Genomic DNA, 72,089 nt, shown 5'->3' with positions numbered 1-72,089 from the left:
CGAGCTAGACTGTTACTCTTGGAACGGGGGCCTAGGCCGGCATTTATAAGAAAAAGAGGCGTAGATGTTTGGTAAGGCGCGTCCCGTCAGAGGTGAGAAAGGCAATAAATAAAAGAGGCGCCGCGAAGGACGGTTAAAGCGGTCATTAAATGTTCGTACAAAAATGGCCAGTACTTTTACAGGTTACCCAGAAGAGCATCGATAGCCGCAATCGCTCGGCGCCGGATCTGATCGGCAAAGTCCAGGACCCGTTGGTCATCATCTGCCAATCCGGGGACTTCTGACATATTGCGGTGGAGTTTAAGGGCTTCGTGAGCTAGATGCTGCCTCTCCCGTTTCTGATCGGCGATGACGGAAGGGAGTTCTTGAAGTCTCTTCTCTTCAGCATTTATTGCTTTGGTCACCTGTTCCATCTCCTTGGCAAGCTCTGCCTTTCGGCGTTTGAGGCGATCTATCGTGCCGACGATCCCTGGGCGAGAGTCTTCCAGAAAGTGAATTCGTTGATGCACCTCTTGGGCCTGACACTTGTACGTTCCTTCTTCTTCACGAGTCTTGGCCAATTTGGCGCGATCGGCCATGTGACGCAGGGCCCTGAAAACCGGGATCCTCATTGACTCGATATACGCCGGCGCCAAGGCTTCTTCCGCTTCTTCTGGTACCCGCCCGCTGACGTCACCGAAGAGCTGCCGAATCGGCGAGGCATCTTCTACCAATCGGCCGATGTCTTCTTGAAGAAGGGATCGGATGCTGGTAAGTTTGGCGTGGACGTCATCAGGGATGGAGCTCAAAGTGACTTGGCGAGAGGCGACTTCCTCGTCATCAGAGAGTGCGACCGCAAATGAGAAGAGACTGTTGTCAGGGGTGTCCTGTTCCTGGAAATAATAAGTTAAGAAGAAAAACAAATCAGCCGATGGTGATAGCAAATCGGCTAAGTAAGGGTGAAAAGTCTCTTACCTCCTTGAATCGGATTTCCTCAAACTGCGTTTGGGGAGCCGTCATCCTCAATTCAGGGGCTGGTGCCATTGGTTCATCAGAAGAAGAAGATCCTACGATGATTGGTGCTGTGCTCGGGCCAGCTTCCCGGGAGATGACCATTGGTTGATTAAGAGGGGCGCTTAGCGTACCGGTGACCTGTGTCAAAGGATTGAATGAGAACATCGTTCAAATACTAGGAGAATCGGTTGAAGAGTGTTATACCTCGGCGGATGGAAGCGGGGGCGCGTCGATGACCGATTGGGTTGCTGCCGATTGTTGTGGGTCCATAGAAGTGATCTGTGCAGTCTAAGATAAGAGGAGTTAGTATAGAGACATCAATCGGAAGGATTGGACATAAGTTTACCTGCATGGCCTCCACCAGTAATGATGCAGCGGCTGCCCCAGCTTGCGTGACGACTTGAGTATCTATTTCTCTGGCAGCTTGAGTAGGCAGTGCGGCCGAAGTTTCTGTCGATATGATCGTAGGAGGATCAGCCGATTCTATACGAGCTCGAACTCGGCGACTGGTCTTCTTGGTAACTTTCTTCGGCACCTGCTTCGATCGGCCAGCGATCACATCCACGGAAGGGGCATCGTAGCCGATAAGGGGGAAGATGGTGTATGGATGATGATCTTCTATCGGCCGCCCACTCCGGCTGCGTGTTGGGGGGACACGGTTCTCAGACTGAAGCAATAGCAAGATGTTAGTATACGTATTCAACCGCGTTGATAAAGGAGTGAAAATCGGCTAGGGAAAAATACCTCGGCGTTCGGGTCGATGTTGGTCGGATCCAGGAGATTGCAGTATGTCGACGCGGAGTTGCAGAAAAGGTATTGTTTCCATTCGGCCCACCAAAGCTTGAATGGTTGGACAGTGAAGGGAGCTACTATCCAGTCATTCAGGTCAATGGTGCTGGAGTCTGGGACCCGATCTCGCAGCCGACTATAGTCAAGACCTTTTCTGAGCTCATCTCTAAACTTAGCTCGGCCGGTGAAGTACGCTTGAATCGGCAGCTGACCCATGCCGAATTGACGTGCTGCAGCAGAGGGATTGTAAAACTCATACGTAGGAGCATCTTTCCCTGAGAAGAAGTTGGCCGGTAGGATTCCTGGTTTAATTAACTCATCTGTGAGGTCTTCGTCGAATCGGCCGGTAGTCGAGTCGAAGCAAGAAGGGAGCTCAAAGATTGGGTCATCTCGCCGATAAGGAAACTAGACGGTTGCATCTTCATTAAAACCGTTATAAAAACACCGAAAGTACTCAGCCACTTTGGTAGCAGAGTACGGGCAACCGGGAAAGGCCGATGCCGCTTCGCCGAAAGATGTACATCGGCGTCGGGCAGTGGGATCCTCTGCCGATTCGATGGTGGGGAACGTCATGTGTTCCACCCTTTGCTGAGAAATCTTGCTCATGTACAGGTTCAGCCATAAGTTAATGAACCACCAGGGTCCACCTGGATTTCCAATCGGCTCCCCTTGGGATAGTTTGATGCCAATTTGGTGAAGCATGTGGTATGCTGCTCCTAGTAAGTGCTTTCCAAGAGGAACAGAAGTCCCTATTGATAATGCTTCAGCTAAAGCTTGGGTGTTGGTCGATGGGCCAGCTGCTCTCCCACAGAAGAAGTGCTTCTCCAACCACATCATTAGGAAGGCCGTGTGTTCTCTGTTCTCGACAGATCCGGCCCTTTTGTTGCGTCTAATGAAGCCTTTCCACCCGTCGATGCCCCTTGTGTCCAGTCGATGTGATGTTGCGGTTAACAGGCGGAAAGGGGTGTCCGGGGAGGAAATATCCAGGCCGGTCAGCAAAACCACGTCGATCAGTGTGGGGGTCATGGGTCCGTGTCCAAACAAGAATGCATTAAGAGCATCAAACCAAAAGTAAGAAGCTGCCATCACTAATGGTTCATTCCGCTCCATTTGGGATAGGGATAGATTGATGCATTGGCCGATTTTGAGCTCGTCCCATCGGACCCTCTTGGATGCGGCTATCCGGTGATACCATTCCCTCCAACCGGGAGTTTCATTCGGCCAAGACCTAAAGGTGCCCAACCAGTGATCTAGGTCCATAGTTGATTGTTTGAAGGGGATCCTATGGGTTTCCAAATTGATTAGCTCCGTTGGATCTGGGTTTCCCATGGGTTCAAGGCAAACAAGGTCGGGATTTCCCGTAAGATGAATGGTGATGCGATGCCTAACCGCCTAAAAAAGGAAAAGGGGGTGCGAAAGTAAGAAATAGATCTAAAGTAAATGTATTACCGATAAAGGAAAGATTCGGTGATGACCTCTGGGATGAAGTTCCTTGTAGTCGGCGGGATCGCCGGTGCAGCTGCGGAAGACGAGGCTGCCATTGGGATCTCGGAAGAAGCTTCAGCTTTCGCTAATGGAGTTCCTTCTTCCGACAATGGGGCCACCACTGTCGCTGCTGGAACCTCCGCCGAAGGCACTATTTCTAGAGCTTCGCGTGTGGGTAAGGTGCCTGAAGGTGCCGCCATTGGAGGGATAGGAAGGAAAGTGACAGGAAGATGATGCCGGAAAGCTGGGGAACTAAGGAAAAATGCTGGAGGAAGAAGAAGGCTCGTGCGCTGAGGAAGAAGGACGTGAGCTCGAAAGGGAAGTACGGGATGTGCTGATATTTAAAGGGGGTCTGAGTAGGGGTAAAAATGGAATTTTTACCACGCCGGCGTTTCGAGTTTTTCGGGAGTAGTGGTTGTCGTGGGCGCCCGTTTCGAAAAGATTGCAATCATCAGGTTGAAGACCGCGAAACGGAAGGATATTTTCATTGCGGCTGTTTCGGAGGGGAAGTTGAAAAGAATTTCGAAGTAAAGACTGTGTTTTACTCCGAAACTGGGGGGCATGTGTTGATGCCAGATTTTGACACGAGTAAAATCGGCGTCAGGAGAGGAAGAAATTAGAAGAAATGGCGAGGTACAGGGGCGACAATTGGAAATCGGCCGAATGGTGCTACAGTTAAAGATTGGTTGGTTGGTGCTACAGTCAAGGATCGGCCGATTGATGCTACAGTCGAGGATCGGCCGATTGATCTTTAGAATTCCGCCTCGCTTGACCCCTGGGGTTTGGGATCGGACGCGCCTGGTTCCCGATCGGTTACCCCTTGCCGATGAGGAAATCGGCCGATTAGGAGGTTGGAATAGTTGGGCCGGTATGGGCTTAGAAAGGATTATAAAGATGAAGAGGGAATCAGCCCATAAAGCGCATAATAATCGACCTAGTACGAATCGTACTTGTAAATATTCATTTTCTATTTGAATTAGGGATAGAGTTCTAGTCAGATAAGGAGTCATCTGTACGGGGCTATAAATAGCCACTTTTGTAGATCTGTAATCATCAACAACTAGATACAACAAACTACTATTTCCTCGTACTTACTTTCAAGCAGGCGACTTCGCCAAATACTTTTCTTCTTTTTCACGAGTTCGTACGGGTTGGCGGGGCTGCATCAACTTGACCTCCGGCCGATCTTGTAAGTTCCGTTTACCGAGTAAATTCTAAGCTTTAACTTCGGGCGCATCGCTATTGTTTCGTTTAGATTTATTCACTAGTTATCGATATTTACTAGAATTCTAGGTTTTACCTGTTGTTCTAGTTTTATCACCAGTTATCCAGCTAGGAATCGGCAATCTCGGCTTTTTCGTATTTCATCATTTAATTTACTTATTTTACGCATAGCCGACTAGATCTGTTCCTAGTGTTACTACTGTAGCGTTGTATTGATTGCTCCAGCAGTTTTCATTCACGCTGCCCGGTAATCGGCTGCTTCATAGCCGATTTCTTTATTACGGCAAATCGGCCGATTCGCTAATAAGCTTCCTCGAGATCGGAAACTTAGCCGATCGCAACCTCTAGGATCTGACACGTCTTTTTCCTTGCCAATCAACAGGTCAGATTGGCTGGCACGCCGCGCGAACCGCACCAGGGCGATCACCCGAACAGGAGTTAAGCAGATTCTCCCGGGTCGTGTGTCAGACGCTGGGGATTCGGTCAGCCGATTTCTAGCGCCAACAGACTCATACCATGTAATCCTACTAGGACTCTTTCTTATAACAAACTAGTTATCCCGCCCTCTGGAGTATATAAAGGAGGGTAGGTGTATCTAGATCGTCAGAGCTCAGACCAACAGAGGCCAAGACCTCATAGAACCATCATCAATAGCCAACAATTAGGCTACGCAACACCCAAGCGCAGAGCGCAATATGCAACATCCCAAACAGGATGTAGGGTATTACGCTACTCTGGTGGCCCGAACTTGTATAAATCCGTGTCTTGTGTCCTCGCTTCTACCTTCGAGTTCCAAATCCGATGATCCCCCACCAACCAATCTACTACCTCGGGATACAACTCGGCAGGTTGCCAGGTATAAAACACCAACACCACCGCCTTGCTGTTTGTGTGATATTTATCTCTTTCTTCTTGAGTCAAGCGAGTGGTAGGAATCACATAAGTATCATCCTGAGTGATTTCCCAAACCCCTGCTCCTCTACTATTGAGATGGGCTCTCATGTGTTTTTCAATATCGATAATCAGACCCATCAAAGTAGGGAGGTGCAGTCGAGGAAGAACGCTCAGAGGTCACCGTTTGGGATCTCGAAACAGATTAGAGTATGCAGAAACTTTAACCGACTCTGATACCAATTAAGGGACCGGAACGGGCGACCAGAGGAAGGGTGAATGAGAGTCTTTGAAATTCTCTCCGAGAACAAGTCATATATCACCGTTGCCACCCCAAAATACATCTCGTGTCACATCTCCAAGATGACACTAATCATCTTGTGAAAAGTTGTAACGCCCGTAAAAATTACCAATTTAATTCACTCATTAAAAATGCATTCCAAATTTTTTCCGATCGTTGAGCTCCCAACAAATCCTTTCCTTCCCGTCGGACCCGCTGTTTCAGCCCCCGACGTCGTCAACCCTCTTTTTCCGTTCCCCATATTTTTCACCACGTGCCCGTCAAATCCATCACGCATGCCGGTCAAATCCCGCAACTTTCGCCGTTTCCCCTTTTCCTTCTCTCTTTCCTTTCCTTTTTCCCTTTTCTGTGTTTTCCTCTCTTCCTTTCTCTTTCTTCTTTCTTCCTTCTTCCTTCTTCCTCCATTTCCTTCTTTTTCCCCTGGCGCTCTGCCTCTGGTAACTCCCTCATGGGCGCTTACCGTAGGACGCACGCACGCGCGCCGGGCCGTGCGCCTGGCCGCGCGTTGCGCGCCCACACGCCTGGCCTGGCCGCGTTGTGCCGGCCCTGCTCGCGCCGCGCCACGCCACCTGCCACCCGCGCGCGCACCTGCCTGCCCCACGCGCGCCGCGCCGCCTCCTGCCGCGCTGGCCCCACGCCGTGCGCGCCTGCCCGCCCCATGCGCTCGCCCGCACGCTCGAGCCCGTACTCGATCAACCGCGCCACGCCGCGCCGCTCGCTCCACACCAAGCCGCCATCGCGTCGCCGCCCTGTGCGCCAGCCCGCCCGCCGGCCACCGCACGCCGCCCCTCCCGGCGCGCCTCCCCAAGCGGTCGTCGCCCTTGCGCCCCCTTGTCGACCGAGCCCACACCATCCATGAGCTTCGCTACTCCGGCATGCTACCGGCCAAAAGTCCGGCTGCCATCATCACCTCCGCCCTCCGCCCACCTCCTCCCGCCGGCTATAAAAGCCGCCCGAGGCCGTCCTCCTCCTCCCACACCTCGAGCTCGGCCGACCATCCACCTCTCGCCTCCCTGCGCCGCCGCCTCACACGCCGCCGCCGAGCCGCTGCCGCCTCCAGAATCACCACAGATGCCCCCCTTTCCCATCACTAGCTAGCTAAGGTGAGGACCAAAATGGGTCCCCCACACTCTCCTCCCCCTCCCCCGCCGCTCGAACTCTCCACAGGCAAGCTAGGTCTGCCGGTCCGCCGCCGGCCGTGCCCTCCCCCACCTCTGTTCCAAGCCAAAGAAAGAAGAAGGGATAAATTCCCCCCTCTCGATCTCACCCTCTAGTTTCCTATATTCACAAATGAGACCTTCCACCATTTCAGAAATAATTGCAAATAGGTCCCTGGTTTCTCGCAGTTTAGTCCTAAACTCTCTTTTAAGCCCCCTAACACAACTTTAACTCATCATTTCATGCGCCAAACATCCTCCAATCGATCCCAAATTCGACCACGGCCTCCTCTCATATAATCCCCCCGAGGCATATCCAAATTTCATGAAAATACCCTTCCTACCTATTTTCCGTTCGCATTTCTGTTCAGAGCTCAGCGGGTGAAATCTTATTTCCTTTTTATTTATTGTGTGCTCGTTTGTGTGTGCCGTAGATCGCGGAGTACCCGAGGAGGAGCACGAGGAGGAGTTCAACCGCGAGCCTGAGCCCGAGGACCAGTACCGCGAGTAGGATCTCCCGGAGGGCTTTGAGAACGGCAAGTCCAATCTCACCCTTTGATGCATATTTAATACCTAGTTTTTTTCAAACACCACCTATTGGCCTGTTTTATAAAATGCATATTGTTTTATCACAAGACATGGTTGGATAGCCACCCCTTGATTGTTATGATTATTCCTTGTTGTCCCATATTTGTCTCTAAATATGAGTTGCTCTGTTTAGATGATAAATACTACTAGAATGCTTAGGAACTCGTTACTCAATTTCAATCATGACTACACTTGTTTATTCAAAAAATAAATGTGTGAGTGTGTTCAACTGAGAAAATAGGTTCTCGGGTGTAAAGAGACAGGATGCATAGATGAGATGGATGGGTGTTTCTTGTGTGAAATGCCAAAATGTTGGGCTCGTACCTTAGTGGTTGAGCAAGGTTGGGAGATATCCATCTTGTCATGTTTAAGGACCGAGTTGATGTATCATATTGCCTAATTCAACCATCATGCAACCACTCGACCGTTGTATGGGCAACGGCTTAGCATAAATCCCACTAGCTAAACTGCTAGGCTTCAGGTCTGCTGGTGAGCAACGGGAGCCCATGGAAAAGGAGTAAGCTCTTGGTGACTTAGGTCCCGGTTCTGGCCTCGTGGATAGGTCGTTAACCCCTTGGGTGCGTCCGTGATGACTAGTCAGTTTTGGCTAAGGTGGGTAATGGCTTTGCTAGGATCCGCACCATCACTAAGGTGATCGTGCTGCGGTACCCGACTTGTGGGAAAAGTATACAACCTCTGCAGAGTTAAAACCTATCCGGGTAGCCGTGTCCACGGCATTGGACGAGTTACGGCTTGGTCACATAACTAGCTTTTGGAGATGGTTGGTTTTTATGGCGTGTGTTGGATTTTGGAAGTGTCCGGCAGTTGTGCCGTGCACTACGGCGGACGGGGAGTCCGATAGCGATAAAACTTGGATCCTTTGTGTAGGATCAACCCCACTCAATGTTTCAATTACTAAATAAAATACTTTGCGAAAACTCTTTGAAAATGAAGCCATGCATGAGTTAAAAATCTAGCTTTATTGCAAATGAACCTTAACCTCATCCTTGTTATATCCTATGCATATTCTTGCTGTATCCCCCTCCATGGATGGGGTTGGACTTGTTGAGTATCTTTGTACTCACCCCTATTTTGTTGCTTCAAAGGAGGATCCGGACTACGTCGCCGAGGATCTCGAGTAGGAGGTTGCGTCTGCACCCAACGCTGCCTACGGTGTTGGCCCTTTTGCAGGATGCTTCCACTGACGCATAGTTCCGATTGCAGCCCGGAGTTCGACTGGACTGCAACTTGGATTTGTATTGTTATCGCTTTAGTTTCACTTTGGGTGTGGCTTGCCCGCCCGCTCCTTCAGGAGTTGTACGGTTTCTGAACTATCTGTTGAATGAATGTGTTATCAGCCTCCTGGGACTGATAATTGGATCACATTTAGTCTCTACTTATGTGGGGACGCTTCAGGTGGTATCAGAGCCATTGTTGGCCGTATGACGTAACCATTAGGACCGGAAAAGCCTTTTTGACCAAAATAAATAATTTACAAAATTTTCTGCTTCCTCTGCTCAATTGCAAAACTGATTTACACCCCGATTCTTTCCAGATGGCCGAAGAAGGTTGGGTCAACAGCCATTGCCTGGAGGAGCCCGGTTTTCCCAGGTTGCTGTTCGCCTGCATGGACCGCCTTGAGATTTATGAGCACCCGGAGCACACTAGCCGGGAGTATGAAGACCGTGGAACTCTCCGGTATGAGATGACCATCTACGTTGGTAGGAGCAGTCACTTCCCTGACATTCAGCCTTGGAACGTGTCTGCCACTGGTTTCCGGCGGAAAGACACTTATGAGGTGGCAACTCGGAAAACCCTGCGCTACCTATGCCAGATTTATGAGAGGCACATCGGCCGCACACCGATGAGGTTTTACCCGCCTGTCAAGAAGAACCGCCCGGTTTGGCTGGCCCGGGTGAGGACTTTGGAAGGACGTGGACAACGCGAGGATGACCCCACCGTGCTCCACATGGCTGCCTACCTCCTCACTTTGGATAAGCTCTACGATGAGCAGACAGCCCATCTGAAGCAGCAGATCCATAGAGCCAAGGACGCGGAGGTTATGGTGAGGAGACTCCAGGTAAGGTTGGCAGCAGCTGAGGCACGAGCCGCGGCCACCCAGAGCAATGAGGCCATCGCCATTGAGGCCCTCAAGGAGGCCAAAGATCGGCACGCTTGGGCATTGAAGGAGGTCCACCACTCGAACCGCGCGAGAAGGAAGATGCAGGTCGTGGAGGACAACGAGGCCCCAGTCTTGGATGGAGTCCCTGTTGCCCAGGGGTCCGAAAACGGAAGAGCCCTGATGCCCCACCAGCACCACCACCTTCGGAAAGGGACTCTGAGGTGACCAACGGAGAAGCCTCGGAACCTCCTCCTGCAGGTGGGACCTTAAAAGACGAGGTGCTAGCCCTCCTTGTTCCGCCAGAAGACCACTCCGTGCAGGGTGAAGATTCATCCCGCGAGTAGAGTGCCTCACCTAGAGTTGTACCCCAGAAGCTGTCTTGAGTCTAGACTTGTACCCCAGTTGTGTTGTTGTACCAGCCGTGTAGTGCATGTTTTAGCCTCACCCCAAGTGTTGTAACAACCCCGGCAAAATAATAAAATTATTTGTGTTTGTTGTTTGTTAGTCTGTGTGCTTGTCGACAGGAGGTGGATTTTGTCTCTTCGAAAATCCAAACTAATTAACTAAACATCACTTTAATATCCAAATCCAAGTCTCATGAAAGTTCACTCAATCCGTAAGATGCCTCCCAAGCGTGCTACCAAGACCTCCCCGAGTCAAGCACGTGCCACCCCTAGTGCAGAAGGACAGCTGGAAAGGCAGGAACCACCACCGGCGGTGCACCATGAGGAGCAAGAAGTGAATCAGCCCGAGGGCAGGGGAGAAAGTCAAGTGGGAGCACAGCAGCCACCGCCCCCACCGGTCATTGATTTGGTACAAGTAATGAACAACCAGACCCTTCTGCTGGAAGCCTTGGCCAATGCCATCACCCGCCAAAGGCCTTGCGGATAAGGCATGAATGAGAAGCTGACAGACTTCCTCCGAACCAAGCCACCCACTTTTGGTGGGTCCATCAACCCTCTGGATGCAGATTACTGGCTGCGGGTCATCCAGAGGAAGTTAGAGCCGTTCGGTTGTGAGAGTAGGGACAAGGTTCTCCTGGCTGCTCATCAACTCACTGGGACTGCTCTAGCTTGGTGGGAGAACTACAGCACTGTCGCGTAGGATGCCTCAACTATCACCTGGGATGAGTTCGTGACTGAATTCTGCCGCTATCACATCCCTGCGGCCACCATGAAGTGCAAGGCGAATGAGTTCTGTGAATTGCACCAAGGTAACAAGTCCATGGAAGAATACACCTATCAGTTCATGGAGTTGGCCCGCTATGCTCCAGAAGAAGTAGACAAGGATGAGAAGAAGCAAGATATGTTCAAGAAGGGTTTGAGCGTAGAGCTGAGGACCCTGCTTACTCCTCAGATCTACCCTGATTTCAACACTCTGATAAACATGGCCATCCTGACTGAGAGGGCCAAAGCAGATGAAAGGAGGGACAACAAGCACCGGTTCCTGGACAGCAAGGCCCACTAGCAGGACAGGTTCAAGAAACCAAGAAGCTTTGGTCACCCCATGCTTAGGTCCCAAGCTCCCATGCAGTACCAAACCCAGTCTCAAGCCTCCGGTTCCCATCAGCCCAATGCCCCATTCAGAAGCCAGAACCCTGCCAAGGCCCCACAGAATAGCGCCAGTCAAGTCACAAACAACAGCAGGGCTTGCTTTAACTGCCGTGAGCCGGGGCATTTCATCGCCAACTGCCCCTACGCCAACAAGCCAGCTACATCAGCCTTCTCCAACGCAGTGACTGGGCTAAGGGCAGCAGTGTCAGGAGCCAACCGTGTCCCCGTCCATAGCAACAATAACCCTGGCAACAACAACAACAGCCAGCAGATGAGGCAGCCTCAGCAATCGTTCGGACGAGCCCGCGTCAACCACATCAGCGCGCAAGAGGCTCAAGAAGCTTAGGGCATGGTACTCGGTGAGTTTCTAGTCAGCTCAGTTTTGGCAACAATACTCTTCGATTCTGGAGCATCACATTCATTTATATCATCAAGCTTTGTGGATAAGCACCACATACCTACAGTACTACTAAAGGTACCCCTAATAACCCGGACACCTGGAGCCGACATCCAGTGTCGACTAGGTTGTTCCTGGGTAAGGATCAATTTAAGTGGGGTAGAATTCCTAGCAGACTTAGTAGTACTTGAATCTAAGGGGATAGATGTGATCCTTGGAATGGATTGGTTAAGCCTACATGATGGTCACATAGGGTGTGCTGATAAGGTAGTGCGCCTGGTTAATCAAGACGATGTACAAGTGACCTGTCACACTCGGGGAAGTGGACCTGACCCAATAGTTTTTAGCATGGGAGCCAAGACCATAGGAGGAGTCCCGGCAGTGAGTGAATACCCTGATGTCTTTCCTGAACAACTACCTGGACTGCCCCCAGACAGGGATATAGAATTTGTAATCGACCTTATCCCTGGAACCTCCCCTATAGCCAAGAGACCCTATAGAATGGCAGCATCTGAGTTGGCAGAGCTGAAGAAATAGTTAGGTGAACTGCAACAGTGTGGCTTTATCAGACCTAGCTCGTCCCCGTGGGGAGCCCCAGTGCTCTTTGTCAAGAAGAAAGACGGAAGCATGAGGATGTGCGTGGATTATCGTGCACTGAATGAAGTAACCATCAAGAATAAATATCCCCTTCCCAGAATAGATGACCTATTTGACCAATTGAAAGGAGCCAAGTATTTCTCCAAAATAGATTTGAGGTCAGGGTAGCATCAGCTCAAGATCAAGGAAAGTGACATCCCGAAGACAGCTTTTGTCACCCGCTATGGCCAGTTTGAATTTACAGTGATGTCCTTTGGACTGACCAATGCCCCTGCTTACTTCATGAATCTTATGAACAAGGTGTTTATGGAGGAGTTAGATAAGTTTGTCGTAGTCTTTATCGACGACATACTTATTTACTCAAAGAGTGTCCAAGAGCATGAACAACATCTACGAGTGGTGTTGGAGAAATTGAGAGCCTACCGACTCTATGCTAAATTCAGCAAATGCGAATTTTGGCTCGAGAAAGTGGCATTTCTTGGTCATATTTTGACCGCAGAAGGAGTAGCAGTTGATCCTGAGAAAGTGGAAGCCATCTCCAACTGGCAGCAACCCACCAATGTTAGTGAAATCAGGAGTTTTCTTGGTCTAGCTGGGTACTATCGGAGGTTTATTGAAGGATTCTCTAAGATAGCCCGGCCCATGACAGAGCTACTTAGGAAAGATAAGAAATTTAATTGGACAGAGTCATGTGAGAGGAGTTTTCAAGAACTGAAGAGAAGATTGACGACCACCCCAGTATTAACCCTACCGGATATCTAGCGGGACTTCGTCATTTATTGTGATGCTTCCCGATAAGGGTTAGGGTGCATCCTGATGTAGGATGGGAAGGTAGTGGCATATGCTTCCTGCCAGCTTAAGCCCCATGAACAAAATTACCCCACTCATGATTTGGAATTTGCAGCAGTAGCGCATGCTCTCAAGATCTGGAGGCACTATCTAATTGGGAACAAGTGTGAGATTTACACAGACCACAAGAGCCTAAAATATATCTTCACTCAACCAGATCTGAATTTAAGACAAAGAAGGTGGTTAGAGTTGGTCAAGGATTATAATCTGGAAATTCACTACCACCCCGGTAAGGCTAACGTGGTACCGGATGCCTTAAGCAAAAAATCCTATGGACAGATCGGACCTAAGGACACCTACTTGCAAGAGGAAATGGCCTGATTAAATGTACACATTATTCCCCAAAATACCAGCCGCAAGCTAAGTGTTTAGCCCACTTTGGAGGATCGAATCCGAAAGGTTCAAGGTTCAGATCAGGACTTGGTAAGGATTCGCAAGCAAACCGGAGAGAATAAAGCCCCAGACTTTAGAGTGGATAACAAAGGGACCTTGTTGTACAAGGATAGGATTTGTGTGCCTAAGGAGGTGATTTCCGGCAAACCATCATGGATGAGGCCCATAACTCAGCATACTCCATCCACCCGGGATCCACCAAGATGTATATGGACCTAAAGCAGAAATACTGGTGGAATGGGATGAAAGTGGACATAGCCCAGTTCGTCGCTCATTGCGATATTTGCCAAAGGGTTAAGGCCGAACATCAGAAGCCAGCCGGCTTACTACAACCACTACCCATCCCAGTTTGGAAATAGGACGAGATTGGCATGGATTTTGTAGTGGGTTTACCCAAAACTCAGAAAGGGAATGACTCCATATGGGTAATAGTAGATCGACTCACTAAAGTTGCCCACTACTTACCTGTACAGACCACCTATGGTGGAGAAAGGCTAGCTCGGCTCTATGTGGACAACATAGTGAAGCTGCACGGTGTGCCTAGCAGAATTGTTTTGGATAGAGAGACCCAATTTACCTCTAAATTCTGGAAAAGTTTGCATAAAGCTATGGGCACCAAATTGGACTTCAGTTCAGCCTATCACCCCCAGACCGATGGCCAAACAGAAAGAGTAAATTAGATTATGGAAGATATGTTGAGGGCATGTGTCCTTACTTATGGCAAGGACTGAGAACAGAGTCTACCCTATGCAGAGTTCTCATACAACAACAGTTACCAAGCTAGCTTAGGCATGTCACCGTTTGAAGCTCTGTACGGAAGGAAGTGCAGGACCCCGTTGATGTGGTCAGAAGTAGGAGAGCGCACTCTATTAGGACCCGCCTTTATCAAAGAAGCAGAAGATCGAGTGGCCGAAATACGAGAGAAGCTAAAGGCAGCACAGTCTAGACAGAAGAGTTACTCAGATAAAAGAAGACGAGAATTGATTTTCAATGAAGGGGACTTCGTCTACCTCAAGGTCTCCCCGATTCGAGGTACCCGAAGGTTCCAAGTGCAAGGAAAATTAGCCCCTCGGTATATTGGACCATACTAGGTGTTAAAAAGTGTTGGAGCTGTAGCATACCGTATTCAGCTGCCCGAAGAAATGTCAGATATACACCCGGTGTTCCATGTGTCCCAGCTAAGAAAATTCCTGAGAGTACCAGAAGAGCAAGTACCGGTGGAAACCATAGATTTGCAAAAGGATCTGCGGTATCAGGAGGTGCCGGTCAAGATTCTGGACATCGTCACCAGGAGGACAAGGAATTCAGTAGTACAGATTTGCAGAGTCCAATGGAGTAGGCATGGTGAAAAAGAAGCTACTTGGGAACGCGAGGATGCGTTAAAGAAGGAGTTTCCCCATCTTTTCAGAATTCAGTCGAATCTCGAGGACGACATTCAAATTAAGTGGGGTAGGTTTGTAACGCCCATAAAAATTACCAATTTAATTCACTCGTTAAAAATGCATTCCAAATTTTTTCCGACCGTTGAGCTCCCGACAAATCCTTTCCTTCCCGTCGGACCCATCGTTTCAGCCCTCGACGTCGTCAACCCTCTTTTTCCGTTCCCCGTATTTTTCGCCGTGTGCCCGTCAAATCCATCACGCGTGCCGGTCCAATCCCGCAACTTTCGCCGTTTCCCCTTTTCCTTCTCCCTTTTCCTTTTCTTTTTCCCTTTTCTTTTTTTTTCCTCTCTTCCTTTCTCTTTCTTCTTTCTTCCTTCTTCCTCTCTTTCCTTCTTTTTCCCCTGGCGCTCTGCCTCTGGCGCCTCCCTCCTGGGCGCCTACCGCTGGACGCACGCACACGCGCCGGGCCGCGCGCCTGGCCGCGCGCTGCGCGCACGCGCGCCTGGCCTGGCGGCACCGCGCTACCCCGCACCGCCTCCTGCCACGCCAGCCCCACGCCGCGCGCGCCTGCCTGCCCCACGCGCTCGCCCGCATGCCCGAGCCCGCACTCGGTCAACCGCACCGCGCCGCTCGCTCCGCACCAAGCCACCGTCGCATCGCCGCCCCGTGTCCCGGCCCGCCCGCTGGCCACCGCACGCCGCCCCTCCCGGCGCGCCTCCCCAAGCGGTCGTCGCCCCTGCGCCCCCTCGTCGACCGAGCCCACGCCATCCATGAGCTTCGCTACTCCGGCATGCTACTGGCCGAAAGTCCGGCTGCCATCATCACCTCTGCCCTCCGCCCGCCTCCTCCCGCCGGCTATAAAAGCCGCCCGAGGCCGGCCTCCACCTCCCACACCTCGAGCTCGCCGGACCATCCACCTCCCGCCTCCCTGCGCCGCCGCCTCACACGCCGCCGCCGAGCCGCCGCCGCCTCCAGAATCACCACCGGCGCCCCCCCTTTCCCATCACTAGCCGGCCAAGGTGAGGACCAAAATGGGTCCACCACACTCTCCTCTCCCTCCCCCACCGCTCGACCTCGCCACCGGCGAGCTAGGCCGGCCGGTCCGCCGCCGGTCGTGCCCTCCCCCACCTCTGTTCCGAGCCAAAGAAACAAGAAGGGATAAATTCCCCCCTCTCAATCTGACCCTCTAGTTTCCTATATTCACAAATAAGCCCTTCCACCATTTCAGAAATAATTGCGAATAGGTCCCTGGTTTCTCGCGGTTTAGTCCTAAACTCTCTTTTAAGCCCCTAACACCACTTTCACTCGTCATTTCATGCGCCAAACTTCCTCCAATCGGTCCCAAATTCGACCATGGCCTCCTCTCAATAATCCCGCCGAGGCATATCCAAATTTCATGAAAATACCCTTCCTACCTATTTTCTGTTCGCATTTTCTGTTCAGAGCTCAACGGGTAAAATCTTATTTCCTTTTTATTTATTGTGTGCTCGTTTGTGTGTGCCGTAGATCGCGGAGTACCCGAGGAGGAGCACGAGGAGGAGTTCGACCGCGAGCCCGAGCCCGAGGACCAGTACCGCGAGTAGGAGCTCCCGGAGGGCTTTGAGAACGGCAAGTCCAATCTCACCCTTTGATGCATATTTAATACCTAGTTTTTTTCAAACACCACCTATTGGCCTGTTTTATAAAATGCATATTGTTTTATCGCAAGACATGGTTGGATAGCCACCCCTTGATTGTTATGATTATTCCTTGTTGTCCCATATTTGTCTCTAAATATGAATTGCTCTGTTTAGATGATAAATACTGCTAGAATGCTTAGGAACTTGTTACTCAATTTCAATCACGACTACACTTGTTTATTCAGAAAATAAATGTGTGAGTGTGTTCAACTGAGAAAATGGGTTCTCGGGTGTAAAGAGACGGGATGTATAGATGAGATGGATGGGTGTTTCTTGTGTGAAATGCCAGAATGTTGGGCTCGTACCTTAGTGGTTGAGCAAGGTTGGGAGATATCCATCTTATCATGTTTAAGGACCGAGTTGATGTGTCATCTTGCCTAATTCAACCATCATGCAACCACTCGACCGTTGTATGGGCAACGGCTTAGCATAAATCCCACTAGCTAAACTGCTAGGCTTCAGGTGTGCTGATGAGCAACGGGAGCCCATGGAAAAGGAGTAAGCTCTTGGTGACTTAGGTCCCGGTTCTGGCCTCGTGGATAGGTCGTTAACCCCTTGGGTGCTTCCGTGATGACTAGTCAGTTTTGGCTAAGGTGGGTAATGGCTTTGCTAGGATCCGCACCGTCACTAAGGTGATCGTGCTGCAGTACCCTACTTGTGGGAAAAGTGTACAACTTCTGCAGAGTTAAAACCTATCCGGGTAGCCGTGTCCACGGCATTGGACGAGTTACGGCTTGGTCACATAACTAGCTTTTGGAGATGGTTGGTTTTTATGGCGTGTGTTTGATTTTGGAAGTGTCCGGCAATTGTGCCGTGCGCTACGGCGGACGGGGAGTCCGGTAGCGATAAAACTTGGATCCTTTGTGTAGGATAAACCCCACTCAATGTTTCAGTTACTAAATAAAATACTTTGCGAAAACTCTTTGAAAATGAACCCATGCATGAGTTAAAAATCTAGCTTTATTGCAAATGAACCTTAACCTCATCCTTGTTATATCCCGTGCATATTCTTGCTGTATCCCCCTCCATGGATGGGGTTGGACTTGTTGAGTTCCTTTGTACTCACCCCTGTTTTGTTGCTTCAAAGGAGGATCCGGACTACGTCGCCGAGGATCTCGAGTAAGAGGTTGCGTCTGCACCCAACGCTGCCTGCGGTGTTGGCCCTTTTGCAGGATGCTTCCACTGACGTATAGTTCCGATTACAGCCCGGAGTCCGACTGGACTGCAACTTGGATTTGTATTGTTATCGCTTTAGTTTTACTTTGGGTGTAGCTTGCCCGCCCGCTCCTTTGGGAGCTGTACGGTTTCTGAACTATCTGTTGAATAAATATGTTATCAGCCTCCTGGAACTGGTAATTGGATCACATTTAGTCTCTACTTATGTGAGGGACGCTTCAAAAGTTCACCCTAAGAACAATTAGACACGTTCACGGAAGCAAAGCACAACGTGACTCGGAAAAGCTTGCGTAACGAAATCAAGGAACCACTACTAACCACTTACTCAACCAAGCATGATAATCAATTAATCAAACACTAGACATGATTAGCAAAAAATATGACTGAGTAAGTAGCTAAAACATGTAACAGTGATTAACTAACTAATTGCATGGATTAAACAACTGAGCAACTGATATAGAAGCAAAACGAACTGTGGCCCTGCAACCCTGCCAGGGGCGAGATGCACCGTGCGTGCTGTGGGCTGTGGCTGCCGGCCTGGGCAAGCTGGGCTGCTTGATGTGCCACGCACTGGGCCGCCTGCTACTGGCTGCTCCGTCCGGGTGGACTGCTCCGCTTGGGCCGGCCTGCGACGCACGCTGGGCCGTGGCCTGCTACACGGGCGGGCAACTGGGCTACCAGCCTGCTGCGCCGGCCTGCAGGGCCTGGCCTGGGCCGCGAGCCTGCGCTGGCCTGCGAGCAACTGCCGCTGCCGCACGCGCTTGCGCGCTGGCGCCTGGTCCTCCAGCAGCTCGCGCTCGCCCCCTGTAGCACGAATAACAGAGTAGGAAACAAGAGCACCAAGAACAAAAGAAACGAAACTTCAACTCTAAAATCCTCCCGCAAAACTCAACGATTCGGACAAAATTTAAGCCATATATGCACAACCCAAGGCCTAATAGATCCATAAAAAAGATCTCGAAAAGCATGAGTATCTATCGCGAATTTTGGAGAACACGAGTATTGGGAAAAACTTCAAATTCAAACCGAATCTGTGGGGATTTGATGAGGGATCATATCGTAGATGCTCACAAGTATCCTAGCAATAAATTCCCCTGCAAACCTCGCGGGATTTGGGTTCAAACTCAAAGTACGAAAATTCCCACAAAAATACCCTAAAAATCCTAAAAAAATGAAAGAAACAACAAGATTTAGTCACGGATTTGAGACACAAATTCGACTAAATCACGAAGACAACATCTTTACAAGATGAGGACTAGCCTCCTCCCTTCCTCCTCCCTCTAAAATGAAGAAATCAAGAGAAAAGAAGCTCTCACCCTCTCATCTCCCTCCTCTCCTCTCACTAAGCACTTGGTTAGCCTCTAAGCAAATCAAATTAGGGTTACAAACACTCCCCAAACCAGCCAACTCTAATATATATAGTCCATGACTGATGACGAAAAAACCCCTACAGCTACAACTAAGATAACTGCCCACGCAAAGGTATTTTGGTCCAAATTTTTTGTATACGCATCGGACGGACACGCCGCCTTCACGACTTTACTTCATCTCGATGCAAGCTTCGTGATGGCACCACGAGCCCTCCTTCTCAAAGCTCCGGCTGCACCGGGCTCGCCCTCGATCCAAACCGGGAAACCTGCCTATACGGTGGTTTTGAGGCCCAAACCACCCAAACCGTGCATCTCCGCTGGGCCGCCACGCAACCTCCTCGATGTCGACGCGTGTCCGGCCTCCACCAAGCCTCTGACGCCCGTCCCGCTTGACTCGACCGATGCCGTCCCCATCCCGTCATGTTCTCATGCTCTTCCGTGCACTATGTGGATCGCCCATGACTCCGCCCGGACTCCTCGGGTCTCTTGGTCCAAGCCTACTCGCGTTTACCCTTCACCGCCCTTGGTCCACCGGTATGAACCTTTCGTTTGATCTTCACCGTACGCCGTCAGCTGCCACGTCGCATCCTACACCTGCACATCTTAAGCCAAGAGCAACATCAATCTAATACAACATTGTCAATCACTTATCATACAAAGGTGACGACCATTGGTCCTCAGTTTTTTACGGACTCAGGCTACCTCATTTCCTACCTCAGTACAAATTTCCAGTCAAGCTATGTTTCGTTAGCACAACTCTACCCACAGTATGCTGCTCCAGGTGTAGCTAAAACCATAAATTCTGTTAGCATGAAGTGATAATTTTAAGAAGTTGTGAAAGTAATTACAAAAAAGTATAGCAGTTTTGCTGCTCCCATGCATTGCAATAACTAGAATTATTGTATATAACATACACGGAAAGAAAATTGGAATGTCAAAAAATATTATGCCAGACACCTCCACTCTCTGTATAAACAGCACAGAGACACCTTAACTCTGTTTTTAGTGGATGCATTCATATATAAGATGTGGGCTTGAGTGACAATAATATCTATACCACTATACCTATACTAATTACAGATTCCCAGGAAAATCCCATCTTAATGGGAGAAAAACTAAAAAATTAACCATTTGATGAAGTATCAATGGTCCTTATTGACTGTAACATTTAGTTAAGACATTGAACGATATTTTGAGATGGAAACTATCCGTCCTACACGAATCTACCTCTCCCATCGTATTTTTGCTGTGCCCAGATGGGTTCTGCTCTGTGCCTTCTAGCTCATAACCTGAATGGCAAGATCGGACCTCAGATTTCTTGTGTTTCATTCATGCTTCTCCGTCTGAGGATTGGGGTGGATTCTTAGAGTCCATTAAACTCAAGGTGAAGAAGATGAACCTATATTTGCCTTCCAGTTATTGATATTTTAATTTTCTGAAAGGAGCTGTTGATTCTAATATGCAGTCATGCTGTTGCTTCTCGCCTGCGGATAGAACTTATTCTTTTCAATTAGTCTTACTTCAATCAGATTGTTTGATGACACCATCAATAGTACTTGAAGACTGAAATCCATGACAGGCATTGAGATATTAGGTGTTGTTCCACGCTTCTGCTCCACATGAAACTAAAGCACGTTTATTTCTATTCTGTAAAGGCATATTAATTCGTTCTTTCATTTTGGGGTTCCTTTGGCAAAGCTTCGACTTCTCCTAAAATGGTCGGCTGATGGAGCAACTTTTTCTAGTGAAGCTGAAGCCATTTTGGGAAACGTTTATCATAATGACTTCATGAGGTGCTTCGATCACGTGTGAATTGAAGAGCTGGTTGGAGCCAGTATTTGGGCCTGGCCTCCTCCTGTGCAGTGGAAGGCGAAAATGGCTTCATAAGGGCTTCACGTGTGAAGCTATTTCTTTTTTTTTTTGCTGTTTGGCTAGCTTCACGTGAAGCCATTCGAGGAGCCATTTTGAGAGTCCTAACCTATGATTTTCTGCATGATTATTTATTTCAAACTTTTAGAGGTGATTATTAATACTCCTTCCATCCTGTATTGTAATACAAGGCATCCAAGCATTCAAAATTTATCCTCAAATATAAGACATTGTAGGCATATTTGGATAATTGCTCATTTACTTCTTTCTATAATTGACAATATAAGGGTGGATGATTGGTGAATTATCATTAAAAATAAATTCCTTATTATCTGCAACTACCATTAACTCAGGGTAGATGCATCTTTTGCTACTCCTGCTAATATGTCATAAAATCTCAAGGATGCCTTATATTTCAAGATGGAGGGAGTATGTATCAATATGAATTTCCCATTTGTGCACATCAACATGCACATCATCAATGTTTTCATATTAAAACTGATGTCAATCTCGCTTGTTCATATGTTCTTGATCAACAATTTTATTTACCTGTTCATATGAATGCCATTCTTTACGGAAACTTTTTGGGAAAAGCATAGTAAATAAAGCATACCAAATACGTGCTGGTTATGAAACATCAACTGTTGGAATCACTTCTGTTGGTGGAAAAAGAAATCCTAAAGCAATATATACATAGAAAGCTGAATGATAAATCGTCCCGTTTTTGCTGAAGCCTTTTAGTTGAGATTGTAAAAACTACAGTACTTCAAAGTACATATAGACAGAAAAAAATAACAATAATCATCAGAAAATATAGCAAAAAAGAATGAAGCCCATTTTCTGCTTACAATAAAAGGGTGAGTTGTTATTAGTTTATTAGAGTTAACATATATGTACGATGCCGTAGCACTCCATAGTGCCCTAGAACACCTGGCTAGCAAGTTGTGAGATTACCTTGAAGCCAATTACCCAAATTTGTTGAATTGCACTGACAGACTGACTGGCCACTGTCTATCCATTGACGCACCTTGTTGATCTCACGGACCTGTGTTGCTCAATGCATTCCAGTTCGAAACAGATGCGTGATCCATACATTAATAGGTGAAGAGCGGACTTTTTATGATTGTGCAATTGAGGTTTTCGAGACCTCCCATTCCATGTGGGCAGCCAAATATGATCATCTAAAGCATAACTAGAGTAGTTCTTCCACATGGTCCTCTCCCTTTCTCCCTACTCCTACAGTTTTGCATATGCTGGTTGTAACAAGAGAGCCTGGCTAAATCAGTAGGCTATTTATGCAGAGCTCTTACACATGCTGCTGTTCCTCTCTCACCTACTCCTACAGTTTCGCACAGAAGAGTATGCTGGTGTGTGCAATAATGCGCCAATCTTGGTAAAATGGAGGCTGAGTAGTAACAAGACAGCCTGGTTAAACCAGTAGGCTATTTATTATCTTGTCCAGTTATGCCCTTGTCCGCCCACTCTCCACGTCATGTACTTCTTTTCCAGCTGTGACACCATGGTCAGCTTGGATATCGTCAAGATGAAGAAACGTTTTCAGTCTCCAAAGACACCGTAGTCAGAATGTATATCTTTATGGACAGTTGATGATGTAGTCGTCGTTGATGCAAACTTCATCGTCAGGGTGCTGCCTTGGTGACTGCTGCTTTTCTACAAAATTGCCTCTGTTATGAAACCCCCAATTAGTTATGATATCTAGTGGAACCAATTTACAGTGCTTTGCTGGACCAACAGTTTGGTGCCTACTTCATTAAGCTTAAAATCACCAATAACAACCCAGCAGCATATAGACCAAAGTTGATAGGAATATAAGTAATTATTGTTGAAAGTAGAATTGTGTGGCTGGGCAAAATAATAGATTAGATGAATTGTCCATACAGGGTACATATATCGGCAAGGATGGGTTTATAGCAATAGAACCAATCAACGGAGATCTTTGCCTAATAGATGACAATCTATTATCTATCCCATGAAGGAGGGTGCACGGACAAGGGCCTGTGCGGCAACCTCCAAGGTCCATAGGGCAGCCGTATAAGCCCCACAAGTATATGTCTAACAATGGTCCTGAACATTGTCTCTGTGTTAGATTTTGCAGAAAGGAAAGCAGCTTCCAGATAAGCAATTTGTTGGTGATAAAAATTAATTATACTAACGAATTCTCATTAACAACCATACAATTTGGCATTTCATTGAAGAATTTTGGGATAGTATACTTGTTCTATTGCATCAAAGCTTGCAAAAAGCTGTCTTTTTCCTTAACTGCAGATTCATTTCATCCATGGAAAAATTAAAGAGACTGTTCTGCCGTGAGAATCTTTGAATTGTCGAGTCATCCATTTTCTCAAAACAGAAAATTTTTCGGTGCTAATGGTAGATATTCGCAAAAGAAGAAAACAATAGATCTTCCAACATCAAAAGAAGAAGAAGAAAAAGCTCACCAAAAAGATGATAAATTGAACGCTTTAGTGTAATTGGCATTCTTTGAATAAGTTAAAAAGTGCGTATTTCCAGAGAGAGGCCCTTGATCACAACAAATAGCAGCGTTCACCTGCAGCAGGACGTTTATCAGATGCCAAAAATCCATTGGTCCTCCATTCAGGTAGCACAAATAGCTTCATATACTCTCCGTGGGTTGTTAACCTCTGAGAGCTCAACATATGCAGGCCACCCGTTCAATATAAAGAAACATGACATCATGAATAGCATGCAACTAAGATTTCAGCACTGCTGGATGATCGACCTCTAGTACCGGTTGGGAATCCCCTTTAGTGCCGGGTGCCCGACCTAGTTCGGTACTAAATGCAATGCATTTTAGTACCAGGTAGTTCAACTGGTACTAAATGCGCCACCCGTTGGTGGCTTTGCATCCAAAAAATAAAGATATTTTTTTAACAGCCGGGAGGCTCCCACACACGTGACCATGCCACAAGTCACAGGTAATATGCACGTGCGTGGTCTGTGTGATTCAAACCCACGACCTCAAACCTCGTGCAAACCTCCTTTACCATCTCACCTACACTGCACATGTGCTGGAGTTAGATATCACCAGTAGAAAACTGGGCTTTAGTCCCGGTTAGAGAGCCGCATAGAGCTCAAAATTCCAACCAAGACTAATAATTTGGGACTAAAAGTCCCGACCTTTAGTCCCGGTTAAAACGGGCTTTAGTTCCGATTAGAGAGCCGCATAGAGCTCGAAGTTCCAACCGAGACTAAAGGATTTTCTGCCAAAAAAATATTAGAAATTCCTGGGAAGCCCCCACACACACGCATGTCACAAGTCACACGATTTTTTCATGCGAAATATGCGTGTGCGCGGTGCATGGGATTTGAACCGACAACCTCTTGCCTCACGATTAGCTTCCTTATCATCTCACCTACACATCACATCTGATTAAGTAGAAGGATGCTATCCTTTTGTAGTTACCCGTGGTGGACCCTTTAGTCCCAGTTTGTACCACCAACCGGGACTACCCGAGAGACTTTAGTCCGGGTTTGTATCACTAACGGGGACTAAAGGGGTCTACACATACTACGAAATTTAGACCTGGGACTCTTTAGTCCCGGGTCCAATTCGTTCCGAGATTTTTATTGAGGATCGAAGGTCATTTCTCTACTAGTGTATACTTTCTTTTTCAAGTAATCCATGGACAGACTTTTAGTACCGGGCAATAACACCACACGGTACTAAGGTACCTTTAGAATAATTACTTAGAGTATTTAAATATTCAACAACCTATAGAACAAGATACATAACATAATCAGTTTACTTTAGACTAATTAGTATAGCTTATTCTTCACATAAGTAAATATGGGGTACATACCTTGGGCACCCCACGAATGACCACACATCTATTGAAAATTTAATGTCATCCAAGACTTTTCCAACAAAATAAATGTCATAGTTGCACTCAACAGTGGGAGAAAAAGGTATTACTACATGTGAGGCACGTACGTGTTAACTACACTAACTGTTTTGTTGGTGGCGAGGGAGAAAAGCCTATCAAGTTGGCGTGCAACAACACCATCTTGACGATAAAAAATAATCATGCCTACTGTAGGAGGACAATACTGTGAACACACCACAAGGGAATCGAATAACTTCCCAGCACAGAACAATGCGAGGTGCTCTGCTCCATCATGGAGATCGGGATGGACTGGACACCCCTCGATGATTTGGTCCTACACCTTGAGAATTCCCATCACCTCTAGCCGCCATCACATCGGACTCTCGGAGCAACCTCAATTACCTTTTATGCGGTGTAGTCATCTATTTTCACTTTTGATTGCTCATCTGAAACTAGAAATATGTTATAGTGTGCCCTTGTTGTTGGTTGGTGTATAACCGGCAGCCTGATGGTACCTTTGTGTTTCAACCCACAAGGGTGTCAGAATCTAATGTCACTACTCGATCGTAGGAATAACTTTGAAAAAAGGAACAATAGAAAAAATGCCACCCGGTGAGAGGATTCGGTGGTCTCACATCAATTATATTGGTCCCGCCGACATTTCCTAGTTCCCAGCGTACTCGTCTGCGCAGCCCGGAACCGCTTGCTGTGGCCTCTAGGCCGCCTACACCTCGCGGTGCCGCTCCGGCACCCCTAGCCCCAATCCATCGCGCGGGAGCTTGCCATGACCCGTCGCCGCTGGCTATATGGTGCCACTCCTGTGGGCATGCACAGAGGTGCTCGGGGTCAAGCTCCACACCGCGCTGGGCTTCTCCGTGCGGAGCTCTGCCAATAATCCTGCACGAAGCAATCTCTAAGAAACAAGTATTGCATGCTAACTGTTGTGCCAGCAGCCGTGGTATGATGGAGGATGCAAGAGTTCTGTCCAGAATGATTGGGCTAAAGCATATGTATAGGTGCCTTTTCAAGTCTGTGGTTAAATTCGAGGGCTAACTCTTGACTTACAGTGGAAACTACCATATGTAGTATGCCAGGCAAAGGAGAATTTTACATATAGCAGTGAAAAGTATTGAGATCCGGAAAAATCACCAATAGCTGACCCGGACAATTGGCCTGATGTTGAATGCTTTGAGCTAAACTGTGGGCGTGGGCCATCGTTGTCTAGTAACATAATTCTTAAGGTAAGGGCAATGTTTATGTTTCAAGTAGCATTAAGGTGGGGTCAGAAAAAGGTAACTTGTATTACTGCCCCACCCACAATGTGACATATCGTCTCATCCTGCTGCTGATCCTCTCTCCCGCTTGTATTGCGCGCCCGCCGCCCCTCTCACTCGCTTCCTCGCCGCATCCATGAAATCCATATCTACCATCCCCAGATCCGCTGGTGTGGCGATCAGATCTTGCAAAATCGATCGTTCCCCTCTTCATCCCTGACTTTGGGAGGTGCTGCTCTTCGTTGAGGTCGGTGAGGATTCCATCGCCTTCCTCGTCTCCCTCCTTGGTCCTTGCCAAGGTCGCCCATTGCTCCACCAAGATCATGGAGTTCTACTCTATTGCTTCATCCTTGGTGGCAACATCAGCTTTTTCCGATGTCCCTGGCTTTGGCCTTGGATTTAGTGAGCAGCATCCAGAGACGACCTCCACGCAGCCAAATCCCAGACAGCAATCAGCGTTAAGACTTCACCAAGCCATGCCACATCTCCATCAACTTCTGAAGTGATTTTTCGGTGAGCTTCCGACGGGGGCGCCAAGACCAACGGCCATGTCTACAGAGGAGTGAAAGGAAAGGAGCAAGAGGGAGAAATTGTTTTTTTATTGCTTATGGTTGCACCGTAAGCTTACGGTGCACCTTAGCGTTTTCTGACTAATGGTGCATGCCCACAATGGTCATTCGGCCTGTTCGCTTCAGATTATTCAGCCGGCTTATCAGCCATCAAACAGTGTTTTTCTCTCACAACAAATCAGCCGCTTCAGCTTTTCAGCCGGCTTATAAGCTGAAGCGAACAGGCCGATTGCCTCTGCATTTATGGCTTAAGGTTACCTTTATGCAACATTGTCGCAGCCCTTAACGGATGAAATTCAATATCCAGAATTTTACACCGGCCCGCACTGTGATAGTTATGGTTATGTGACCTAACAATACCGTAAGTGGTACTCATGCTCTTCAAACTTGTGCTTGGCTTCAGATCGGCAAGTTGAATAGGCGCACACCTACACAATATTGAGGTTATAATAAAGTTGCAGTGGATGTTAGTGAGTACACAATTGAGTAAAGTTACAATGCTGCTAAGTTTATGTCACGTGAATATATTCCGAACCAAAGAGATCGCTATTTTTTGAGACTTGTGATTGAAAATGGACATCAATGAATCGCCTCTCAAAATTCATGTATGTATTGACGTAATGATCATAGAAATTAGTAAAGCTTTCTTTAAGAAAAAACCCAGCACGGATCCTCTAGGGATTATGGGCATTTCATCATATTCGTACTCTATGGTCAACTAGATCCTGCCCATCCTAATTATTTTAAGTCAAATACTGTTTTCATGTGATGCCATACTTAGGAACCACAGACACTACAAGAATTCAAGTGAGGGGACCTGGACATTACAGGCGTGATTGGTTGCAAAGGAGGGGGCCATCCAGGATGGATGGGCTGTACTAGATGGAGGGAGGTTGGATAAAGTGATGCAGGGAGGTTTGTTTGGTTACACTTTGCTGTCGTCCTGAATTATGCGAACTGTTGTTTGGTTGAACTGGATGCATCGTTATCGTGTATGACATTGCGCACCAGATCTTGTTTGGTAGCTTGAATGGGAGGAGATCAGAGGACCCTAGTACCATTTTGGTGAGGTTACCATCAATGTTCATGAACATGAGGATTTGAGGAGCTGTTTTCATGTTACAAAGGTTGATGTTGATGAACTACTTCCAAAGGCAACTAATTAGTACTAGCAATATAGTAATAACAATAAATTGTAGCATAAGTGTGAAATGGAGGCAACTAAGTTCATTTGCCATTTTTTGTGGACCGAAAGAAGCTTCTTTGACAACTTCATCACCAGTGTACTCTAGGAAAGAAGCAGTTGCCTCTTCTTTGGAACTGAATCTCTTGTAGCAACAATTAAGATAACCGGTGACCTGCTGATGGTAGGTCACCTAATTTGCATAGACCCCAGGCTTCCTACCTATATACACAACATACCAAGCCATTGTGCCCTATAAAGCAAATAAAACATGATTCAATTGCAAGTTGTAGAAAGATGATAGGAAATGTGATATAGTAAATGTTGGTCTCAGATTTATATTTTCATCTTCCCTTGACCTTGAGCTTGGAGCATCAGTGACACAAGATCAATAGCAGAACAGAAACAACAACACATTGACAACAGAAACAGTAGCAACAGCACATCGACAACAGAACAGCAACAGGATCAGTGGACAACCAAGAAAGAAGTAACAACCAAGATCAGTGGACAAGAACAACAACAATGTCATAGTCCCTCACAAGCTCAAGGTCATCTGATGTTACCCATCCACATATAATTGGGAAAATATTTCAATCATCATAGGCATAGTTTCTTACCTTGAAAGATGGAATCATCATTGGACAACCAATAAGAAAGATCAAAGAACCAGAACAAAGACAAGATGCATCCATCACAACCACAATTGCAGGTGTTCAAGTTTACACCTAACAAATCCCACCTAGTGACCTCCTATGCTATACAAAAATATATGCAGCCTTAGATAGGCTTCAAATGGTGTCTTTACCCTCACCATTAGTGGTTAGTGCTAACCCAAAATGTCAGATTATAGCATAGGCAAGCAAAATATCTGATGGCAGTCCTTAAGCATCTAGATGAAGTAGGCTTGGCTCAGGTAGATCCTAAGCCAAAGGATCCTATGAGCTTCACTCATCTGAACAAAGCATAGGCCTTCTGCTTTGTTTTTCAGCAGATACACAAGTGCAAACATCAGGGCTTCCTATGAGTACCCAGGGCAGGACATGATACAACCATAAAGATCCTCATGGACCTCATTGTGCTGGGGAGCCTTGAGGGCATCTGCAACAGAGGCAACAACAACACTCATACCATGCATCAACTGGTATTCTTCCTCACACAACTTCCTCCTTTTACCACCTCTTCCTTCCTTACCATCACTACCTTTGAGTTGTCCACCCCATTGGAGGCTTCATTTTGCTTACCAGAATCACCTTCACTCCCACCTAAATCAATTGTCTCTGATCTAACATCTCCCCCCTCAAGGTGGCCAAGGTCAGTTGGTACACCTAAAGGTTCATTGGAACCCATGGCAAACCTACCAGTAGCCTGGCTAGACCCAAAAATGGCCTCCATCTGGACATAGTTCTCAATTAGGGTGTTCAAGAACTTGGCATCAGCAAGATGATCCTAGTTGGGCAAAGAGATGGTGCAATAGTTAGAGAAAAGGGCAATTATTAACCATAACAGTTTGACATATGGTTGTGGTCTAACCTTAGTGTGGCCTATCAGATGCTCCTCCTCAAGAACTATCATGTGATGCTCCTCATTCCAGAGAGCACCACTGAGATCCTTCAGCCTAGCAATCTTAACCCACATTTGGCGCCATTTGCGCAGGTGGTTGTAAATTTGGTTGGTAGTGACATTGACTTCAGCAAAATCAGAAACCATCCTAGCAACTTGCCTAACATGAACTTCCTTGAAGCCTTTGTCAGTTTTGACCCCTTGCCTAACCAGATCATGAAACCTCCTAAGCATGAAGATTGACTGAACACTAGTCAAGGATGGGTTTTGTAAGGATGGAAAGGCTTATTGTCAAGGATTCTAAACCTATTCTTTAGAGCACCAAAGGCCCTCTCTACTGTCACTCTAAGAGAAGAATGCCTTAGGTTAAACAACTCTCTTTGGTTTTGTGGCCTATTAGAACCAAACTCCCTCAAGTGGTACCTTGTACCATAATATGGCAGCAGCAACCCAGACCTGACTGCATATCCAGCATCCATAAGATAGAATTTTCCTAGACAATGTAACAAATTGAGATGATTTATCAGTTTAGTGGGTGCAATTTGTTGGCATATGTATATGTGAGGTATGGTACCTTGTGGGACTGTAAGATCATCAGCCCTTTCAAGAGCATCTGACAAAATTAGAGCATCATGTGCAGATTCCTCCCAACCAACAAGCACATATGTGAACCTGAGATCAAAGTCTACTGCTACCAGAACATTCTGAGTGATGGTGTGCTTCCTGCCTCTAAAGGCAGCTTGCATCTTCAAAGAAACTCTAGCTAAGACATGTGTCCCATCAATTGCTCCTATGCATTCCTAAAACAAATAGCCATATTAACAGGTTACTATGGGTAAGGTCAATTGGTTTACAATTAGGAAAGGGCCACCAAGCTTGAAATATGGGTTCCATCTCCTGCTGCTAAAGATCCTAGGATGGACAATAGTGGGTGGTGGAACAATCAACTCATTTCTCAACTCACCAACTGCATACAAGACTTGATGAAAGAATCTACTGATAGTTTCAGGTGACCTCCTAAATGTCATGTTAGTGATCCTGAACCTCTAGTTGTGCCCAACTACATGCAAGAACATTGCAACTTATTCTTCAACAGTGGCATGTATGCTGTCCGTAACCAACTGTCTTGAATGAAACAAGTCACACAGTTGAAAGAAAGGTGCCCTCATCATCCTTAGCAGGTTAACACAATGGACATCATCAGATTCATAAATGAATCTAAGATTACTATTCCTCTCTTTGTCCCTCTCTACCATGGGTCCATAGGTAATGGCCCGAGCATCCTCAGCTCTCCTCCTAAACCACATGAAAAACCATACCGCAACAGCAGCAACAAGAGCAGCCGCAGCCCGGCGCCTACCTTGCAAATCCATGTTTAAGAATACAATGCAGTGTTCATTAGAGTTCAGTAGAAGAACTTGGGGTCATGTTGTTAAGCAAGCAAACATTCAGAAGTACATGTTATCCTAGACGCGGCTGCCACACCTGAAGGTGCTCCTCCGCGGCAAGGATTCATCATCGACGCACTTTGCTCAGCTCAGTACTACAGGCGTGATTGGTTGCAAAGGAGTAAGCCATGGTTCAAGGACACAAAAAATCAGATCGACAAGTATATATGACAACCATAGATCCGCATCAGAAACAACATAGGGTTCATCAAAACCATAAATGCAGATGCAGAACAACCATAGATCTGTATCAGAAACAACCTAGGGTTCATCGACACTAAGCAAGATGTACCGTCGCAGCACCGGCGGAGGCACAGGGTGCCGCTGGAGGACCTCGACCCACTAGGAGGATGGTACAAGAACAAAAAAAAATCAGATCGACCTCTATATGTGAAAACCATAGATCCGCATCACAAACTACCTAGGGTTCATCACAACCATAAATTCAGATACAGAACAACAAAAGGAGTGCACGGATCTGAGAGAAGAAGAACCCAGGATTCTTCGACACCAAGCAAAATAAGACGAATCAACAGATCAGTGCGGGAGAGGGGACAAAGCAACGTAAGAGGAGGGGGAGATGTACCGTTGCAGCACCAGCGGGGGCATAGGGTGCCGCCGGAGTACCTCGATCCACCAGCGAACTGAGGTCGAACAAGGGGAGTGAGAGGAGAAGGCGCACCAAGGAGGAGGGGAGTGAAGATAGTGGTGGGAGAATGGGAGGTCACCGTAAGCCACCCGCACCTTTAGCCTCGGGACGGTGCCATCTCCCACGCTCCGCTGAAAAATTCCCACCAGCATCGCTCCATCGTAGCTGCGAGCGAAGGAGCCCTTAGGGTGGATGGGCCGATGCGGAATGGAATGGGAGAAAGGAATGGGGGGGGGGGTGTTGCGGCGTTTCGGTTTGGGAAGGCCAACCGAACATGCGAGAGTGCACGGGAAGGTTTGGGACGGTGCAGTGGACAGTGCCCTCTCGGCTACCAATCACGCCCTACAAGGATCAGAGCAGCAGACTTGCAGACATCAATATCTGAGCCCTAGTATGTTTCCTCAGGGTGTGTTTGGTTTGTTGAATTAAACGGTTCATGGATAGAATGATGCAGTTTGGATGGGATGATCTAGCACAGCAGCACAGAATGGTACACCCACTTGTGTTTGGTTGCTTGTATATAAGATGTATAGGTTCATACAGGTTCTTGTTTGGTTGGATGGATGTACAGGTTCATGGTTTGTAATGCAGTTCCAAATAAATCAAGCCAAACACTGTCTATGGTACATAATCCAGAACCAAATTCATGATGCTCACAAAAATTCAAATAATGCATATAATCCAAAAGTTAAGTAATGATATGTCTATAATATACCAAAATCACATATGTTTCAATCACCAAGTCCGTAGACTGAATTGGAAAAAAGTCGATCAAAATACCAAAATTTTTTAGCTGCAAGCACTATGACTACCTTACAGCACAAACAAGAGTCTATGGAATAGATTAGAAAATGACATAATGTCGCGGATTGACCATATAGTTAAAAATAATTTAATCCACTATGTATTTGGTTTTGATTAGCCGCCATCAGCTAAAAACCCGGAATGTAGTCCTTGATATATCAGGCAACTCATACCATTTTGTTTGACAACGACAACCTGTTGAACACCCTTGCTACTGAAGGATGGTCACATAAGTAAGCATAGTAGTGGACCAGATGGGCTTCTTCGAATCCGCGGACAGCCATCAGATTGTCATATAGGTCTTTTGGGAGCTCACTATCTACAGAAGCAGCAGCAGTTTGCACAATAGCATTTCAGAGTTTTTCAAGGCCACTTAGCAACATATATCCCAAATCATCATCACCACCTATCCTGACCCTCCTTGCTGGTGGCTAACTGGTTGAAGATTGTCCACCATCATCAGCACCTATATATCCTAGCCCATACGGTCATTGCTGTACAGAACCAAACAGATAGGGCATACCACCGACTCCCAATACCTTCCATGCCTGATAGCTACCATCTATGCTGTTATTTGAGCGATTTGACATCATCATGTTCTCCCACATAAACTGAAATATCAGCTGTGTGCCGCCATCATTGATTTTATATGCTGCACTCTAGTGCTTTTTATTCATAATTCCAACATAGAAAGGGTAATTTACTTTCTCATAAAACAGTTCACCAACCAGCCAGTGCATTGCTTATAAAAAATGTACCATGAGACGTGGGACGTGGGCCTAGATAGACTCTGTATCTATCTTTTCATTTCAGGGGGAGACCATTTTAATGAAAAATGTATGGAATGCTCAAAATTTGTCTAGCCACTAATACAAGAACAAATATACAAAAGAATAATTAATGGAGTCAAATATGCACATATGTAAATGCCCCTCATCCACTGATTAATGTTGTCGTGCTTCATTATTCTGTACATATTTCCCTAATGAACAACTGTACAATCGTTTTTCTCATCTCCAGAGATGATGGTCCTACAATCGTGTACCAAAATAATGGCACCATAGTTACTAGTTAACTAACCATTTTGGTACGTCTATGGGAATGCTTGTTCTTAACCAAGCCGGAACCAGGCTAGGGCTGCATGTAGAATAAGGATGCAATGCCACAATCTTAACTTGAGCTTCATGTTGATTATCTGTCTGAGGAAAATCATGTTGAGGTAAACCGACCAGCACAAGTTTTCATCTGAGAACAATGTAACATGATATGCATCTCGACTGACTGAAAGCGTAATACTTGGTCGTAAACCATAAGAATTCTGATCGCATCACATTCCTTTTTGCCACCATAATCATAGAAAGATCAACTACTTTCATTGTTGGGCATTGTTGTAGAAAGATGTTATGAGTACTGATCTTCTACAGGAGAAAGTTATGGTGCTGAAGCTGGTTCAAATTAAAGTTCCTTAGCTGTACAAGAGGTGCAGATTTAAATGGCAGCATTGTTGGGTTCTACATATGCAGCTGGAACCTTTTGTTTTTTTAACAAATGTCGTTGTGGCCAATCCTATGTCACTCATGCTTGTGAATCCCTGCTCACAATCCTGAAAAGTAAGACATCAATAAAATAAACTTATTATCTAGAAAAAAGTGGGAAATTTAACTTAATTTGGTGGAGTTAACTTACAGAATTATCATTGAGAATGAATTTGCTGTCCACTTTATTAAGATTGTGATCCCCAACCACCAGGGCCGGTCCTGAACTTTGGGGGCACAGGGAGAGACAAAAACTAGAGGCCCTAGCTACACATTTCTGACAATATTTTTATTTTAATATAAAACAATTTCTTAGCACAAAATTTTAAAACTTGTTTTTAATTCAAATTATCCCTTGTACTGATGAATATATTCTGTGGTATGAACGGATTCTGCTAGAAAAAAAATGCATTCTTTCAATGCAGGTTAAGCATGTACATCAGCAAATAGCAAAGTTTACATGCATTCTTTCAATTATTAGTAATCAGCTATTTAAAAAACTTATGATTCTAAAAAATTAGTGCATGCATCGTAGAATTAAGAAAGGATAGACCTAGCCTCCACTTTTACAGCTAGAGTTTGAAAACCTAGCCACAAGAAACAGGTAAAAGTGTCACATATTTGGTTGATCCATATCCAGCAGCTTATCCCAAACTACAATAGAAAGGTGAACATATGAAAAGTCACTATATTCCAAATAGCAAGGCACTGGGACGTGTAGCAAACCATTGTTTCTTTACACTACGGGTAAGTCATTACCGGAAACAGTTCTTTTGCCGAGTGCCCCAGGCACTCGGCGAAGGCCCCATTACACTCGGCAAATAGACACTCGGCGAAGTCTACTCGGCAAAGTTTTTCTCGGCAAACAGGCTGTTTGCCGAGTGTCGATCGTCGGGCACTCGGCAAACCTTTTGCCGAGTGCCAAAATACACTCGGCAAAATTAAACACTCAGCACAAAGACGTTAACGGTCTGTGACGACGACGGAAGCTTTGCCGAGTGTCTGACGGCCGACACTCGGCGAAGTCTACTCGTTTGCCGAGTGTATTCTTAAAGGCACTCGGCGAAGAAGCCCCACCCGCCATTTTTATTTTATCATTTGCCGAGTGCTTTTTTGCCAGACACTCGGCAAAAAACCATGGTTCGCCGAGTGCCACGGGGCAGGCACTCGGCGAAGAAGCCCGGCCCGCCAATTTTTTATGACCCCTTTGCCGAGAGCTTTTTCCAAAACACTCGGCAAAATGACCCTATTTGCCGAGTGCCTACCCTGTGGCACTCGGCAAACAAGCACTCCCGCCAAAATGTATGACCCCTTTGCCGAGTGTTTGAAGAATACACTCGGCAAACCCGTCTACTAGTACCAGAAATGGCCTCTTTGCCGAGTGTTAACACTCGGCAAAGTGTCCTAATACCTACTACAAAATAGAAACGTTAGGTATAAAGGACCCCTCTCAAAAAACAACCACAGAAGCACAGACATATTAATTGCAGCACAAGCATATAAATTGCACCACAGGATTCACAAGCACACAAATAGCATTCATAAGTTCTCGTCTAAAGAAGTAATTCACAAGTTTTGCATCACAAACACAGAAATGACAAGTCACTGAGGATGATGAGGAGGACGTGCAGGTGGCCACTGCCCCCAGGAAGATTCTGCATTGGACGCCGCCGATTGATTCTGCACAAATTTAGGTAAAGAGATTTCATAGTGTAAACAAGTAATTCTAGTGGAAGTTTGTAGTGCCTGTAGTTTCTAGTTTAAGTCTAGATTGATTGTAAGGTTGAGATTGACTCATAGGAGTAGCTGCAGGAGGGTGGTGGAGGTGGCGGGAAGAGGTTCGGTGGCATAGGTGGTGGAGTTTGACCTAAACTGTGGAAAACACTCTGCATGTATTGGAACATCTGCTCCGTCCTCTGCCTTTCAAGCTGCCGATCCGCCTCGATCCTCGCCTCTAGTTCCTCTCGGCGCTTCCGTTCTACTTCCACCTGGGCCTACAATATTTCATCCCAACCACTTATTGTCAAGCAAAAGGTAAGTACAAAATGAATGAAAAATTAAAGAAACAGAAATAACCTGCAGAGCCTGCATCTGTAGTTGTGCAGCGGTAGGCCGTGGCCGTATCGCGGGGCTCGAGTCCGTGCTCCTTGCTCGGATCTGGGAGAGAGTGGGAGTACTGGCAGTGTCGATCACGCTATCTCCAATCCAATACCTGCCATGCTTCTTCCCTCCTCCTACCCTCATCACTATTTCAGCATCGATATCCTGAGAGCTCGAATCGAACTCTGGCCCGTGAACCTCCCTCGCCATGGCTGTGTACTTGGTGACGCAGCTGTGGATGCTGGGATGGCTGTACGCCTCGGGCGGGTCCTCCGGGTTGAAGTCGATGTCTGCCGTGGCCTTGCCCTTTTTGGACATAACCCATGCCTTGAACCGGGAGCACTCCTGACCATCATGTGATGAAGTCTGCGGAAAAAATGTAAAATGATTACAAAATATGCAGTATTATGTCTGAGAAAACAGAAATGAATTCACGTACCCATTTTTCCTTGTACTCATCAAGGCTCAGGCTTCCTTGATGGTGTGATGCATATGGCATCTGCAGACGCTGCTCCCGGCAGGCATTGTGGTTCTCCAACCACCCAGGCTGCAACCACACGTCCACCATTTGTTCCCAGCACCGGGTAAAGGATCGGCACCACCACGGAGGCACCTATATGAAGTGTGTGACATATAAATAACGGAATTAAGCATAATTAATCTCTCAAATAGTAAATATAGTCTTTATGTACATACTGTCATGAATTCTTCCTTGGTCAGGTTCATTGTCCTGGCCTCTTCTTTTTTGATCGTCATCCTTTTGTATTCAGCATAAAAGTCGATGATGGCCTGAACGCGCGCCTCGTAGTGCATGTCCTTAACGAGCTTCTTAGCGGCTTGTTCAATGACGGAGGCCGCCCTAGCCTCAAAGCCCTCCTGGCATCTATAAAAGTCCTGCGTATAGACGGCAAGCATACAATTATTATATCAAGAATGTATTAAGCAATGTAGTGCTGCGAAGACTTACCCACAGCTCGGCCTTCACCCGCTCCGCCTTGTTCGCAAACTGCCTGTGGTCACGATCACCGACGTCGGCGGCAGCGACGTAGTGGTCCCACGTGTAGGCCGGCTCCTCCTGTCCGGCGAAGACCACTAGACCGGGGAAGTGTAGCCTACACAAAAGACCGACGATGCCGTTGACCTTGCGGTTGTGGGCACCCCCACTGAGCTTAGTCCAACTCCTGCACAAGTGATTAATATAAATTATTATTTTCTAGTGTAAGTTTGAACATATCAAAAGTACAGACAATATGTGAAGGAACTTACTTTGCCCCAGCGGGTTGAATCAGTGGGCGTAAATGAACAGGGATGGGTCGCCTCGGGAGGGACGAGGGACCTCGCAACCAGATCTTGGACTGCTCCTCCCCTACCTCCTCCCCTGCCTCCTCCCCTGCCTCCTCCCCCTCCTCCATCTCCTGCTCCTGCTCCTCCTGTACCTCCGCCTCGTCACTAGAGGCGTGCGCGGAGGGTACCTCCTCCTCCTCCGACGACGACGAAGGCACAGGCGACGGGGCCCTCACCCCTTTACCCTTTCCTCGACCCCTGCCCCGACCCCTGCCTCTAGCCAAGACCTGTGCCCCCACCGCTTCCTCCACGTGTGCGTCACCCCTGCCTCCACCCCTCCCTCGACGCCTTCCTCGACCTCTCGATGCGTCTGACCGTGTACCTGACCCGGAAGCTGCAGCTTTTTATTTTTCGTAAAGCGCTGCGATCTTCCTCGTACCGCCCACCATTGTTCAATCACCTGCATTTGCCAAGAGTAAACCAATCAGCACATATATAAATAAAACATAATTTCAAATATAACATGGTATGACAAATAATAAATAAATTATTACGATCCATACATGTCTTAGAAATAATCGTCATGATCGGGATTAGTAGACTATGGAAACTAAACCCACCTACACATCCTCGTGCTGTCCAAAGTAACGTGGACAATTCGAAACAGATACAGTTATAAATATGCAAACATCTGCATATTTCCAAACGTATCTCTTTCGAACGGGAGACGCCTAACTAGGTTACGTGATATACGACCATCAGTGTCAAATAGATGTGTAGGATGACTCACCTTGCTATCGTACAAAGTGACGACTCGAGGACGGTAACGTAGCCTCTCCTGCAAAAAAAAACATACAACTGTCAACTAAAATATTCAGCAGCACCTCCCCTGCACGTGGAGGTTTCCATAACCTGCATCAAATGAAACGGCACGATGGCCGACAACCACATGTACAGAAGAAGGAATGGCACGATGGCTCACTTCCACAAACATTCTTATAGCTTAAATTCCCAAGCCAACCATCATTTTCTAATTTCAACAACTAAAGCCCTACAATTTCCTAATTTCAACAACTAAAGCCCTACAATTTCCTAATTTCAACAACTAAAGCCCTACAATTTCTAATTACTTTCTAATTCAGATTTTCTAAATTCAAAAAGAAAAATTCATTACCGGGTGAGGGACGCCGGGACGCAGGGGCAGGGGGCGCCGGGGCCGGAACGGGGGCGGCCGGTGGGCCGGGGCCGCCGGGCAGGGGGCGGCTGGGGCGGCCGGTGGGCCGGGGCCGCCGGGCAAGGGGCGCCGGGGGCGGGGCATGGGCGGCCGGCGGGGCAAGAGGGCGCGCCGGTGGCGGGGAGCCGGGACCGGGGCGTCGGCGGGCGGTCGGGCGGCGCGCCGGGCACGGAGCGCAGGCGCCGGGGGAGACGGGCGGCCGGGGCGGCCGGTCGGGCTTCGCGCCGGGTAGGGGGCGCGGGCGGGGACGTGGCGGGCGGAGCGGTGGGCGTCGGCGGGGCGGTGGCGGTGGGCACCGGCGGGGCGGTGGCGGCCGGCGGGGTGGGACACAGGCGGGCGCGGGGGCCGGCGGGCGAGGCAACAGCGGCGCGGAAATGATTCGACGAAATGCTAAGTGTGGACATAACTTCGAATCTTTGCCGAGTGCCCGCGATCTGGCACTCGGCAAAGGGCCGAAACCGCTCAGGGCAAGGCTTTGCCGAGTGCCAGATCGGGGGCACTCGGCAAAGCCTTAGTGTTTGCCGAGTGCTCAGATCTACGGTACTCGGCAAAGATAAGTCGGGATTTTTTATTTGAAGCGAGGCCGAAGGGAGTGGGCCCGTGCAACTAGTTTGCCGAGTGCATCCAGAAAACACTCGGCAAACTACCATTTTTGCCGAGTGTTTTCTAGGTGCACTCGGCAAACGTTACATGAAATAACGTATTTTAGTGACCTTTTTCTAATATACTTGTTCAAAATCGTGTCAAAATCACTCAAAAATTGTTAAATTAGTTTTCTACCGATATTATTCCATTATTTCATGCAGTTATAGCTCAAATTCCATTTATATCTAATAAAAATCTATAATTGCATTTAATCAATAAAAAATATCAAACGTATCCGAAAAATTTCCAAATTTTGACATGAACCAATCTGTGTTGTATGTTGCCTATACAAAAAGATTTGAAGGCACTCCTTAATTCAAGTGTCACTTGGACACCAAATCTTATTGGCTCCTTTCTAACTTCTATGAATCCTTCCAGGAGATTAGTCGGTTTCTAAGCATCATATGTCAGAAATTGGGCGAAACGTTCTCAATTTTTTACCACAGCCTACACACATAATATAATGACATCTTGACAAATCTTGTGATTTTCAGATTTCGTTTGGTTTTTTTACAATTTAACAACCATTGAACCACAGGTTCGTGGTCGTGTTTTTTAAAAATAATGTTCAAAATTTCGTTTCATTTTCTGGTTGAGACCTCAATCCGGTCTCCATAATATGAATATGATTTTTTCACTGATTTCAATCCATTATTTCAAGTACTTGCAGTTAAAATTTGACTTCAATCAAAAAATTCCTATTAATGCAAACAAAGCATTAAAAATCCCAAACAGACCCGAAAATAGACCAACTTTTAATATGTATAACCAAATGTCCTACGTGGGGAGTAGAAAAAGTGTGGAAGCTGTTGGAGGGAAAAAATTTTTTTTTGCCGAGTGCCAACAAAAACACTCGGCGAAGTGTTGGGTTTGCCGAGTGCCTTTAGGACGGCACTCGGCAATGTGTTGAGTTTGCCGAGTGTCCGGACGAGGCACTCGGCGAACTTTTGAGTGTGCCGAGTGTGTGCGGTTGGCACTCGGCGAATCACACTTTGCCGAGTGTCGAACGGCAAGCACTCGGCAAAGGTCTAACGGCCGGCCCAACCTGGTAACGGACGACGCACGTGCGACACACGCGCTGTTGATTTACCGAGTGTGTCTTCTTTGCCGAGTGTCCAGGAGTTGTTTGCCGAGTGCCTGTTTTTTGGCACTCGGCAAACCTCCTTTTTGCCGAGTGTATTATGTTCGTCGAGTGCCTCATTGTATACACTCGGCAAAGACGGTGTTTGCCGAGTGCCCAAAAAAATGCACTCGGCACACGTTTTACACTCGGCGAACTTACTGTTTCCGGTAGTGAGTGACATCAATGGTACAAGTACAACACACATTCCTTACGCCTTCCATTCCTAGGAAACACCACAAACTATGCTTGTACAAGTGGATGAGTTTCTTTCAATATCTCCCTCATTCTCACTACGGGTCACTTGGAATATAACAATAGTTATGCTCTTGACTTTGAACCTAGCTACTTGTTTATGAAGAGCACACCTATGGAACCTAGCTACTTTGAACCTAACTACGGGTCTCTGCTATTTATGCAATAGCTATGGAAGCGGCTCAGTCATAAACAGTGCACCTAACAGACAGCAATCTTGAAAGGATGGGGTACCAACGTAATACTATTTCAATTGAACATCTAACAAAGTACATAAATATATACTAGTTAGATTCTTCAACGAATCGATGACTTTCTAATGCTTTGCATTTTTGTTGGGAATAGTCCCACATTGCTTGTTAAGAGTGGAGTAGCACAACTTGTAAGTGTGAGGGAACAATTTGTTCAGCGGGCTTTTGATACAGCCCAAAGACCTAAGACCTAGGAGGAGTCCGGACACTTAGGAATAGAGGTGGCACAGTATTGCGCAGGAGTGTTGCGCCCAACATTGCTGAATAATGTTTTAAAGAAAGAACATTGGATGAATAACGCAACTTGTAATGTATCGACAAATGGTAGCAGATATAGGGCATGCGCCTGCGATAGCTTGGTGAATCTCATGCACATCATCAAACAGCGTCAGAAGATTGTGGTTTGCGTTGCATTGAAGAATTTTCTGCTGGGAGGAGCTGCAGGTGTTTGGTTGTGCCTGCTGCCAGCCTAAAACTCGCAGAACTTAGTTACTGAACAAGTGGCCCGTTGAAGCCACTGCAGCACACAGTACAACACATCACTTCTCTGATGAGGGCCACAACCGTGTGGTATTAGGTGGAGTCAGGCCGACAACCACGCTACACAGGAGCTTAATGCCATATTAGAACCGGAGAAACGAAAAACATAGCGCAGGTGCTAAAATGATAGATCTATATGTTTTAAACAATTTAGTTTATTTAAGCCCATATTTTTTCATTATTGTTTGAAATATCAACTTTATAAATCCTGCATCACAACTGCAGGCGCACAAGTTTGATAACTGATTTGTGTGATTACGTTGGTCATCTCATCAGTGCTACGAGTTAGAGACATTGGCCTATGTGGTCATGTTTGCTCTTCATCAGAAAACATGTTAGCATATATATATATACTCCATCCGTATCGAAATATTTGTCTCTATTGACTTTTCTCGCAACTTTTGACCATTCGTCTTATTCAAAAATTTATTGTAAATATAAGAAAAGATAAGTTAGGCTCACAATACCTTTGATAATAAAGTAAATTATAAACAAAATAAATGATACTTACATAATTTTTTTGAATAAGACGAATGGTCAAACGTCGCGACCAAAAGTCAACAGCGACAAATATTTCGATACGGTCTTAGTATGAAATTTGAGTGACAACCCCATCTATCTCTCGACCTTCAGTGTTAATAATGCTATAGGATTACAATCTTGTGGACACAACTGGGGAGTGGGATAACTTATTATCAGAGAATAATGCGACCTACTTTGTGAGAATTCCCATCGCCTCCCATACTCAGAGTAGACGCCATCACCTGAATCACATTTTTCGGTGTAGTGATCCGTTTTAACTATTATCTATACAATAGAAATATGTTACGATGTGCTCGAGCTGTTGAGATTTGTTGACGGACCGATACGAGAGTGGACCTTCAAGTCGTGGAGATTTGTTAGTTTTGGAGGCTATAATACTTGTGGGCGTGTGCCGTCACCCACTCTGAATCTGCGTGAATCTATACGGCCTTGGTGGTGTTGTTTTTCTTTGTGCATCATGGACCAAAAAAATTACAAAAAAAAAATGCAGATCGGCTTTCTGTACCGTCCATAGCAGCATGAGATGAAGCTGATGAGCTACGAAAGATGTGTCATCATGCTCATAATCTGAATTTCTAATTGAAAACTATGTCATGCACTTTGCTTCCCTTGTATCGTTTCGTGATATTGCCTCCTTGCAATCATGCCCATATCCGTGTCCTGTCCTTGATCATGTTGTCCGGGTTGAAGAATAATAGTACCCACTAACAAAGTAACCACTTAATTGTGGTTTGATTCCCCCACCATAACAAAAGGAGGATTTCATGGATTGGTTGCTTTACAGATCACGACTTGCTACCTGCTCTGCTCGCACATATCATATTGGACTTCAAAAGTTTGTGCCCATACGCCGGACCGACACAGCAATCATCTACCAAAACACACACCGTACCACAAGAGCATATCCACACATACGCAGGCTTTGCGCTTGGCTAGACACTCATAGTCACACCCTGATTTTGTAACGCGCTAAGATATACTTACAATTATACATCAGAATTAATGTTCCTGCATCTGTTCACCAATACTTGTTCTTGCATGTACATGTACTATGCACACAAGCTGGACGAAAACATAAAAATAATTGCCGATAGAAATGATTAGAATTTATTCTTACAAAAAAAACTAAACGGTTTCAAGACACTGAAAGCAATAGAACATATAAAATCAGCTTTGCGTAGAATTTATTATTCCAGCAAGACATCACAAAATTATTACAAGACACTGAAAGCAATAACAAGGCAGACATCAAACAAATGATCATGATGCCTTCGAGGATGCAAGGAACGCTCCTTCAGCCGTTGCACTGGTACTTCTTCAGGCATCCCCGGCTTCGGCCGGTATACGAATCCCCACGCGCCGGGCACGACCCTATGCAGGCCGCGCTGTCAGGTTTCAACGCTGACCCTTTAACCATGCCGGCGAGGACACGGCGGTGGAGGTGCAGGTCCACGGTGAGCTCCGGTGCCACGGCATCCTCCAGCCTCGTCGACAGCAGCTGCCGCAGCACCGCAGCCTCTCCGGACCAAGACTCCGGGCTGCCGGCGAACGTGGCCTTGATCCCGCCGCCGGCGACGGGGTTGGCAAGCGCGACCACGACGCTGAGGAACGCGAGAAGAAAGAGGCACACCTTGCTGGCCATGTTCTCTTTCTTTCTAGTTGTTGTGCTATGTGGGGCTGTAGGCTGCAGCTGCTTTGTTGCAAAACCTGCTAGAAGGACCCCTTATAAATTGGTGGCTTGGTAGTTGGTGTCGGGTGGTATCCTTCTCGTGGGCCGACAGGAGCACTGTTTAAAATATTTTTGGAGCTGCTAACGCCTTCGATCCGGATGCCAGTAAAATTCCCACCGCAACATATGTTAATGTTGCATGCAACATCAAAAAAAATTCTAGCACAAAGATACACGCAAAAATCCCGCCCGTAACATCTATCTTATGTTGCGCGCAACATTTCAACTAGAAAAAGTCCCACTGCATCAACTCATTTATATCGTACAAGACCTTTGCAACATCTCATATCAATAGTTGAAACATCTAAATACGTATAATGCAATACTGAAAAAATAAAACTAATTCTAGCATACTCTATTACAAAAGAACATCGCAACATCAAAGATCAACCGTTTTAATATTCTAAATCAATGGTTGTAGCATAGGGAAAAAATAAATCCCAACAAAAATACCTACAATGTCCAACAACAAACCGCAACATTAGAATCATAAATTTCAACATCCCAATGCAACATCCCTAATCTACTCGAAGAGAGGAGATGGCAAGTGGGAAGTTTATTAGTGCTCAAGTATCTAAATCCACCTTCATAGCCTCGCAGCTTGCTTGCTAATTCATCTTACCTCCATGCGCCGGCGCTAGGACAGCTAGTTCCTCTCCTAGTCTCCGTGCGCCGCCGCTGTGGCAGCTCCTCCCCTCTAGGGCCATAGCACTAAGGTGCTTCCTCTCCTTCGCGCGCCCCACCACGGCGGCTCATCCTCTCCAAGGTCCCGGATCTGCGCACCGTCGAGGCAGGTCCTCATCGATGCCTTGTACCGCTGGGGATAGCTCTCGGCCTCCACGAGCTGTTGCTGCGTGGCTTCTCACATTCGCAACCAGCTAAGGCGGAAGATTTTGGCTGCGCAACCTGTGATGGCGGTGGACAGACAAGAAACGGGCAGGAGGGATAAGAACGATGCAGTGGTAGAAAGAAATATATGTGCCGGCAAGATGTCCCACGTGTCCGTTCGGAGGAAACTACAGCATCGGATGACAGGGGCGTAGCATTTCCGAAATATTTTACACGGAAGATTGGATTTTTTACTTATCACATTATTTTAGCGGTTGAAGGCTGGTATTAGTTATTGATATTGGGCTTTTTTAGTTAGTGGGCTGAATCCGTGCCCGGCCAGTTCATAGGGATCCACCCGATGGATGATGAATTGAACCAAATAGTTTGACCATTGCTGTGTTCATATAATTGGGCCTCCATCCAAACAGAGCGAAAGGAGAAATTGACCCACAGAAGGAACACAGATCATATGACTAGCAGACCCTTTTTCTCCAAAAAAAAAAACTATGCTATGCGGCTTGCTGCTCACTTGCTTGGTGTCATTATTTTCCGATCTTGTCAGCCGGCTGCTGAGCTTTGGTGAATTAAAGCCGCCGTCCTTCTTGTTTATATGAAATAAGAAGAAAATAGTTTTGGAAGCAAGGTCTAAATCAGTTCAACAGAAGTACGTTTTTTTAGGCTGTCATCGTCGAACTTAAACTTTCTGTATTTTCTTATCCTAAGACACGGAAAATAAGCCAATAAGGTAATTACTGTATTTACTGCCTCCGTTTCTTTCTCTATACCTGTGTTAAGCTAGCCACAAAGGATAAAGAGGTGTCATTGGCAATTGCAAAAAAACACGTCATAACAAAGAATAGCTGCAAAAATGCCTGTTATGGTACAAAAAGAGAGCAATGGCATTACTATGACTTGTTCTAAACCAACGGCAGAAAACACAAACACATTCATTTTGAAGATGAATACATATTTCTGCAAATTATTTTCTTAACTTTCACAACGATTATCACTTGAAGAAAGAATAGAAGCACTAGGTTCATAACTGGACATATGTACTGCCGGAGACATAATCAAGCATACTGTAGCAAGTACTTAGGACAATGTACTCTTAAAAGACAACAACACAACCTTGAAGGAAACAAGAAAAATTCACATATCGATGATGATCTTCCCAGTCGCATGGCAGCTCATGCTCTTCTCCCAGGCCTCAGCGGCCTTCTCGAACGGATACCGCGAATCGATAACAGTCCGGAGCTTGCCTTCCTTCATTAGCTCCAGCAAGAACCTCAGGTCCTCCTTCCCCAGGGACAGCGTCATAATCGACAGCTTCCTCCTGGCGAACAATGTCGTAACCGACGCGACCATGTTGCCAAAGTTTGGAGCAATGTCGACGACCCTGCCACGGCTACTCAGGGTCGTCTTCAATACGGACCACCTGTTGGAGTTCGTGAGGTTGATGATGTAGTCGTACTTCTTTCCCAAGGAGTTCATCAGTGCCTCTCCTTCTGGGGTGCCGTAGTCGAGGACCTCGTCCGCGCCGAGGCTAGTAACAAGCTCCAGGTTGCGAGCGCCGCAGGTGGCCGTGACGTGGTGGTTCCCAAGCTTGGCGAGCTGGACGGCGTACGTGCCGACGCCGCTGGAGGCGGCGGTTATCAGGATGTTGGCGCCGGTGTCTGTGCCGTCGAACTTGGTGCCAATGGTCTTGAGGCCTTGGAGAGCAGTGAGGCCGGCCATGGGCAAGCCTACAGCGTCGGCGGCAGATACTCCGGCGGGGCAGGCCACCGTACTGCCCTCGGATGCCGCTACGTATTCGGCTAGGCCGCCGGCTTTCTGCCATTAGAGATTGTCTGTCAGCACTGTAATGTCGGATGAATGGAGATTATCTGTAAAGATCTGAACGTTGTTCGGAATTACCAGGAAGTGTAGTTTGGACACAACATTGTCGCCAGGCTTGAACTCACGTACTGCAGAACCAACCTCAACAATCTCGCCAGCGACGTCAGTTACTGTAGTTTCACAAGTACAGAGCAGAGAGTGCTCAATTTGGTTTCATGTTTTGATGAGTACAATTATGCGTCGGCTGAAGGTTCATTCCGTTAACACGAACTACATGGATAACATGTTCATTGCAAGAGATATAATGCAATGTTTGGATACGAAAGAATGAATACCTGGGATAAACGGAAATTTGGGGAGAAATGGGCGAAGGAACCCATTCTGAACCCACCAATCACCTTGATTGATGCATGATGCTTTAACTTTGATAAGGACTTCATCTTTTTGAGTAAAGGAATAGGAACTTGCACATACTGAAGGAAAAAAAAACAGATGTTGAACATAATCACTTCAAGAAATTTTTGTCGTAGGAAGCTATCCTTTTCAAATTTGACGTAGCACGCAGAATTATACTGCAAAACGCAGCTATCTCAGCTTTGCAAAAATAAAAAGAACTCTCTAAGCTAGTACTTTGAATGATGCCGGCAGTTTTTTTTTAAAAGAACAATAGGCCCCACATTGCACCTGATCTCCTGAGGTCCTTCATTTGTGAGAAGCAACCATCTAATGCGATTCTGATAGACGTCCATACTCTTTAATTTCATAATTGATAGACGTCCATACTCTTTTCAAATAAATCAAACCACAGGAAATGCATGGGTGGATTCAGAAATAAAGTATTTTGCAACTGCGCATGATTTTGCCCAAGACTCAAACGAAAAGAATCATCCAATCCAAAAAGGGGTAAATGTATATGTTAAAAGCAAATAATTGATGAACAAGTGTGACCTTGAGGGCAGAACTTCCGCCGCCGTAGCCGCTGTACTGGACGGCGCGCATGGTGGCCGGCATATCAACGGAGGCCATGACCCTGAACTGAATGTGTCGCCTCCTCTTCTTGGTTGAGGCTCGTGGAGTAGCTTGTGCACGGGGCGTTTGTGATTGTATAGCCTTGTGAATACTTGGGGAGGAAGAGTTTGACCGGGATTTGATGTAATTTAACAGGGGAGCAGTTGGATATTTGAATTTGTAAAGTCCGGCCTTCACGACGTTGACATACAGGATAAGGTTGGGGGTGCGATCGTCAGTCTGTAGCTCCTTGTTTCTGCCTAGGTTTATGTGGCGGAACCGCCTAAATTAACTTGGCTAAAGCACACTTAAGTCGCCTAAACGCGATCATGTACTTTAAACAAGTCAACTTGGTCGTCCGTCGGATTTCCTCCGATAAAACCACGTAACGCAGGATCGAGAAAGCAAAACTCACACGATGGTGAGTAGTTACAGAGATTACAACAGTCCATCCAGATTAAACAAAGTGCATCGATTTATTACAACATAAAGTTCAGAAATTCAAACATAGTTTGTAGAGTGTTCAAGCAGCGGAAATAAAACGAACGGAAACTAAACGTCGATGCACGATATCATGAAGAAGCCGATCATGACATCATTGACCCCTGTCCTCGCCGTCCGAGGAGGGATCCCACTCGACCGTCCAACCCGGAGGGAGCTGGGTAGACCAAGCAGAACTAGCAGCGAACTCAGGAACATCATCCTCACCTGAAAAGAGGTGCCACAACAAGGCTGAGCAACTATGCTCAACAAGACTTAACCGACCTGTGGTACTAATCCACTAACATCTAGACATATGCAAGCTTTTTGGCTCTGGGTTTTGTTTTGCCAAAAGCGACTAGTGTAGGTCCTTACTTTCAACATTTTAGCCACCAGTTCTACTGTTGTTCATCATTCTAAGTTAGCAGCTATACTAAACAAGCATAGTTTTCCAAGCAATTAATAACAAGTAACAATATTATATCATCATCATCTTTCATTCTTACTCAGTGTAGCATAGCGATCAAGTAGTCCCACACTGTGAGAGGCAGACGAATCGATTCGAATTTATTAACCATGCATGGCGAACCTAATCCCACGACATCCGCGCACCACGAAGGGTCGCTTCACTTGTCAGCCGTCCCCATCGATCCCTAGGTACGTGTCAGGTCCAAACTTCCTTTGGCATGCAATGCTCCACAGTCCCGGTCTCTACCGTACTATGACCGCCATTGCACCCACATGATGCACCATGGGAACGACGTTCCAAGGACAGCAGGGGTATAAGCCACGTCCCAGTTCAATCAGGTACTAGGCTTCCCCATCCCATACTAGGTATGAGATTAGTACTTTCAAACACTTGATCACGAACACCATCACCTTTCGACCTTAGTCCAATTTCAAGTAGACAGACGGGGCAAACCACCGAGTACCAACATAAGCCCAGCCCCGTCCATCATCCTTATAGTTGCAACGAAAATAAAATCATTCAACTCCTATAACTCGCGAGTGACAGGAAATCACTCGACTTTTACCGAGTCCTATTTAGCATTGCAACTACTCGACTTCTTATACTAGTGTTCAGATCAAGGGGCACTATATTCATGCATCTATGGTTTCAATCAATTCCTATAAACGTAAATGCATAATCAAAACAACCAATATGTTGCAAGTATTTAAACATAGGAATTTATGCTCCGGGGCTTGCCTTCACACTCGGAGTTAGCGAACTGGTCCTCGGCTTGCTCTAGCACGGGCTCGACTTCGGCGTGGTGTAGATCCGCTATAGCTTCCTCTTCGAGCGTCGGGTGCAGCTCGTATGTACCGTCGGCGATGTTAACTTCTACATGAAATGCAGGTGCAAATGATTCAACATGCAAAACCAAGAGTCTGAAAGGCATTTCATATATTATTCCTTTTTATCTTTCTCTAAAAAGGAAAGAGGTTTTCATTAACTTTCAAACCAAGTCTCATAATTTTCCTGTGAACTACACCTCATTCCTGAATTATTCCAAGTGGTTTCATATTTTTATCATCTCTGGATTTATCATTATGCAAAAAGAAAAATCTACCCGTAGATTTCAATTAATAAACTAAAACAGTAACTTAAATGTCTAAGCTAGGCTCTAAACCATTTTTCTAAGCTTTTATTCTCTGAAACAAACACTTGAGAGTTGGATTTACCTTTTTAGCATTTTTCTGTGATTTGCTATGATTTAAACTAGCTTAAACAAGGATTAAATCATATAACATTAATTCTAACAGAGACATGTGTAAACTTATTTTTATATGAAACTACACAGAATATTGAGTCTAACAAAATTTATCTTGCATTTTTAGCATTTTTCTACACTTTTCTATGCCTTTTTAAACTTTCAGCCTTTTTAGATCTAGGAAAAAAAAAAGAAAACCGAGGCAATCTTCCAATCTAGCCCTCCAGTCTATGGGTTAAATGCGTAGAGGCCCCTGGATCTTGCGCCTACACCCCTGGACAAAAACCCACCTCAAACATAAATCCCACGATTTTCCCCATAACCCCCTGACTTTCTTTTCCACTCGCAACTAGACCCCTGGCCTTCTTCTTCCTCTGGAACAGAACGCACAGCACAGCAAAATAGACAGGCTTGGCCGGCGTTCGGGATTGGGCCAGCGGCGGTAGGGGGAGGGCAGCGGGGCGGCTTGGGGGCGAGGAGGGGCTGCGCAGCAGGGCCAACGGCTCCCAGAAGCAGGTCCAGAGACGCGGATCGGGGCGGCGCAGAAGGGGCTCCGCGGGCGGCGAGGAACGCCGTCGACATGAGCGGGAACGAGCGCGGAAAGTTGACCCCAGAGGAAATCGAGCGCGAGCATGATGATCAGTGTCTTACCACGGTTCCGTTTGAGTGGTTGGTTGACGACGAGGATGACTGGAAGATGGTGTTCCGCGGTGAGGCAGTGGGGGTGGCGGGTGGAGTTCCTGGAGTTGGGGAAAGTGGGATTCCGGGCGATGGGGTGGATGGCAGGCGACGAGGAGTGTTCGAGGGTGTGGCTGAGGAAGTGGAGGAGCCTCAGGCGTGGGCTATTAGACAGAGGCGGAGGGAGCTGGCCAGATTTCGTCGGGGAACGGGAACCTCTCGAGCTGCCGGTTTGGGGCAAGAACTTTCTGTTGGAGGGCACGGGGGCTTGGAAAGGAGGCAGGAGACTTGAGGAGGGTGGTTTGGAGGATGGGGCGCTAGTACGCTGCTGCGGGGTGGACCGGCCACGGCGGGCGCCATTGGCGGACATGGGAGGCGACTTGGCGGGTGCACTTGCAGGCGGGCGCTGCAGGCGAGGCCGAGGAGCTATTGCGTCTTGTCTCGGGCGTACGTTGGCGAGCACGGCGGCGGTGGCGTGCCAGAGCGTCGCAGGGCGCGTGCGGATAGAGCAGCGGCAGGGGGGCAACTTGACGGGGCAGCGACGAGGAGCACGTGCCACGGGGCGGCCGGCGAGGGGAGCGCGGCGCACGCGTGCTCGGCGTGAGCTCTGGTGCGGGATTTGCGGGATCGGACGATAGGGCAATCTTCGAGCGCGATCTTCTCCAGATTTTTGAACTGCACAACCCCTACCCCCTTTACAAAAGTTGTAGGCCTAGGATCTAAGTTCAATTCTTGTAATTGTCTTGATTTCAAATTCGAACCCGAATTGAAGATAAAACGCTTCAAAGTTTGGCAAAATCCGAAACTTTCAGACTTGAACAGTTCAGCCATTTTTGACAGTGTTGACCATTTTAGCTGCGTTTGACCTCGTTTTTAAAAACCTTCTGTGCAGATTTTGGCCTATGCTCAAAAATCAAAGTTGTTAAGGACTCGTAGCACTAAAACTTTCATAAAAGGTTTGTCATTAGCATACATTCGAAAATGTGAGAAAAAGGGCTCCAAAGTTCTGACTTTATTTGATCTGCACCTTTCGGCCCAGATTTGTAATTCAATATTTTGACCCTTTTCTGATCAGTTTCAAGCAAAAAGCTAATTACAAAAGTTGTTAGAATTTGTGAGTTATACAACTCTTAGTTAGGCATATTTTTAAGTTTTTGAGCAAAAAATTGAGTTATGGCTTGAACACGTGTTTAGCTTGTGAGGGGCAAAAGGGGTCATTTTACTTGGGTGCAAGGCTGTTCATTGGTTCCATTAAGCTCTAATGACTTCACTTAAGCTCAAAGAAGGTAAATTTTAGCTCGTTTGCTACAGTTTATCGCAGATTCACAACACATGGATCATCATACATGCAACCTGACAAATTTACAATGGTCTTCATTTTAGGAAAATATTTTTTGTATGTCAGTTGTGTCCTGTAGGTTTGTTTACAACAGTTACCGATAACAAATATGTAGAAGATAATGCCTACAAGATTTCATTTTATTGCATTTTTATCGATATATTTAAACTATTTTTTGTTAAATATCACACTCGATATTGAATAACATTTAATGAAAAACGAATTAAAATTTCAGTAAAGAATTTCAATGTCAGGCCGATCTAAATAAGCTGATTATAATAGTCTCAGTCTCAAAGGTACGCACCACGTCGAAGTATTTTTCCTTGGTGTCATGAACGTTACTTACAAGCCCACTTCATGATTGGGCCCCCATCCAAACATAGAAGGAAGTGAATTTCACCAAAGGAACACACACAGGTCATAACACTAGAGGTCGTCCATGCAGCTCACTTGTTTTGGTGTTATTTTATCATTTTTTTTCAGTTGAGCTACAGTGAATTGAAGGAGCTATTCCCACTTACAGGCTCTGCTCTGCGTCGGCGCTAAGTGCTGCAACATAAAAAGGCTCATATGGTACTCTTCATTTTAGTATATCATTTATTTCTATGTGCTCCTGTTGATTAAAAAAGCTCCGATGTCTTTCAAAAAGATTAAAATAGCTTCGAAAGAAAATTTCCAAGTCATTTCAACGGAATCTTTTTACCCAAGTGTTGGGGCATTTTACCTTGAGAAAATTCCTTATTTTACACTATAAGGTGACTCAATTTCTTTCTTGACCCCAAAAAATTCACTGAGTTATAACTTTCATTACTTATTTGATATTTTCATCACTTTTGTTAGTTAAGTCAGGTCAAACAATCATCAAATCACCTCCAAAATTCATGAAACTCTTTCTGGTCATAGAGAACAAATGAAGATGAATCCATTTTTTTCTTAAAAAGACACATGTATGTTTCCAGTTTTTAAAATAAAATTCATCAAATTTGACTACTTTTGAAGCATATTCGATTTTTATGGAACCAAAATATTAGTTATTTGTCTTATTTTTTTTGAAAGTGTTTTGGTGCTATAAAATTCATATAATTTGTAAAGTAGCCTAATCTAGTGAATTTTAAATTTAAAACCATAAAGGAACATGTGTGGGTTTAAGAAAAATGGGTTCATATTCATTTATTTTAACGCTACAAAAAATTACATGATTTTTTAGGTGATTTGGATATCATTTCACCTGACTTAACTATTATAAGTGAAGAAAATGTCAAATAAGTAATGGAAGTTAGAACTCAGTGTTATATAAGTAATAAAAAAAATTCAGAGTCAAGAAAGGAATTGAGTCTTCTTCCGGTGTCAAATAAGAAATTTTCTCTTTTACTTTTGGATGTCGCTGTTTGCTATCCCACGGCAAGGAGAACATGTAAAGAAGATTACAACACTATGAGCAATCTGTAGTTTGCTCAGAACAATGTTTGTTTCTGCCAGTACAATGTTTGGACGCATGAGATGAACTAAGCACATCCTGCAAGCATAGCATATAAGTGTATGATGTCATCAAGGCCCTACATCGTTGCTTAAAAATAAGTATATGCACATTTTGATCATAAAGAATACAACCATATCAATCATGAACTAACTTTTGCATCTTTATATATTTCACGGTTACAAGAACCTGATCCAATATCAATGTAGTGATATATAAGAGCTTAAGCTAATGCATTTCAGCACAACCTCCCTCCCGCCTCACCAAACCCAAACCCACCTACATACGCACGCAATCGTGGTAACATACGAATGACCCATTTTCTTTGATTGCAACAGCATAAAGAGTTACTACATCCATCCTTAAATATATAACGTTTATGATAAGTTAACTAGTTAAAAATAAACTAATTTGCTTGTTCTAAACGTCATATAACGGAAGGAGTACATGGATTGATTTTGTTGCTCATCACGTCCTGTTACATGCCCATTGCCTGTCAATCACACTAACCTTCAAAGGTCCATTTGGATGCCTGACTGACATCAAAGATATGAGAGAATTGGGAAGCATTTCCTACCATATCAGGGGTTGCTTTGCGTTTATATTAACGCCACGGAACACAAATGAAACAAGGATTTAAGAGCAGCAAGAATTTAGTCCTCAGGATAATAGAACCAGCACGAATCCTAAGGACTAGTCCATGGCACCAATAATCCTGACGACTATCCATGTCGGCTCTAATCAATGCCGTGTACAATAGAACCAGCACGAATACAATAGCCGCCAAGAATTAGAGTTATTCGCGTCAGTCCTATAAGCTCTATGTAGAGCCGACATGGATAGTCCTCAGGATTATTTGTGCCGGTTCATGCATGGACTAGAAAATCCGTAACTTTACATATGACCTCGGATAGAGACAAGCTTTATATAAAAATTGTACATTTCGGTGAGATCTAAAACTCTGTAGTTGAAAGTTCCTTTAGATGCCCAAAATTATAACTTTAGCATACCTTTTGCATTCCTTATAATTTGAATTTCATGTTTTATATGGAAATTCGTAACTTTGTGATATGGACTCGCATCAAGACAAACTTAATATGAAAGTTACTATATCGACCTGATATACAACTTTGTAGTTGAAAGTGTTTCAATGTAAAGTTGTGAATAGGTCAAATAATGTATATAATTTCACCTCAGTTTCCTGCTTTTCTTCCCGCTCTTGTAATTTGAATTTTATATTGTATTCGAAAATTTGTAGCTTTGCATGCGATTTTGGATGGACACAAACTTTGTATAAAATTTGTTTGTTTCAAGAGTGTTGGGTATCTGGATCAAGGGCGTCACCCTCACGCACCGAATTGGAGGGAGTTTTCACCTTTGCACCACATTTCACCTTCACGTATTGATCACCATCATTTGAGTCGCACCGAATGTGTCCTCCGTTTGATTGTTTCCTTGCGCAGGAATCTACTCGGAATGAATTGGAGTGAGGGTGTCCACCAAATGAGAATGAAAGCAGAGAATCTAATCGGCACCTTCGCTGGATGGCTTGATGGTCAAGGTGGTCTCAATGACGCAAAGGTGATCATAAGGCCGGTTACGTTGCAAACGTGACCGAGGTAGCATGAATCGCGTGACCCGCAAGTGGAGTTAAAATTGGAGTAGGACTCTTTTTTACCTCTATGTATAGCATATTCTAGGAATATAGCAGTTGGCTAGAGGTAAAATGGGGTGTAAAATGTTGCTTGGTCGGGGAGCCACCCCCACTATACAAGGGATCGCATTTTGGAATAAATACAATTCTCCTTAGAGTTGCATTTTCTTTTTTCTGCATTCAGAATTCTAAGTGCTTGGTTGAGAGCTTTCTCAAAACCAACAATGTGATCTACAACTTTGTAGTTTAAAGTTTTTTCATTTAAAGTCATTTAGATGCCTATATAATGAATCAAAATATCAGACAACAAGGATCAAAAGGGATAGAACTTCCCTTTGCATGCAGGGTGTGTAGTTTAGGTGGGATGGTAAGGAGGTATCGCACGAGGGTGTAGGTCATGAGTTTGAAGGTTGGACACCGCACACGTGACTTGTGACTTTGCGATGCGCGAGCGTGAGCGTAGCTTAGGGGCGGCCTCCAGGCTTGGTAAAAAAATATTTTTTGCTATTTTTATTTATAAATTCCTATTTTAACTATGTATGCCGGTGTGATATCCCACCGGCTAGTTCGTAAAAAAATCTGCCAGCTATAACCTAGCCACACGAACTCGTACCAGCTTTGATGCTGGTACGAATAACCAACCTCATTTGTATAGGCTTCATGGTGATGGTCCATCCATCAGTGCGGATGAGGTTTCCATGTTGGCACAGATTGGGTGCTCTGCAGTAGTGATCTCCAGTATGCTCTCCAGAAGGAATATACTCAATCTTCGGAAATTTCCTTAACACTCATTGTTGTACAAAACTACAATAAACCTCTATGTTCTTTGTCCTTGCTTTGAAAACAAGGTTAGTTAAAAGATATTTTGCAAAATATTTCTCACACCACAGCTTGCATAGCCGGAGAAAAATGAATTTTACGTACCTACAATGAAGTTTGAATCCACATGACCTCTTTGGTAGCATTAGCAATAACCTTTATATTCTAATTTAGTGCTTGATTTTGAAACGAGAGCATGCTTATGAGCACTCGAAGCACAAGATTAGATCCTAAACTATAGTAAAACCTATAGTAGACCTTATGTCATATCTAGCTAGGCATATTGCCTCATCTACATCTAAATAAGTAGTAACAAGAATCAACAAACACATACTAATCTTAAGTCCAAGCTTGTCATTATTATTCTTCAAATACCTCAATATTGTTGTAGCAGCTGTCCAATGCTATGTAGTTGGTGCATGTAAAAAACTGATCTATCCTACGATTGCGTGTGACCAAGAGTCGGATAAGAGGTCAAAGAGTTGACAACGACTTCTAAGTAAGCAAGGTTGGATATAAATCATGATTTTAGAAGAATTATTTGAACCGGAGTATGGACATGTAAACTTAATTGTTAGCTTTCGTACTTGTCTACGCCCAGCACATGCACGCAATGCAAGCAAACTGCTACATGCAGCTTCTGATGGTAGTTCCGGAAAACAAAAGGATGAGAAATTAAGATAGTGATCATCAGTGCATGGAAGATCTAGATTCTGGGTTCGTTTTAGACGACTGAAAGAGACAGGTAGGCTACTAGGCACAGAATAGAGGACACTATGGCGGGCGACTGAACGACAGAGCCTACGCGTGCGCACAGACCAGAAAGAGCTCACGCAATGGTCTCCAGTTGGTATAAAGCAGAGGTGCTGCATGACGGCTCGAGTAATAGACGACGAGGATGAAGCGTCTTATACAGGACAGGCTCGACAGACGGAGATGGTGGTCGGCAGAAGAAACTGTGACCTGGCCTGAGGCCGTGGAGATTACGATTTTGTGGATTTGAAAGCGATGGAGTGATGAGGATTGAGTGGGCAATCAGTTTTACTCTTAGCAGCCGGGAATGTGGAACGTGGCCACGTTCCTCGTTTCGGAAACATCATTTCAGGACAGGAACATTCCAGGAAAATAGGAATAATTTAGTGTAAAAACCTTTTATAAGTGTCGAACGTGAATTTTACTCCTTAAAGCAGTCGGAATAAAAACAGAGAGTTTTGGGCCCACTGCTTGAAAGCTTACCTGGCTTTAAGGCTATTTGGCGTAAAATGGAAAAAGGGACCAAGATGAAAAGTAATTAAGAAAGAGATAAGAATCTACTAGATGCTGGCTTGTTGTCGTGAAGGACCTGGTCAGTCTTTCATGCTGAGATAAATAACTTGTAAAGAATTATAAGGCAAATAGAAATAGATAGGGAGGAAGTTGAGTTGAAGGGACATTTTAGCCTGATATTAAAATGTTCTTAGCCAAACAAAGAGTTAACAGTTTGATAAGGATTTTCAAACGAGACAAAGTTTAAATTGACTCGTATGTAAAAAACAATTTCAAATTCATTTTACAAACAGAACACTATGCACTCAGCATAAATGCAACACCCCATATCATGATTTGATGTAGGAAAAAATGATCTTCTCTGTCCAATTTGACAAACCAAAATAGAAATTCTGGGGCGTGACATTCGGGCCAGGTACAAGTTGGAAACATTCATCTTTGAAGTGAAATATTCTCTTTCATATGTGGGATGGAACCATCTAAGTAAAATGAAAGAGCAGGGTCTCCACGTGGGAGTGGAGGGGGGGCATGGTGGAGAATAAAAACGAGGGCTGTGGCACTGTTCAGGATGGTGGTTGCACGGATAGCTATGTGCCAGCGCAGTGGTGCAAGATGCCAAGCGTGGCTGTGGTTTGCATGTGGAGCAAGATCAGGTCCCGAGAGGCTAAAAGTGGTGGATCCAACCCACTGACAGTGACTAACGGAGTGAAAAACACCATCCTTCCAATCAAACTGAAATCATGTACCAATAAAAAACCAGGGTGAATACACCTGTCAACCAAATACTAGTGGGACCGAGTACCATCCAAATAACAGGTAGGGGACCATCGGATTCCATCTCATACCCAAACTAAACATATCTTAACGGGTGAATTCCATCAAACACTCCATAGAAAAATTAAAAAAATATGATATGAAATAAATGTTGCGGATCACTACTACTTGTGACACATTTCTTATAGGAGAGATCTGTACAGGAAGGATCAAATCTAGGTATTTAATGACGAATCTTTTTGTATTGCATATGATTGAGTAGTGTATTAATGTTCTTAATATATAATCAAATTTTGTAGCAGGCATTTATTCCTTTATGGACGTTACCTACTTTATCACACACATATCTTGTGTTGTTTATTTGTACCCTGAGAGACTCGACCTTAAATTCGACAGTAGCTTCCAGTCAGGTGTTTCGAGTCACCAAATTCCTACCGCAGCAATTCCGAATCGTGCTTGCGTGCAGAGGACATTTAGAGTTCCACAGGAGGTAATTTCTATAGCTCAAAGTTTATTTAGTCTCCAAGTTTCGATTCACCAAGCGACTAGTTATTCCACGGAATAATAAACTTCAAAACTACCTCGTAGCTAGCTAGATCAGATGTTTAAGAGAATTTCATCGGTTTTGAAGTAGAGATCGACTATTTATTAGGATATGAACAGTAGATGTTTGATTTGCAGCCAGCAACATTCTAGCTACCATCAGCGAAGAATTCCCAGATTGCCTTGTATCAACAGCCTTAACCATTTTCCAGTTACGGACGAGATGCATCTGTGAAAAAGCCTGTCCAACCTAGTAGAATTAATAGGCGCTATCTAAAATACAGTACACGAAATTTTGTCATCAGTCAAGAGTTTGCAAAACTTGTTGTTAATCTCTTCTGTTAACTGTTGTTGGACAATTTCACGCAGAGGCATCTGGTTTTCACCTCCCTCATCCCAGGACTAAGATTTTTCAAAAGAATGTTTTTTATCCTCTCTTAGTTTTTCTAGATCCTCTCTCCATCTCCCACATACCCGAATTGCTAATGCCATCATCATTCCTTAGTTTTTCTACCTTATTTTTTCTTTTCTTGCAAAACGATCACATTACTGGGATCCTTGACATGCTGTTTTGTTTTATTTATTGTTTGGATTCCTGGTTGAAACTTGAATCAAGGAGCTAGAAATGCTTGAGGACCACACTGCTTTATTCCAATCACTATCCCTTTTTTAGATGACAGAAGAACAGATCTAGGTTTGATGCAGCGTAGCAGGTGCCACTTCAGGTGACAGTTTGAGACTAGTGCTTCTCCATAAACAGGAGTTCCCCTCCATCTGAATGCTTCGGGGAGTCTCCTTGATAAGCACGACCACGTTCCAGGATTTAGTACCTTCAGATTATTTGGAGCCATCTAATGCTATCTTAGTTTTTAATATCTTGTTTTCTCTTTTCTTGCAAACCGCTTAATTGCTGGGATCCACAGCATGCGAGTTTGTTTTCTATGAAAATAAGCAGGCATGCTGGGATCCCTGGTCAATGAGTCGAGTGAAATTTTTGAACGACCACCTTGCTTCTTGAAGTTAGCGATCCATATTTACAATACAATCGATCTTTGCTTGATGCAGCATAGCAGGTGCCACATCAGGTGACAGTCTAAGGACCTTGTACTCTTCTCCATAAAAAGAAAATCCACTCCACTTAATGTTCAACCTCAAGGAATATTAGAACCCCCCTCAAGTTTTTGTTGCTGTCCTTCTAAAACATCAGAACATTTGGAGCCATTTAATACAATGCTATGACAAATTTCAGATGTATTTCATGTGAAATGAAAAGAATGATAAATCTAGAATGAATAGTGATGATCACTGCTATTTATTTGTATGCTTACAATCCAACAACTTGGATGCTTGAACTTCAGCATTTTATAATTTTTGAATAGTTTTGTATGTACGAAGTATCTGAATAGGATCCATAAAGACCATTTATTTTGCAATATTGCATTGTCTTTTATCATTGCTTCTCTTGACTTTTGTTATCAGGATACTATGGACAACGAGTGGCAGCTGAACAGTAACAATGAACAAGGCATGGGCCTCAACCCTGGAAACGAGACCGCCTACCCGAACTGGATCAACCACATGGAAGAATACGATATCGATGCTCTCCTGGGCGCCGAGGACCATGTAAACACTGATCAGGATGAGGATGACGAGGAACACCACCACGATGGATCGAAATCATCCAAGCGTGGGAAGAATCGCTTCACTGCAAAGCAGATTGAACAACTTGAATCGTAACACAAACATTCCCACCGTAGGCATTGAATATCATTGCTCACTTTTTTTCTGTGAGCTTATCTCATTTCTATTGCTATGCAGTTTGTTCCAATTGTCTGCCCACCCAGATGATCCGACGCGCCAGGAACTTGCTGACAAGATTGGGTTAGAGGCAAGGCAGGTCAAGTTCTGGTTCCAAAACCGACGCACTAAGACTAAGGTATATCTCTAATAAGTTCCTAATCATATATAGTAGTTGTACTGCATTTTTGTTCCATTAATTAACTGACAGAATTCACAAATTAAGGCTAAAAATGTATAGAGATGCACCATATGAAAAGTAATGACCATTGTTAATTCCTTAATTGAAACATGCAGGCGAAGGCAGTTGGAGATCAGAACAAGGACATTAAGCAAGAAAATGCTCAGCTGCACGCGGAGAACATGAAACTGCAGCAAACATTAGCATGTGGCAGATGTCGTGACCCAACAGAGCACAAATGGCACCTGCTGAATGAAAATGCAAGGCTCAAGGATACGAAACGCCGTGCCCAAGAATACCTGATCAAGCTCATCCATGATTCAAACCTTCCTCACTCTGAGACACTGGAGCATCTGGAATCAGCTTCCCTGAACCTGGTGCCATTCGACGACAATGGCAGCACTTACCAGGCCACACTTCTCTCATACGCTGAACGTGCCTTGAACGAGTTTATGATGTTAGCAGTGAAGGATGAGCCGATGTGGCTGCCTACCATCAATGGCAAGATGCTACACAACCAGGAGTACAATTGTCGCACGTGCCCAGGACTACTTGGCCCCTGCCCGCAGGGGTTTGTCATGGAGGCAACCAAGCAGACTACCACAGTCAGGGGTACCGCCTCCGACCTCGTTGCCATGCTCACTGACGTGGTAAGATACACCTATCTACAGCTGCATTCAAGGAATGCCCAACTAGCATTGTCATGATATTTATGCGTCTTATTTTCCCAGTCATGCTGGTCCAAGATGTTCCCTGGTATCATAGAAAGTGTAAGGGCTAGCAAGGTTGTCTCCAGTGGCATTTCAACTTCGCGCGACGGGCTAATTCAGGAGGTGAGTTCTTGCACCGCACATCTCTGCAGACTTCTGTGTCGATGATGAGGTTGATAGGCTTGACTAATTTTATTGAGCTCCTGCAGATGAACGTGGATCTGTGGGTGCAGTCGCCACGCGCACCAAACCGAAGCGTGAAATTTCTAAGGTACAGCAAGGAGATTGAAAACAACCAGTGGGCTGTGGTGGACGTATCCATCGATGGCATCCGTGGAATCGAACCAAATAATGGCAGCCAAATTGGGTACATGAGCTGCAGGTTGCTGCCCTCTGGCTGCCTCCTTCAGGACATGAGCAATGGCCTTTGTAAGGTACTCTACTACTATACAGTTGGGACTTGGGAGTTCAAATAATTTTGATCACCCATGTGATGCGTGGAATCATTATTAGACATTTGTGGTAATTACACATCATACAAATTTTCTGCTATATGGTGGTTGTGATTCCATGACATTCGGTTATATGTAGCTAAACCTTCTAGCCCTTAAAATTCTTTAGGCAAAGACAAAATAGTTCACTCCAAATTCAATTGTTAACTAGTGAAATAAAGCATAATTTATGTTCTGTATCATATGTAGTTGCTGCAAAGCGATGCGACCCATGTAGTAGTTCGTGTACATGTAACCTGTCCGGGACATCAAAATTGCTCGTGCATTATTTCAGGTGACATGGATTGTGCATGCGGAGTACGATGAGACCACTGTTTCGCCACTCTTCAGAGGATTGTTCCAGTCCGGGCAGGCCCTTGGCGCAAGCCGTTGGCTTGCATCGCTCCAGAGGCAGTGTGAGTACATGGCCACTCTGCACTGCACCCATTCCTCAGGTAAGTCCGCGGAAACGAAGAAATAAAACTAGTAGAAGTGCACAAAATGAGCTTAACAGTTTACTCATGTGGTTTATTCTGAAAAACTCTCACAGGACCAGCCATGTCTGCGCTAGGAAGAAGGGGCGTCTTGGATTTGGCCCAGCGAATGATGGTGAGCTTCTATACCGCCGTGTCCAAGCCGGTTACTCCGGGACCAAGCAACATTGTCAACGAGTGGCATGGTAGCTGCGACATTGGCGCCAAAACGTTTTTGGCAACTGTGCGCATGGTAATATGGAATATTTCTACCATGGGGCAGCCACCCGCGCTTGTGCTGTGTGCCACCACGACTGTGTGGTTGCCAGGCGTGCCACCACATCGTGTTCACGAGTACCTCTGCAATGGGCAGCGCCGCGGCGAGTGGGATAAGTTTGGCTATGGTGGCGCGGTGCAGGAGCTGAGCTCTATAGTCACGTGCCGGCAATTACGTGGCAATGTTGTCTCCGTCCTTCAACCCAGTGATGTGAGTCTGTCACCTTCCTTGTTTTCCATCATTTTGCCTCTTCTGGAAAAATAACACCTCGCATTTACTTGAAGCATTCGAGGAAGAGTAGACCTCTTATAACATTGCTTTATTTGAAACATATATAATGATATTAGATCAGTTCACTTGAAGTAGTCTTCACCTGATATCACTTGCCATCAAACCGTATGTGTCCAGTAATTTCTTTATTATGACAAACAATTGGTCACAGGTATCCTTTTTTTTTCCTCATGCTGCAGGTTACAGTTCGAGCTAACAGCAACATGCTGATCCTGCAAGAGGCAACCAGCGACTTGTCATGCTCGCTTGTGGTGTACAGCTTCGTCGAAAAGAACATGATGTGTGCTGTCATGGATGGTGCTGACAACTCCGCTGTCTTCCTCCTGCCGTCCGGATTCGCCATCCTTCCAGATGGTCATGCCAAGGCTCACCGCGCTGCAGCTGCCAGCTCCTCCTACAGCACTCCCACCGGCCAGAACAGCACTGCAGGATCTCTTCTTACCGCAGCCTACCAGCAAATACTGCCCAATTCTATATCCACCCATGCACTCGAGACCTTGGACGATGCTGGAAGTCGGGTCTGCCAAGCAATAAGCCAAATCCTTGCTGCCGTTGGGGCTGATATTGCAATCCCAGCCTGATGCACAGCTTTATGTCCGACAGATACTGTGGTCTCTTTTGGGATTGGTGAAACAAGTCAAGGACGGAAAATAATATGCTCTAATTTTTACACTGGCATATATGCTGGTTCACCATTAGCTATGTTCGGAGAAACTACTCCATGAATCCTGCTGTCAGTATTATACTTGTTGGTTTTATACTAGTTCAAGTCAGTTTTATACTTGGTTTGAACCCGTATCATTGTGGATTTGCATCAGTTGAATTATGTTTCCTATTTATCATTTGAGGCTCAATTTGAGAAAACTCCTTTCCATAGCAAGGCCTGGGACACTGTTTAACATATGCTTCTCGAGGCAAATGGTATATGTACGTGAATGCAGCATACATGTAAATGGTGCTACAAAGAACACGCAAAAATATAATGTACCCCACAACAGTGAGCACGCTCTGCTAAACAGGCCAGCGAAGGTCTTGAAGCACCATGCACCAAATGTGCAGGAGGGATCCCATGAAAAACGAACAAAATATAGGGTTGGAAAAGTAGGGTAAATGGAAAATGATACAGTAGACTGATTTTTTCAAATTGTGTGTTGGATAAATTAGCCTTGTCTATTCTTAAAGCAAAAGGAGGTGTTGTCCAGTTACAAGTCAAGTCTATGAAAAAATGTGTCAAAACTGACACATAACTTAATCTATAACTCTATTCTGGACTCATTCTAAATTTTTGACAAATGAGACGGAAGTTTCAAACAAACACAAGGTAAATTCCTACCAATTCTTGGGAATTGATGGAACTTATGGTGTCGACATCTTCTGGTCGGCATAACTTTCTCTACGCTTCAAATTGGCAAACCAATGTCTGTTTTGATCACCTTGGCGAGGGCTTCATCTTGGTAAAACCCACATATGTGATTTGATCTCGTCTTTCTTTGTGTTCAAGAGCTTCTTCATGTCTTCAACAGTATCAAAGCCAAAAATGTTCAAGGATCAACAATGTTTGTTGTTAATGCTACCTTTGTTGTCAATGCACTAGATTACCTAGTGGCATCTTCCTTATTTGCACTGAATATTCCTTGGTGTTAAAATCCTGCTGCAGGCAGTTTTTCAGTTTCAACAAATATAATATACCTTTGCGCCAATCCTCACTCAGTCACTCTCTTGATTTTTTTCTCAAGCCCTGGTACCTGATTTGGTTAGTGTTGCGAGTCCCACTGGAGCAGATATATACCATTTAAAAGTGGGTTTCTTTGGGGGCGGTTTGCATGAATATGGATTCATTTCAAAGCTAGCTTTCCATCTTCGGTGAACTGTTTCAGTCTCCAACAAAATTATATTACAACTTAGCATCTTGTACCTTGTTCTCATTATTATTTGTAACTAACGGAACCCACTAGCTTAGGATTTTTGCTCATAATAATATACAATTTTCAATTGAGTAGCTTAGTACCTGAGAGAAGAACCCTTCAAATGTTAAGTAGGTTAATCAGAGATGACAGAACATTTCTTGTATTGACAGAGATGACACTGATCAAGGCATTTGCTGTATGATGCAAGCATGACATTCATGATCATATAAACAAATCACAAATTCTATAAAATAACCAAAATCATAAAATGTACTAGCTAGATAAATATGATGACACACAACAAATTAATTAAGGAATGCAAATTCTATGTGCTAGGTATTGTCCAGGACTCGCTGAGTCACAAGACACGCTACTACAAAAATGCTTACATTATTTGATGACTAGTCTGTCACAGTTCCTCCCGAACTGTGTGGCCGTGTGGGAGAATTTATCTGTCAAGATGACACAAACCGGAGGAGGCTTGTGATGGCTGGTTCTTTAAGGGATACTTAGCTAACCAAGAAGGTTATTCTACAAAACTGTGCCAGATGTTTATGAGAGAGATTGAGATGCAATCGGCAGGTTGTACATCTTCTGTGGCCGTGAGCCTTTGCATAGTGCACGCAAGCTAGGCATGCATGCAGGTGTGTGGCGACATGACCCCTGAAGACTAGCGCTAGATGCAACAGAACTGAAGAATATCGGTCCTAGGCTAATCGTCAGCACTGACATTTTCTGATACTCATTAATTTGCTACGGTCAGAGCTATATATCTTATGTGCTATGATTGTTATATTTACCCGTGTCGATAAGGTCTGCTTCAATGTCAAAGTCTTGTCATCCACTTACCTACTCTTTTCTTTATCTGAAATGGCTGCTCTCCTTGTGGGCGGCAGTGAATTGGACCAAATTGTTCCAGAAACCTCATTAGTTGGATGGGAGTGAATCAGTCGTTCTACATATCCAAGGTGAGGGCATAGACTTAATTTCCTTGGAAATTAAATTGGAGGTTAGTTATATGCATGGTTTCATGGAGATAAGTAAGAATCATTACCATATGGTATCTGTTCTCATTCTATATAATTTATTTTTAGAAAAAATTTATGGGTAGAAGATGGATAGAAAACTACAAGAAATTTGTTGGCACTGCCATAAACTTTAGAGCACGCTACTGTCATAACAATATATGCAAATTGCAACAATTTTAAATCGTTGCCAGTCGTTGCAATTAGTAGCATGCCCTGAAGTTTTTCCCATACTTTTCATTGTTGTAATGTATGTTAATATTTCGATGACAATTGCTCACAAAGTCAGCAAATATAATGTAGACACAGTTTTTGTTGGTGGTGTTAACAAACTGTTTTTCCAACTATATATATTTTTGGCAAAAACTAATTAAAATCAAGACTATAAAAATTGAATTTTGGAATCGAACCTAGGATCTAGCAGTACATTAAAACTACTTTTGTTGTATATTTTTGTTTTATCCTTTTTCTTTACAATTAGAATGCAAAAAAGGTGGTAATAGTTGGAAAATGTGGCAATAGCCGACATATATTACAACATTATTTTACTCATGGCAATAATATGTTGCTTTGTTGCAACTATTTTTTGAACTATTGCACTGCTTATTTTAAAAAATATATGAAAAGTATGGGAAAATCTTTCTAGATCTAACTTCCATGCTTGCACGGTTGAATCACATGTAACGTGGTAGAAATAGATCCAACTTCCATCGGTTGATAGATCAATGTAACGTGATACAGGGTTTCAAAGAGAGAAAAGATGTGACGTGATCACGTAGAGGCCAAACGTGATGTACCATTTTCATTATTTTTCATAACGGGAACATGTGCGGGATGGTTGTTTGTTCTAACGTGAACGTTACATGGTGTCAGAGGAAAAATAGTGCATATCGTTTTTAATTTTTCCCTCACGTTGAAGGTGAACATGTACAGTTTTCATAATTTTCCATAACGTGAACGTGGCATCACGGTTGAAAGGGATGAAAATAAGCGCCGCGAGATTGCCGGCCTTTCCCTTTTTTGGATTATTTTAATTATTTAATTATATCTTTTATTCTAAAAATTGATAGATGTGATTCACTCGAACTCTTTCCTCCCAAGAGGTAATCCCACGTGGAAGTTGGATGTACCTTCAAAGCGGAGTACGCAAAGAGTACATATAGCAAGCAGAGATGGATTTGAAAGAGCTACTGAGGACGGTCTGACGGAGAATAACAGTGTCTATATGTATATTTCTATTCGTTTATTGTGGAAACTGAACAGATGTGGAATAATTAAATAATATATGATCCAAGCACAGTTCTTCATGAGGGGCTTTACAAAGGTTTATACCTGACAAACATTATGAAGAGCATTGTTGAGTTGGGAAGTTGCACTAGGTGAAGATAAACCATGTTGTGTTCAATCCATCGCCTCAAAATCCCAAATTCACCCAGCTTCCAGGTGCCTGCAAGATAGGAGATGTGTTAAGGTTATCTTGTTTCACGGTTTAGGACTTTCGGAACAGCATTTTGTTTGATTTCACCACTGGATAGTGCTCCAAGCAAATAAGTTCTTATAGGCAACTTGACGGGTCCCTCCTAGATGAGCGTAAAACTGATCCACTTTCAGATTCACGAAGGCATTGTAAGGAGCGCCTTTCCGCTGCACGTGACGTGCTCGTGTAGTGGCACATTTTTGTGTCAACACTTTGATTCCCATGGATTTCTTTTTTCGCGACCATGCCTTGTCACGTATTTCATTAAGAGGAGGAGAAATGTTAGGTTACATGATCATGCAGTGTCGTCTAGAAGGGATGACCTACTTTACAAATGAAAAGTAAGGAAAGATAACATTTGCCCCATCTTGCGACCCAACTACCAGGTTATTGCTCGTGACATTAGAACGAAGAGCTGCAGTGAACGGTGCCGGGCAGTGAAAACGAGCTGCTACCTAGGCATACGCTGTTAGAAAACGCGGGTATGCTACTCGCTAGCACACAAAAATATAACCGCATAAATAGAATAAATAGAATCACTTGCGAGTAATGATCATAGATTATACCTTCGCTCATCGCGCGTCGCAGCGGAAGTCTTGATGAAGCGCGAGTAGTCGATCCGATCAACGTCGAGAAAGTAGTCGTACCATCTGACGAAGTGTGCAACCGAGCGACACCTCTACGGCAATCCACACGTACGGGATGGGATGACGAACCGGAGCATGCTAGCACTCCACAGCACGTACTCTAGTTCTATAGGGCAGGGGAGCCTAGCGGTAGAACCTGGCCCCTGGTTCTGTGCGGCAGGGGTAGGGTTAATTAAACTTGTGGCTGGTTGATTAGAATTTATAGAATTGCTTAATGGGCCAGCACATCCAAATAGGTCAGGTCCTCTTGGGCATCTCCAACAGTCTTCCACTTGCACAAAAGTTAATTATGCAAGTATTCATGTGTTCCAATCCCTTAAGTGTGTGACCCCATAGGTTCATGCAACCAATGAACATGACTCAGAAACTATTTCTAATCAATCGTTAGCATTGGCCTCTAGCAAGGCGTACTGACTTCCGAAGGTTCACGAAGATCATATCTTGCATAACATGTAACACTCGCCAATATTATATCCTTCCACCAGACAACACCTAGCCAAGTATAAGGCGAGTGAAGTGCTACCCTTATTCTTAGCCATTTCTCGCTCAGTGAAGAACTTTTTTGATTGACTAACTCTTAGTCGAGGCATGGCCATGCACTTTCAGTTCATCACATCGAGAGGGCCCAGAGGAGTATCTCCCTGAAACGGGAGGGGTAGATTCCTTCTTGACTCAGTACACCTTGTGACTTGCTTCAACCACATCCGAAAGCTACTTTTATAACTACCCAGTTACGGAATAGCGTTTAGCAACCTCAAAATGCGATACTCCACAATCCGGGACTCTGCACTGATCTCAAGTCAAAGGACGTAATATGCGTGTCGTTACGAGACTCACCGATAGCAGTGTTTTCGTGGTGTCTCATAGTGGGTCTATCCATCACCGTGTTCCTAACACGTGCTTACATTGTTGGTATAATATCCTGTATTGCCATGACCTGTGAAATAAGATCATCCACCCAACACATGTACCAGCTTATCTCTACGTCACTGATCCGCATGACGGATGGAAGTTGGGGATCATTTTTAGTACAATGCCAATATTGTATCATGGAGTTTCACTAACGAATCACGTATTCGCTAATCACATATAATGACAAAGTCATGGAACGTATCACTGAAAAATGTAGATTACAAACTTTGACATGATGTCATCACCTTTATGGAATACATCATCATAAGCCTCCTACTAGTGCTAGTCAATTATGCCAGCATCTCATGCCCATTGACTTCGTATGCATCTCATGCTTTGCTTGTGGGAGTAGTGTAGTCAACGGATCTGCAATGTTCAGGTCGGTGTGCACCTTGCATATCTTCAGATCTCCTCGATCAATGATTTCTCAAATCAGGTGATATCGCTGTAGTATGTGTTTGGACTTCTGGTGCAACCTAGGCTCCTTTGCCTATGCGATAGCACCACTATTGTCATAATAGAGGTCTATCGGACTGGAGTAACTAGGAACCACACCCAACTTAGAAATAAATTTTCTAATCCATACAGCTTCCTTTGCAGCTTCTGAAGCTGCAATATACTCGGCTTATGTTGTCGAATCTGCAACTATCTCTTGCTTGGAACTTTTTCAGCTCACTGCCCCACCATTGAGGCAGAAGACATATCCCTATTGAGATTTTCTATCATCCTGGTTAGTTTGGAAGTTAGCATCGGTGTAACCATTTACAATGAACTCCTCCGAACCTCCATAGACTAAGAACATATCCTTAGTTCTTCGGAAGTACTTAAGGATACTCTTTACTGCAACCCAGAGACCATCACTCGGGTTGGATTGGTACCTGCTTGTAACACTTAGAGCATACAAAATGTCTAGGCGCATGCACAACATGGCATACATGATCGAGCCAATAGCTGAAGCGTATGGCACCTGACTCATCCTTTCTTGCTCATTCAGGTGACGATGCACACTAAGTCTTGCTCAAGGTTACACCATGTGGCATAGGTATGAATCCTTTCTTGGAGTCATTCATGTTGAACCTATTCAACACCTTGTCAAGGTACATGCTTTGGTTTAATCCAATTAAGCGTTTAGACCTATATTTATAGATCTTTATACCCAGTATGTAGGCTGCTTCTCCAAGGTCCTTCATAGAGAAACTCTTTCTCAATAAGGCCTTGACATCCTCCATAAGCGGGATGTCATTCACAATCAATATTATGTCATCCACATACAAGATTAGAACACGAGTGCTCCAACTAGCTTTCTTGTAAACACATGCCTCTTCTTTATTCTTAGAGAAGCCAAATGATTTGACTACCTCGTCAAAACGAAGATTCCAGCTCCGGGATGCTTGCCTTAGCCTGTATATAGACTTCCTAAGTCTACACACTTTTCTAGCATTTTGTTGGTTGACAAAACCTTCAGGTTGTGTCATGTACACATCCTCACTTAGATTTCCATTATGGAAAGTCATTTTGACGTCCATTTGGCAAATCTCATAGTCATAATATATGGCAATTGCTAGAAGGATCCGAATAGACTTCAGCATTGCGACGGGCAAAAATGTCTCGTCATAGTCAACACCTTGAATTTGACAAAAACCTTTCACTACCAGTTGTGCCTTATAGATGTGAACCTTTCCATCGGCGTCTATCTTTTTCTTGAAAATCCATTTACATTTAATGGCTCTCATGCCATCGAGTGGATCAACCAGGTTCCAAACCTAGTTCTCTCTCATGAACTCCATCTCGGAGCGCATGGAATCAAGGCATCTCTTAGACTCTGGTCCCATCAATGCTTCTGTGTATGTTTTAGCCTCCTCATTGTCCAACAATAAGATGTCATTCTGCCTTGTAATCAGTAGCATGTACTTATCAGATGTGTGACGTGCTCGTATTGATCTTTGTGGTTGAGGTTCATCATGTTGGTCATCGACCATCACTGATTCATCATGTTGCACCTCATCAATGGGAACAGAAACATTTTCTTGTATTTCTTGAACTTCTTCAAGTTGCACTGTGCTCCCACTAATTTCTTTCGAGAGAAACCCTTTCTCAAGAAAGACAGTGTTTCGAGCAACAAACACTTTGTTCTCTTGACGGTTATAAAAATAGTATCCTTTGGTTTCCCTAGGATACCCCACAAAGACACATTTATCAGATCTTGGCTTGAGTTTAGTGGGCGTCAAATGCTTCACATAGGCTTTGCAGCCCCAAATCTTCCAGAATGACAAACTGGGATGCTTCCCAGTCCATATCTCATATGGTATCTTCTCCACAGATTTAGATGGTACACAGTTTAGTGTGAACACAGCAGTCTCTAGTGCATAGCCCCAAAAATACAATGGAAGATCAGTCTGACTCATCATAGACCTCACCATGTCCAATAAGGTTCGGTTCCTCCACTAGGACACACGGTTCCACTGCGGTGTTCTAGGCGGAGTCACTTGTGGATCAATTCCGCTACTCTTCAGATGATCGCTAAACTTATGGCTCAAATATTCTCCACCATGATCTGATTGTAGGAATTTAATTGTCTTGCCGGTATGATTCTGTACTTCATTTTGGAATTATTTGAACTTTTCAAAGGATTCTGCCTTATTCCTCATCAAATAGATATATCCATATCTACTCAAGTCATCAGTAAAGGTAATAACGTACTGAAAACCACCTCTTGTGACCGAGTTCATTGTACCGCATACATCTATATGTATTAGGCCTAATAACTCGCTTGCTCTCTTGCTTTGTCCAATAATGGGAGTTTGTCATTTTTCCAAGTAGGCACGACTTGCATGTCTCAATCGACTCAAAATCGAAAGGATCGAGAAGACCATCTTTATGGAGCCTCTCTATATGTTTCTCGCCTATATGGCCTAAACGATAATGCCACAAGTAAGTAGGATTTGAGTTATCTACGCAAGGTCTCTTAGTACTAATGCTATTAATTTCTACCTCTTCTAGATCAAGAACGTAAAGCCCATTCACAATGGGACATCTCCCATAGTACATGTCATTCATAAAAATGGAACAACACTTGTTCTTATTATGAATTCATAACCATCATCTTCTAAACATGAGGAGGAAATAATGTTCTTAGTCAATGCAAGAACAAAAAATAATTATTGAGTTCTAACACTAATCCCGAAGGCAACGACAATGGATAAGTGCCGATGGCCAATGCAGCAACCTTTGCTCCATTCCCGACACACAAATCCACTTCGTCTCTCGCAAAGCATCTAATTATTTTCAGCCCCTGCAACGATTTGCAAGTGTGAATCATTGCACCAGTATCAAATACCCATGCATTATTAGAACGCGTAGCAAGATTAATTTCAATAACATTAATATCTTGAGCGGAGGTCGCACCTCCTTTCTTTCTTTCCAAGTACTTCTTGCAATTCCTCGACCAATGCCCCTTTGCACCACAGTGAAAGCAAGCATCATTAGGGGAGGCACCAGCTTTCTTTTCTTTAGCCTTGGACGCCTGCTCAGAAGTCCCACTTTTGGTAGGTTTCTTAGCCTTCGCTGGGCGCTTATGCTTCTTACCCTTCTAGACTGTCATCACATGACCAAGAGTCTTCCTAAGAATCGCCTCTGCTGTCTTAAGCATCCCATGCAACTCAGTCAGCAATTTCTTCAAACCATTCATGTGATAGTTCAGGATGAATGGTTCAAAGCTAGCAGTTAGCAATTTTTTCAAACCATTCATGTGATAGTTCAGGATGAATGGTTCAAAGGTAGCAGGCAGGGACTGCAGTATCACATCGGTGGCAGGATCGTCATCGAGGAGAAAACCCAGTCTCTGCAAGCTCTCAATGTACCCAATCATCTTAATCACACGAGGGCTAACTGGAGCACCTTCAGCAAGCTTGCAACTAAACAGGGTCTTTGAGGTATTAAACTTGTCAACCCTCGCTTGGTTTTCCGAACATGCCACGTAACCCCACGATCATATTGTATGGGTTAGTGCTCTCAAATTGCTTCTGCAGCTTAGAGCTCATGCAAGCAAGCATCAGGCACTGCATATCCACTGCATCA

The 72,089-nt window shown here is 45.0% G+C and overlaps 3 protein-coding genes and 1 pseudogene across 3 annotated transcripts; 2 read left to right on the top strand and 2 right to left on the bottom strand.

Annotated features, from left to right (window-relative positions):
• Nucleotides 1–42,753: 42,753 nt before the first annotated feature.
• Nucleotides 42,754–43,488, bottom strand: LOC105914817. The gene has a single exon (XM_012847587.3). The coding sequence runs from the start codon at nt 43,318–43,320 to the stop codon at nt 42,973–42,975; it is 348 nt and encodes a 115-aa protein (XP_012703041.1). The 5' UTR covers nt 43,321–43,488; the 3' UTR covers nt 42,754–42,972.
• Nucleotides 43,489–45,387: 1,899 nt separating this feature from the next.
• LOC101784532 lies at nt 45,388–47,100 on the bottom strand (annotated as a pseudogene).
• Nucleotides 47,101–49,854: 2,754 nt separating this feature from the next.
• On the top strand, nt 49,855–60,698 carry LOC111257950 (homeobox-leucine zipper protein MERISTEM L1-like). The gene is made up of 6 exons (XM_022828505.1): nt 49,855–50,142; nt 59,304–59,557; nt 59,643–59,760; nt 59,919–60,452; nt 60,534–60,635; nt 60,693–60,698. Exons 1-6 carry the CDS (start codon nt 49,855–49,857, stop codon nt 60,696–60,698), a joined length of 1,302 nt encoding a protein of 433 aa, XP_022684240.1.
• A 23-nt stretch (nt 60,699–60,721) lies between these two features.
• LOC111257949 (homeobox-leucine zipper protein ROC6-like) lies at nt 60,722–62,625 on the top strand. The gene is made up of 4 exons (XM_022828504.1): nt 60,722–60,946; nt 61,299–61,458; nt 61,554–61,963; nt 62,224–62,625. Exons 1-4 carry the CDS (start codon nt 60,722–60,724, stop codon nt 62,623–62,625), a joined length of 1,197 nt encoding a protein of 398 aa, XP_022684239.1.
• Nucleotides 62,626–72,089: the final 9,464 nt, after the last annotated feature.

Source organism: Setaria italica, chromosome VII (assembly GCF_000263155.2).
Source record: "Setaria italica strain Yugu1 chromosome VII, Setaria_italica_v2.0, whole genome shotgun sequence".
Lineage (NCBI taxonomy): Eukaryota > Viridiplantae > Streptophyta > Magnoliopsida > Poales > Poaceae > Setaria > Setaria italica.
Note: the sequence above shows the minus strand (reverse complement) of the source record. Positions and strands in the feature narration are given on the sequence as shown.

Excerpts from the sequence above, each read along its gene's own strand:
- LOC111257950 (XM_022828505.1), top strand. The coding sequence starts at position 49,855 with ATGAGCGGGAACGAGCGCGGAAAGTTGACCCCAGAGGAAATCGAGCGC. Across the intron at positions 59,558-59,642 it reads CAGATTGAACAACTTGAATC|TTTGTTCCAATTGTCTGCCC; the intron begins GTAACACAAACA and ends ATTGCTATGCAG. Across the intron at positions 60,453-60,533 it reads TTGCCATGCTCACTGACGTG|TCATGCTGGTCCAAGATGTT; the intron begins GTAAGATACACC and ends TTATTTTCCCAG.
- LOC105914817 (XM_012847587.3), bottom strand. The coding sequence starts at position 43,320 with ATGGCCAGCAAGGTGTGCCTCTTTCTTCTCGCGTTCCTCAGCGTCGTG.
- LOC111257949 (XM_022828504.1), top strand. The coding sequence starts at position 60,722 with ATGAACGTGGATCTGTGGGTGCAGTCGCCACGCGCACCAAACCGAAGC. Across the intron at positions 60,947-61,298 it reads TGAGCAATGGCCTTTGTAAG|GTGACATGGATTGTGCATGC; the intron begins GTACTCTACTAC and ends GCATTATTTCAG. Across the intron at positions 61,964-62,223 it reads CCGTCCTTCAACCCAGTGAT|GTTACAGTTCGAGCTAACAG; the intron begins GTGAGTCTGTCA and ends CTCATGCTGCAG.